General features: G+C 38.2%; 9 protein-coding genes across 13 annotated transcripts; 4 read left to right on the plus strand and 5 right to left on the minus strand.

The window, feature by feature from the left end:
- Nucleotides 1-3512: 3512 nt before the first annotated feature.
- Nucleotides 3513-4379, minus strand: LOC125206508. Its single transcript, XM_048105757.1, has 4 exons — nt 4203-4379; nt 3955-4128; nt 3774-3880; nt 3513-3714 (listed from the first exon to the last, which is right to left on the minus strand). Exons 1-4 carry the CDS (start codon nt 4377-4379, stop codon nt 3513-3515), a joined length of 660 nt encoding a protein of 219 aa, XP_047961714.1.
- A 1166-nt stretch (nt 4380-5545) lies between these two features.
- Nucleotides 5546-8014, minus strand: LOC125206509. Its single transcript, XM_048105758.1, has 6 exons — nt 7862-8014; nt 6572-6751; nt 6267-6440; nt 6085-6191; nt 5875-5996; nt 5546-5778 (listed from the first exon to the last, which is right to left on the minus strand). The coding sequence occupies exons 1-6, from the start codon at nt 8012-8014 to the stop codon at nt 5546-5548; spliced, it is 969 nt and encodes a 322-aa protein (XP_047961715.1).
- A 2422-nt stretch (nt 8015-10436) lies between these two features.
- LOC125206053 (ESCRT-related protein CHMP1B-like) lies at nt 10437-11277 on the minus strand. The gene has a single exon (XM_048105336.1). The coding sequence runs from the start codon at nt 11201-11203 to the stop codon at nt 10592-10594; it is 612 nt and encodes a 203-aa protein (XP_047961293.1). The 5' UTR covers nt 11204-11277; the 3' UTR covers nt 10437-10591.
- Nucleotides 11278-12336: 1059 nt separating this feature from the next.
- On the plus strand, nt 12337-17021 carry LOC125204279 (anoctamin-like protein Os01g0706700). Of its 4 annotated transcripts, XM_048102883.1 has the most exons (18): nt 12337-12444; nt 12706-12809; nt 12902-13076; nt 13496-13565; nt 13643-13758; nt 13998-14124; nt 14206-14306; nt 14404-14495; nt 14581-14685; nt 14766-15035; nt 15252-15384; nt 15454-15567; nt 15668-15738; nt 15838-15968; nt 16068-16150; nt 16222-16329; nt 16436-16594; nt 16670-17021. In XM_048102883.1, the coding sequence occupies exons 2-18, from the start codon at nt 12769-12771 to the stop codon at nt 16811-16813; spliced, it is 2040 nt and encodes a 679-aa protein (XP_047958840.1). In that variant the 5' UTR covers nt 12337-12444; nt 12706-12768; the 3' UTR covers nt 16814-17021. The 4 variants fall into 4 exon arrangements, 3 of the variants coding, with proteins under 3 accessions (XP_047958840.1, XP_047958838.1, XP_047958841.1); XR_007173530.1 differs by lacking the exon at nt 12337-12444 and having other exon boundaries at nt 12470-12809; nt 16479-16594; nt 16670-16801; XM_048102881.1 differs by lacking the exon at nt 12337-12444 and having other exon boundaries at nt 12470-12809.
- Nucleotides 17022-18158: 1137 nt separating this feature from the next.
- LOC125207658 (uncharacterized protein At1g51745-like) lies at nt 18159-22127 on the minus strand. Its single transcript, XM_048107092.1, has 3 exons — nt 21332-22127; nt 19530-20431; nt 18159-19393 (listed from the first exon to the last, which is right to left on the minus strand). Exons 1-3 carry the CDS (start codon nt 21520-21522, stop codon nt 18342-18344), a joined length of 2145 nt encoding a protein of 714 aa, XP_047963049.1. The 5' UTR covers nt 21523-22127; the 3' UTR covers nt 18159-18341.
- A 7-nt stretch (nt 22128-22134) lies between these two features.
- LOC125207660 (RWD domain-containing protein 1-like) lies at nt 22135-25184 on the plus strand. Of its 2 annotated transcripts, XM_048107095.1 has the most exons (11): nt 22135-22231; nt 22332-22399; nt 22488-22521; nt 22634-22703; nt 22897-22954; nt 23288-23416; nt 23864-23955; nt 24357-24441; nt 24663-24738; nt 24816-24906; nt 24967-25184. In XM_048107095.1, the coding sequence occupies exons 1-10, from the start codon at nt 22153-22155 to the stop codon at nt 24866-24868; spliced, it is 744 nt and encodes a 247-aa protein (XP_047963052.1). In that variant the 5' UTR covers nt 22135-22152; the 3' UTR covers nt 24869-24906; nt 24967-25184. The 2 variants fall into 2 exon arrangements, with proteins under 2 accessions (XP_047963052.1, XP_047963051.1); XM_048107094.1 differs by having other exon boundaries at nt 24816-25184.
- A 640-nt stretch (nt 25185-25824) lies between these two features.
- Nucleotides 25825-28518, plus strand: LOC125207659 (IAA-amino acid hydrolase ILR1-like 4). Its single transcript, XM_048107093.1, has 5 exons — nt 25825-26322; nt 26468-26593; nt 27147-27461; nt 27581-27709; nt 27778-28518. The coding sequence occupies exons 1-5, from the start codon at nt 25963-25965 to the stop codon at nt 28186-28188; spliced, it is 1341 nt and encodes a 446-aa protein (XP_047963050.1). The 5' UTR covers nt 25825-25962; the 3' UTR covers nt 28189-28518.
- A 299-nt stretch (nt 28519-28817) lies between these two features.
- LOC125203784 (glycosyltransferase BC10-like) lies at nt 28818-31613 on the minus strand. Its single transcript, XM_048102227.1, has 3 exons — nt 31267-31613; nt 30262-30838; nt 28818-29673 (listed from the first exon to the last, which is right to left on the minus strand). The coding sequence occupies exons 2-3, from the start codon at nt 30787-30789 to the stop codon at nt 29035-29037; spliced, it is 1167 nt and encodes a 388-aa protein (XP_047958184.1). The 5' UTR covers nt 30790-30838; nt 31267-31613; the 3' UTR covers nt 28818-29034.
- A 31009-nt stretch (nt 31614-62622) lies between these two features.
- Nucleotides 62623-64068, plus strand: LOC125206510. Its single transcript, XM_048105760.1, has 2 exons — nt 62623-63663; nt 63736-64068. The coding sequence occupies exons 1-2, from the start codon at nt 62623-62625 to the stop codon at nt 64066-64068; spliced, it is 1374 nt and encodes a 457-aa protein (XP_047961717.1).
- Nucleotides 64069-69280: the final 5212 nt, after the last annotated feature.

The raw sequence follows: 69280 nt of genomic DNA on the forward strand, positions 1-69280 counted from the left end.
TGCCACTAAAGTTGCAAGTCAACCAACGTTTAGTTCACTTTTACTAATCAAATAAAACATTGAAATTCAATTTTATTGTAGTAGGAAAAAAGCTCAAAACATGTACAATATTATTTAAATATTTAAATATTTAAATACTATTATTCCCATTACATTATTGATTATGCTTTTAATTATTTAAATATCATTATTTTCATTAATCTCATCAATTCCATAAATTAAAAATTAAATTGGCACTCATTAATATTATTAGCTGTCAATCAATCAACAATTCACCTATTAATTTCATAAATTTTGTGCATCTAATTTTATAACAGTTTTTAAATATCATATTTATGTTAAACAGCTAAGATAACTCCTTAATAATTCTTTCAAGCCCATAATATATATCCAACTACAACAACTTCATAAAGTAATAATTTAACACAATTTGTTTATTAATTGTTTTTATATATTAAATATACTAAAAATTGAATACAAATTTCACTAACTTTATGAAATACTTATATTATTAACGTGTAAAGATTACACAAAATACACCACAATACTAATACTATGAAATAGCTAACATTATTATAAATATCATGTCATATGGAGTATTATATAGTTTTCTTGTTCTTTTTTTTAAATATCATATTTATGTTAAACAGCTAAGATAACTCCTTAATAATTCTTTCAAGCCCATAATATATATCCAACTACAACAACTTCATAAAGTAATAATTTAACACAATTTGTTTATTAATTGTTTTTATATATTAAATATACTAAAAATTGAATACAAATTTCACTAACTTTATGAAATACTTATATTATTAACGTGTAAAGATTACACAAAATACACCACAATACTAATACTATGAAATAGCTAACATTATTATAAATATCATGTCATATGGAGTATTATATAGTTTTCTTGTTCTTTTAAGATCTTGGATAATCACAGAAAACTGAAGATTAAAAAGATATAAAAAAATTTAATCTAATTTTACAATAATGTAGATATCAACCAAAATCAAATGTGTAGAAAAAATTATACCACTATTATTTCATAAATATCGCCCTTCTCAATAGTACTCCCTCCGTCCCGCTTTAGCAGTCCTATTGACTTTTCTGCACTCGTTTTGTAAAAATGATAATAAATAGCTAAAATTGAAAAATAATAAAGTAAAAAAGAGAATAATGTAAAAAAGAGAATAATGTAGATAAGACTCTTCTCTACATTATTCTCTTTTTTACTTTATTATTTTTTCACTTTAACTATTTATTATCATTTTTACAAAACGAGTGCAGAAAAGTCAATGGGACTGCTAAAGCAGGACGGAGGGAGTAATTATTTAGCCCAAAATAATGAAGCCCAATTAACGGTTAGAGATGAAATCCTAAATCTAAAAAAAAAAACGTCGTTTACTTCTATGTTTCTTTCCAAAAAATTTATGTGTCCTTCTCGATGAAAGGTTCTAGTCCAACCTTTATTTGTTTCCAAATTGAACCAGGTACAATTATCCTGCTCTATTCGAAACATATTTATACATGAAGGACCACGTGAATGCAACTTTCAAAATTAAAAAAATAAAAGGAGTTTTGTGTTCTTTTCCGCTAGTGCATACTCATTTAACCTGACGCACAGCCGTCCCTCTTTGTCCGCCCGTTTCTAGGATCTCCGGCACCACCGGGGATTCTACCTATCGAAACGCACAATCTATTCCCTCCGACACCGCTTCCCGATCTATCCTCATGGATCATCAAATTGGATAGAGACAATCCGGCGATAGTGCTCGATCGACCTCATTTCAAGTCCTTCCCGAAGCTCTACAGTTTCTTAGACATTGGAGTAACAGGATTCGGGAAGGAGTACGATGCAGATGGCATCTGAAATAATAATGCATGCGTTTCGTTTGGCTCATTTATGATTTAGTAATTGCTTATAGTGAGTGCCAAATCCACCAATTATTATAGTTTATGGGATCGTTGAGTCTTTTGGCTTTCCATTTCTTTGTTGCAACCCCATTAGCTTCCATTTCCTTATAACTCTATTAGCTATAACTTAATTGTGATTAAAAGTTATAATATGCATTTAAATTAACAACAATGGCATTTTTGTTAATTTTTCCAAACAATAATTAAAATTATAAATTAATTAAATAAATTAAAAAACAATGATATACATGACACATTGTATTTATTCCAAAATGTAGTACTCCCTCCGTCCCGGAGTATTAGACTCATTTCTTTTGGGCACATGATTTAAGGAATTGATATTTAAATAGTTAAAGTGGAGAGAGTAAAGTATGAGAGAGTGAAAAAGTAGGGGAGAGAAGAGAGAGAAAAGTAGGTGGAGAATAAAATAAGATAGATGTTTTTACTAAAAAAGGAAATTAGTCTAATATGTTGGGACATCCCAAAAAGAAAAGTTGATCTAATACCTTGGGACGGAGGGAGTAGTACTCCATATGACATTAAAAATAATTATGCACGGGAAAAATCACTTATATAGTAAATACACTCATGGATATTAATTAAAATATTTTGGATACCTAACACAAATTGTAAACACATAAAAAATATAGTATTATTTTGCTTTTAATTAACTGATGGCTAAATATATCTTTACTTTTAAGTTAATCACTAATCCATCAATAATATACTCCTGCAATTTTGTACCTAAAATACATAATACAAAAAAACTATCGTCAACGCAATTTTTAATCATCTACAGTATAAGATAAAACTCATTAATCATTATGATGTTGAAAACTAAAAAACAAAAATAATTAAGCTGCAAGAAACTTATTTGTTCATTTCTCCTCCAACAACCAACAACCTAATGATATAAATACAATCTCTAGGGTTAGAATATTAAGAAATCAGCGCCCCTACATTCTCTCCCTTTTCTCTCTTCCTCCTTCATCTATGCTTCCTTCACACTGCTATTGTAGCACTCAAATAAACAAAGCTTGGCTTCTGTGCTGACCTCCTCGATCGGCTTGGTGAATTTGTCACAATTACATTGGAATTTATAGAAGATCTTTATAGCTTTTGGTATTCTTCCCAGAGTGACTTTTAGTATGTCCACTATTAAAACTTAAATCAATTGTAGTAATTGTTTAGACGTTTCAAATAATGTCGATTGATTAAATTGACCTTTTAAATAATGTAACATTAGCCTAATTAAGATTATGATAATTTTCTGAAACGGCAAATTAAGATGGACAAATTTATTAACAAAAACCAATTCTATTAAATTTTTATTTTTTAAATTAAAATGGCAGTTTTGTAAATAACACTAAAACTCCCTCTTTATATATGTATAGATAGATAGGATTTTCTTTATGACAAACTTTTCTCTGAGGACATCTTCATGTAAAAGCCATAAGGAATTAAATTGACAAAAACAAAGGATCTTCAAACTTGAAACAAGATTTAAAAAGAATCAAACATGGAACCAGTTTTAGTTCCTGTTTTGTTTGTTCCAATATTATTCACCATTCATAAGAAAGCACAACAACTCTTCATGGCTTTGATGGTGGATCAGGAGAAACAGATGAAGCTTCATTTGTGGAGAGCTGCTGTTGTGGGGTCTGTTGCAAGGGAAAAACAGATTCATCGGTCGGGAAGGGCCTGCGACTGAGCTCAGCCAGACGCCCATCGCTCATCAGAAGCTTCTCATAGTGCTTATCAAGTGCCCCAGGAGGGAACGTAGCTTCATGCTTCCTGTTATATTCAATCCGTAAGTGAAATGAAATACGAGATTGAAATATGTAAACACATACCGGCAAATTTGGGCTTGGCCGTTAGTGAAATCATCAGCCGGCTCCCATTTAGTTTGTTTTCGCGGCTGAGGAGGGATTTCTCGGAAGAAGAGAGGAGGCTTAGCCAACTGCATAGTACTTTAACTAGTCATATTCAAGCCATCACAAAGCTAATAAAGATGATATATGCGGAAAATGAGACCTCAATTCGAAGACATCCGGGTTGATTAGGGTTCATAACCGCCTCAATAGCAGTGATATCAGACCAACAAACTTCCATTTTGCTCTTCAAAGGCCCATTTAGAAACTCCCACACCAACTTCTTCCTGGCATAGTATATTTTGGCAGTCAAGTCGCCTTCGAGGTTAGAATACATCTGCCAAGAACAGATGATTTTTTATATTCCAAAATCATGGATTGAAGAAATGTTGTATTAGTGTGTAAATATACCTTCCAGTTTCCTACAGTGAAGGTAGTGATTGGGAAATTGGAAGCCTTCAAATTATCCTTATTATTTTGAGATCTCACACCTACATTGTCTGCTGCTGATTTTGAGAGTGTGGATTCCACCAATTTGCGAAAAGGCTCGGTAGCTACCGATCGGAATCCCAAAGGAGGCTTCGACATTATCTCCTACAAGTATCTTAGTTAGTCGTGCGCACAATACATAAAATACGAACAATACAACACTGAAATTATATTGAATAATAATGTAGAGACACATTCATTAAAATCAATATAATGTTAAAATTTGGTTTGTCAACATTTAGCTTATCAAACAAACAATTTGAAATTAGAATAATCAATTACTTAATGTTAACAAATACTAGACTATTTGACATTGAAATAGAATTCTCAACTCCAATCACAATTCCAAATTTCAGTTAAAAAACACTCGGAGAAATGGCTATCATAAAAGGGTGTGAAATCATAGGCAAGAAAGCACATACAACAATTCCTCTTTTCCCTTTCTATTCAAGATTTAACCCTGATTAATCCAACTCTAAATTCCAATAAAATGGAGATAGAATTACAACATATCCACAACATATTCAGAAATCAAATCGGAAAAACCTTAAAAATCATGATTCATTCACCTGAACTCACACACACAGACACACACACTAGAGAGAGAGAGAGAGAGAGAGAAACCTCCAAAGTATAGGGACATTTAGTGCATTGAGAGTCGTCCTCCTCGTCCATGCTGAATTGGTGATCGATGAGCTCGTGAAGTAGAAGAAAGGCGAAGGAGAGGTTTGGGTTAACAGATTCTTGAATCTTGAGAGAGAGAAAGATAAGTGAAGGGGCGTATCTTATCTGGATTGTGAGAGGATGATAAGTAGTTCTACTTATATATGCACTTATCGCCCGTGTAATCATGGCGGGAAATATTTTTTAAGTTCTTTAAGAGACTATATTAACTTCTACTGTTATGAATCATTCATTATTTTAATTAGATTTCGTTTAATCGTTTCAATTAAATAAATAATGGAAGCTTAATTAAGATTAATTGGAGAAAGTGCCTTATCGAAATAAAAGTTAGTAATAAAATTATTACTATTAAGAATATAATACTCTTTGAATCCAAATATCCAATGCCCTTATGTATATGATAGAAAATATGATTTTCATTAAAATAAACAATTATAATTAATAAAGTTCCATAATTAAAATTCTAAGTCTACATAACTACTCCTAGTTAGTATATTCATCCATAACACTAAAGAATGTCAAACTTGATCACAATTGCTACACCTATTTCAGTAATATATGCAACTCTTCATGGCCTTGCTTCATTCCCAATCGAAATCATTCCCATTTTGCATCAAATATTGTGTTTCACTCGTGTCGTGTTGGAATATTGGTGGCCAGCTACTCGGAGGAACAACATAGAGGTTCTGATCACTTGATGATAAGCCGGAAAATGTTGGCTCATTGTCGACAGCCATATCGTCGTATTCATAAAGCTGCTGATCCGAAATAACTATAGGGTTTTGACTTGATGAGCCCACAACATAGCTTGGTGCTACAAGAGAATATATATATTTGGGATTGGTATAATTAATATGAGTAGAAATGGCTAAAAACTACTCATATATAGATAGTTAGTTAGTTACTATACCATTTGATGCTATGACGGTAGAAGTTAGCTTGCGGCTGAGCTGAGCTAAACGCATATCGTTTAGCAGAAGCTTCTCGTATTGTTTATCAAGTGCCCCGGGAGGGAAAGTAGCTTCATATCTCCTGTTATATTTATTCAATCTTAATAAACATATGCGCTGATTAGGGAATGAAATACGAGATTGAAATATGTATGTATATATATATATACTTGCAGACTTTGGCTTGTCCACCGGTGAAATCACCAGCCGGTTCCCAAGTACAATGCATTTTGGGCTGAGGTGGGATTTCTCGGAAAAAGAAAGGAGGGTTCGCCAACTGCACATTAGTTCAACTAGTCATATTCAATTCATCACAAAGCTAATATAGATGAATATATGCCGAAAATGAGACCTCAACTCGAAGAAATCCTGGTTGATTAGGGTTCGTAGCAGCCTCGATAGCAGTGATATCAGACCAAGAAACTTCCATTTTGCTCTTCAGTGGCCCATCAAGAAACTCCCACACCAACTTCTTCTTGCCATAGTAGACTTTGGCGGTCATGTCGCCTTGGCGGCTGGACTCCCTCTGCCAAGAACACAGAGATTTTTTGGATTCGAAATCAAAGTTGATAAAAAAGGAAATGACTTCACTATTATGAAACGTACCAAAATGGCAAAATGATTCTACTGCTATGGAACAGAAAGTGTAGTATATACCTTCCAGTTTCCTACAGTAAATGTGTTGATGGGGAAATATGAAGGTATGGTAGGCTTCATCTTAGCCTTATCATGGTGAGATCCCACAATATGCACATTGTCTTCTTCTATTGATCGCGGCAAATTGAGCAAAGAGTCGCTTCTCACCATTCGCAATCCAAGGGGCAGCAAGTTTGGGTCCTATAAACAAACACCAATTATAAGTCAGTGTAAAAATTTGGATGGTTTTTTAGCTTATTAAACAAAAAAATTAAGCTTCTTTTCCTATTTAATTCGTACCATGAAATAGTCACTAATAAATGATGTGGATATAATTATCCACTAATAACTCTTTCGCATTAAAATTACTCGTGTCGCCCCTAAAATTGCTATCTTTAAGGGATGGATGAAGTGTTAAGTACTTAAATTAACAGAACAAGAAATTGAATTAGAATTCACTGTTAATTCAATTCCAACGCTATCACAATTCCAATTTTATGGTACTAGACTAACCCAAAAATCAAATTCAAACAACAGTTGTAAATCACACATTATATAAATTCCTTTATCAACTTCAAATTCAGGGAGATAGCTATTGAAAAATAATGATTCATTCCCCTAAACTCACACACACTCGCGCGTGTGTATATATATATTACATATATAAATATAGAGAGAGATTAGAGAGAGAGAAACCATCAGATTATTAAGGAGACAAGTGCGTTGAGAGTCGTCCATACGAAGTTTGCGATTGTATGCGTAAATTGGTGATCGATTTGACCTTTGGGTTACTAGATTTTTGAGAGAGAGGGAGAAAGAGAAAAGAGATTCATAACCGTAGTAAAAGAGGATAAATAAGTAGCTCACTTTTATAAGTAAACTAATCACCCTTTGTAATGACGTCGGAAAATATTATCCGCGGAAAATATTATCATGACAAGGATAAAACTTATCTAAATAAGAGTTAATAATAGGAATATTTTCTATAGTAATATATGATGCAAGCATGATTTGATTTTAATTAGTTTTGATTTTTTTTCCTTCTATAAAATAGAATCTTCAAAACACGTTTTGACATTTACTTACTACTTTTCTATTTAATTAAAATAAGTAGATTATATAACTAACTTTGATATTCTTCTAATTTTACTTTATTTTAACTGTGTAACTTTTATTTTAATAAAAATCATATTTGTAGTTAAGTTATTATATATGAAATTAAAAAGAACTAGTATAAAGTAAAATTAGTTGTGGAACTCACGAACTAAATAAATATTTCCCGCCATCATTAAAATGGCGATAAGTGTATACATAAGTAGGCCTACTTATCATCCTCTCACAATCCAGATAAGATACGCCCTTGTGCTTATCTTTCTCTCTCTCAAGATTCAAGAATCTGGTAGCCCAAAGCTCTCCTTCGCCTTTCTTCTCCTTCACGAGCTGATCGATCACCAATTTAAGCATACAATCGTCAATTCAACATGGAGGAGGATGACTCTCAATGCACTAAATGTCCCTTTACTTTGGAGGTTCCTCTCTCTCTCTCTCTCGTGTGTGCGTGTGTGTGATTTCAGGTGAATGAATCATGATTTTTAGGGGATTTTCCGATTTTGATAGATCTGAATATGTTGTGGATATGTTGTAGTTCTATCTCCATCATTACTTGAATTTGGAGTTGGATTAATCAGGGTTTTATCTTGAATGGAAAGGGAGAAAAAGGAATTTATGTTATGTGTTTTCTTGCCTATGATTTCACACCCTTTTGAAACTCACGGTCGAAAATCGAATTAGGATAGCCATTTCTTCAAGTGTTAGTTTGAATTGGAATTGAAATTGTGACTGGAATTGAGAAGTCTAATTCCATTTCAGATGTTTTATTTGATATAATTCAGTAACTGATCATTCTAATTTCAAATTGTTTGTTTGGTAACATAAATATAGATAAACCAAATTTCCATCATTGTTCCATATATTTTCAGTTGTTTGTGTGAGTGAGTGTATTGTTTGCAGTTTATGTACTGTGCGCGCGCGACTAACTAAGATGTTTGTAGGAGATTAACTCGAAGCTTCCTCCGAGGTCTCGGTCTGCAGAATCTCACCATCATAAGGTTAAGATGGCGGCTTCCAAATCCCCAATCACTACCTTCATTGTAGGAAACTGGAAGGTATATATGTATGTATTACACACTAACACAACATGTCTTCAATCTATGATTTTGGAATATAAAATATCATTTGTTCTTGGTAGAGGGATTCTAACCTCAAAGGAGACTTGACTGCCAAATTCTACTATGGCATGAAGAAGTTGGTGTGGGAGTTTCTCAATGGGCCTTTGAAGACCAAAATGGAAGTTTGTTTGTCTGATATCACTGCTATTGAGGCTGTTATGATCCCTAATCAATCCGGATGTCTTCGAGTTGAGGTCTCATTTTCCGCATATATCATCTTTATTAGCTTTGTGATGGCTTGAACATGACTGGTAAAGTACTATGCAGTTGGCTAAGCCTCCTCTCTTCTTCCGCGAAATCTCTCCTCAGCCGCGAAAACAAACTAAATGGGAGCCGGCTGATGATTTCACTAATGGCCAAGCCCAACTTTGCAGGTATGTGTTTACATATTTCAATCTCGTATTTCATTTCACTAATGGATTGAATATAACAGGAAGCATGAAGCTACGTTCCCTCCTGGAGCGCTTGATAAGCACTACGAGAAGCTTCTGATGAGCGATGGGCGTCTGGCTGAGCTCAGTCGCATGCCCTTCCCGACTAATGAATCTGTTTTTCCCTTGCATCAGAACCCACAACCGCAGCTCTCCACAAATGAAGCTTCATCTGTGTCTCCTGATCCAGCATCAAGCAATGGTGTCAAGGGGAATCAAATCAACGAGGCAACATTTGTCGATTCATCAAGACAGAACCACCGTCATGATCTTGATCAACGACTTTACCAATACAATGATATGGCTATCAACAGTAAGCCAACAATTGTGGCCTCATCGAGTCAGAGCCCCGTTGCTGTTCCTGCCTCAACATTTGTCGAATCATCAAGACAGAACCACCCTCTTGTCATACCTGATCAACTACTTTATCAACACAGTGAGCCAACATATGTGTGCCAATCGAGTCCGAACCCTGTTGTTGTTCCTGCCTCAACATATGCCGACCAATCATCAAGTCAGAACTCCTCAACATATGAACGCAATGATACGTTTGTCCCCTTCATTCCTCCTCCGATTAGCTGCCGACCAAAATTCCATCATGGCCTAATTGAAGCTCAAGATTTGGTGCAAAATGGTGCAGATGCTGGTGAGCAGGCCTTGGCTGAGGCAACAATAATGGAGGCAAATGCAACGTGTGATAATTTCGCATGGTCGGCGCTCCAACTATTTCATATGCTAAGACAGGAAGATCATTGCAATGAGCCAGTTGAAGGTGGTAATGAAGCTTCATCTACTTCTCCTTCACCATCAAGCCATGAAAAGTAGTTGTGGTTTCTTAATAGATAAAGAAGAATTGTACAAACATTACAGGAACAAAAACTGGTTCCAAGTTTGATTCTTTTTTCAAGATCTTTTGTTTTCTGTTTTTGGCCTTCATCAATCTCAAAGCCAAAAAATAAATCAAGAGCCAATGTTGGACTTTTGAAAAAGCATATTCAATCAAGTTATCAAATTCATCAATGCATCAGAACAGAATTCAAACCTGCATCAATATTGTTAAAAGAAACCATTTTTTTCCCCAAGTCATCAATCAAAATCAATAAATTCCTAGTTTATCAAAATCTGGAAAATCTTTTCACATCACCCACAATCTCACAGCCAAAAAACAAATTTTTAAAAAGGCAGATGATCAAGTTATACACATTATATCAAATCAATCATCAGCCATTGATAAATCAGCAACAGAAATTTGATTAGAACAAAAACACACAACAGAAACGCATTGTCACTTGAAAATTATACACATTATATGAGATAATTTTGAGAAATCCAGCATTGATTGTATATAAACATCGAAATAATCCCCAAACCAGCTCAAAACCCTAGCCGCGCGCCTTAAGCTCGGCGAGGCGCCTGGTGAGATCGTCCTCGTCGACCTTCTCGCTGTTTTTGACGGTGACAGCGTGCGCAGCTGGCTGGGGGAGGCCGACGGACACCTCAAGGCCGTAGTCGTCGGCGACCTGCTGCATAAGGCTGTTGACGTCGCCCTCGGGGGTGGAGAGCGAGGTGCTGCCGGCCATGGAGCTCTCCATAAATTCGGCCTGCACCTCCATGTTGACGAACTGGCGCTCGAACTGATCCATCGTCTCCGACATCTTCTGCAGGTTTCCGGTGGCGAGGGTTGACTCGAGCGATTTGACGATGCTGCCCATGGACTTGCTGATGGAGGTCATCTTCGCCTGCGTGTCGAGGCGGGCGACGACGGCGTCGAGGCGGGAGGAGAGGCGGAGGTAATTCATCTGCTCGTTGCGCTTGCGGATGGAGTTCTCGGCGTAGATCCGGGCGCCGTCCATGTTTCCCTTCTCGATCGCCTTCTTCACCTTCAATTTCTCCGCCTTCTCCTCCTTCTCGCACTTCCGCGCCTGCCGCTGCAGGCTCTTCGACGTGAATTTCAGCTCCATGATCTGCTGCATCAGCTTCTCGGCGTTGCCCATCGCGATTTCTAGAGAGATGATTTGAAAAAATTAGGGATTTGAATCGATGGATTTCTGAATTTTGGGGGAGAATCTGGGGTTCCTTTAAATTTTCTTCGCTTTTGGTGTTGTGATCTGGTGCGACGGATGCAGAGGAAGATATTTTCTCATCCAATTAGGGGGATATGTTGGATCCGGATTATGATGAAATGGGTCGGGGCTTGGAATTTTGCGCTCTGATTGGATGGATTGTCGGCTAACTGCGTGTTTTGAAATTTGAATTGGTGAGTTGTTTCCTATTTACGCGTGTCAAATTATTTCTAATTACTCGGCCAAATAAATACTCCGCGTCCATTACTTTTTAAGAATTTTTAGTGCATCTTTATTATTGACAAAGTAAAATTATTCTAAATAACTTTGAAAATAAATATTTTAAAAAATAGGATGGAGTAAATACATTCTTTTTGCAATACTATTTCATTTCTGATTTGAATTAGTAATAAAATGACGGTGGTATATAGCGGTATTATTAATCAATAAAACGATGCGTGCAACTAAATTTCGCACGATTTAATTGGATATTAATTTCCATTAAATTTTGATGTTAATGTAGCAGCTTTTTTCATCATATTACCACATTGCTACATTATTAGCAACATCACTCTATTAACCTACGCATAACCTAATGTATAGATGAACCTCATTATGTGTATATTTGAGATTACTTCTTCTATCATCCCTAGCCAGCTTTTAAATTTTAATTTTATCATTTTTTGCCATCAAAATTTTTCAATCTTTGATTTGACTCGTAACATATCATTATTTCATCCCACATAATCCAAATTCCAAATGATTAACAAAAGTAGGATTATTTGAATAGTAATACCAGAAAAAAACAAAGCTTGGACCAAAAATTTGAAATTTTGAATCGTGAAATCTAGGACACATTCATTTTTTTTTTTCGCCTTACCTTCATAAATCTGATTTCTGAATGATTCGGAATATACCATAATTTTAGCTTCTTGAAAATTAGGAAAGACTCCAAAATTAAAAAAACGATCTTTGAAAAAGGGTTATATGAAAAAAAGGCGGCGTCTTGATAACATTCGTATTCTCAAATTTAATGGTTGAACATAAATTATGCCTTCAGTTGCATGGATCGAGATGCGAAAAGGGCCACTTGTAAAAGAACATTTTTTTACTCCAAAAGTTTCATTTTTCCATTGCCATTCTCACATTCTGCAATACTGAGGCAGAAAGAGGTATGGTGTTGAAATCCAATTCTCCCCCTTTTTGCATTGTTAGCTTTCCCTCAAATTGGTTATTTGGGTTTCATTAATTTTCCTAATAGAGGCAAAAATTAGCAGTCTTGATTGCCACGTGTAGGCCTGTCCCTCCCTGAGCTCGTGTGTCTATTACAAGTACACCTATTTTCTTGGTTTCCGGTAGCACAGACACCTGGTTTCTGTTTGTTTCCCATTTTTTTCTCATTGTTCATCTCTTCTGTTTTTGACAAAAACAAGGAGGCCTGCTGCTCAAGATTCGTGTAGGTTTTGACATTTCTTGAGGAGGGAGTATGTGTAGTTATGAGAGGGAAGGAGGAGAAAGAGGGCCCCCCCTTTTGCTTGTATGTTGATTTATTGAAGGGAATTTAATATTTTTATTCAGAGGTGCTGCTTTTTTCTTGGTTGGGGTGTTTGAAATGACCGACACTGATAGGGAAGAAGAAGGGTGTTTGTTTGAGATAGCACTGGTGGTTCCCAAATGGGGTGAGAACAGAGGGGATGAGAATGAGAGAGAGGGAGCTGATTGTGTTGATATTCTTGTTGAAGAGCTCAGGCAAAGAGGGTTCATCGTTGAAAGAGATGTTGGCCTTCAAAATGAATTCCTCAAGGTAATATTTTTGTAAGCTTTTATTATAAATGTATGACTTGCCAAGTTTCAATCTTTTCATTAGCTATTGTATGACTTGCTCGCATTTTGCCTGATTTATGAGTATTGCATGTCAGGAAATGTTGATGATTTTTGTCAATTTTTGCTGCATTGTTGATTTATATAAGTTTGTAGTTCTTAATTAGTCATATTTTGCTTGATTTATGAGTATTTCTTGTCTGGAAATGTAGATATAGCATTTGCCAAAGTTTGCTGCATTGTTGATTTGTATAAGTTGGGAGTTCTTGGCTTTGTGATTGTCTGCGAAACTTGCATGTTTTGATTAAAAACAGCTGCATAAGTTGGGAGTTCTTGGCTTTGTGATTGTCTGCGAAAATTGCATGTGATACGAAACAAGGTTGATTTTGCACTGGTTTGCAGTTGGCAACTTCGGATGATGTCATTGGAAGGGCTGCTGCTGCGTTGCAGTTCAGAAAGCCTACTTGTATAGGTGATTGATTCGATTAGCTCTCATTTTAGCATATATCCTGTGGCTTTTATTGCTGCAATGACCCTTGCTGCCTTCAGGGATGGATCTTCCATTTGAATGGGAGGAGGCTGCAGCTTTCATTAAGCTACCAGATGGCTCCTTGTTCAGTTGGTGCGAACGATTCCATTGCTACAATCACATAATATATGGGATTGTAAGTCACACATGCCTTATCTACTTAAAACTCATTTAAATCAATGTTACTGTAACTCCGTGAAGGGGTTATCTATTGTTCATATAGTAATTCCGCGTGGTTTGCCTCTACTGTGATAGTTCCGTTGAGCTCCTTCCCCTTTCGTTCTAAAAGTTAGAGGGTTGAATTCTGATGTAAATCGATTCAATCTAGTTGCGATCTCCTTCCAATTCTATGCTGATTAAAGCAGAATGTGGCAGGTGAACACCGGAGAGTCGGCTGTGGTGCTGAGATCTGACACTAAAGAGGAACACTGGAAACCGGGTGAATCTCTAGTCCGGAAATTAGAGGCAATGGGCATCGTCAAAGAAGTATTCCCATTGCATGGTACTATTATATCTTATGTGTTTATAGTTGTTCGAAAACATTTCAGATATTGCAAACAACTGTTATCCATGTTCTTCCTAGATGAAAAAAAGCGGAAGCAACTTCTAAGGAGTTGGGCGATGAACTGGTCAGACGTCACGCAACAGCCAATCGATGATATATGTGCATATTACGGGATGAAGGTAAATGCTAATTCCCAGTAGTTGAACATAACTTTGCTTTATCATACAAAGAGGCCCGTTCTATCAGAATTTATAATAAGGAATGAATATCGTGCAGATCGCCACCTATTTTACGTTCCTTGGAATGTACACTAGGTGGTTACTTTTTCCGGCATCGATGGGCCTAGCTGTGCAGTTGTTTGATTTCGGGTAAAATCTGGAACTTTGTGCTGTTTCTGAACTTCTGTCGACTTAAATCAACTGCGAGAAGCTCAAATCCTCTCCCTCTATTTAGATCGTTGCAGTTTGCTGTTCTTCCGTTTTTCTTCATGTCCCTGATATCATGGGTTGTCCTGTTTTTCCAATTCTGGAAACGTAAGAACGCAGCCGTTTCAGCGAGGTGTGTATACTGTATTACTCGAATGACATCATATTATCTCTCCTTTCCCGTATTACATCTTCTTTGTCTGTGTGGTTCAGGCTGCAGATATATAATTCATACTCTTCGGAATCCGAATATAGATCTATGAAAACTGAGCCAAGCTTGTCTCGGTTTCCCTCGGAACACATGAGGAAACAAAACGCAGACAGAATAAAAGAGAAGGCGAATTTCCAGAGGGATGAGTGGTTTAGTTGGCTGCTAAGAGTAAGAAACGACGCCTTCATTATACTGAGCATCATATGTCTCCAGCTACCTTTCGAGTTAACTTATGCTCATCTCTACGAGGTTCTTGGAGCAGATGCTCTAAAGTAAGCACTTGATCAAATTGCTTCTTCATTGCTTTATTTTATAACTCCGGGCATTTTCCGTTCCTCATTAAAAAGGAACTTAGGTTGTTGAATGAAGAATACTCGATCATTAGTAAATTTTCTTTTCATATTGCCCTAATTTTTGTGCCCTCTCGTCTCCAATTTCCTCGAATTCAGATTTTATTATTAACGTTCTCCTTTCTTGCTATTCCCCAGGTTTGGTTTAACAGCAGTTTACCTCTTCGTGATCCAGTACTTCACAAGAATAGGTGGCAAGATCGCCGTGAAACTTATTAAATACGAAAAATTCGACACTCCAGAGAACAAAACAAACAGCTTAGTATACAAGGTATATAAAGAGATGGCCACAGTCTTTGTCATCTGAAAGCTATTCGACACTTATTTTTGTCCTACGCAGGTATTTGGCCTCTATTTCATGCAATCGTACATTGGAGTATTTTATCATGCTCTACTGCATCGCAATATAACAACTCTCCGGCAAGTTCTAATCCAACGTCTGGTTATGTACGAGGTAAAAATCGATTAATCGGCATATTTCTTTCTGCAAATTTTGCTTTATTTAGTCATTTTCGATTTCTTATTCTTGTGCTGGCCGGGTAACTGTGTTTCAGGTGATTGAGAATCTACTGGAAAATTCTATTCCGTATTTGTCGTACAGCTTCAGGAAATACAGAGCTGTCAGGTATATTCGCCTTCTTAATGTTTTACTAGCCTTCTAGTCCACCTCCGAGGTAATCGAGTTTGTATCTGAAACAAGTGAGCTGCATATCACCACTTGAAGGAACAAGGTAAAGCGAGACAAAGGGTCGTCAACCGGCAAGTCACGCACCTTTACTCGGGTCGAGAAGGAATATCTTAAACCTGCTTATAACGCAAGTATAGGCCAGGAAATCGAAGATGGACTTTTTGACGGTAATATATGATATCTATAGATTACGTTACTGGTTATTTGAACATCCCCGAGTTTGATTGAGTTGTTTCGGATACTAAAAAATGAGTAACTTCTGGCAGATTTTCTCGAGTTGGTGCTGCAGTTCGGAATGATCATGATGTTTGCTTGTGCATTTCCTCTTGCATTCGCCTTCGCAGCAATGGTAGTTATTAATTTAGCATTTATTGTGTGAAAGTGTTGCTTATGATCTCTTATTTTTGCGTTGATTCTCAGAATAACATCACAGAAATTAGAGCTGATGCTTTGAAGTTGCTTGCTATGATGAGACGGCCCATACCTCGCGCTGAAGAAACGCTTGGGGCGTGGTTGAATATTTTTCAGGTATAGTACTCTTTTCTTGGCCAACCCGAATCATGACATGTTTCGTTTTCTATCATCTTATATCGGCTCGTGATATTTCTGAACTCGGGTTGTGTTCCATTTTCAGTTTCTGATAGTGATGTCGATCTGCACTAATAGCGCGCTTCTAGTGTGCATGTACGACCGCGAAGGGAACTGGAAATTATCGCCCGGGCTTGCTGCAATCCTAGTCATGGAACACGCGCTCTTGTTTATCAAATTTGGATTTTCTCGCATTGTCCCAGAAGTAGGCCGATGATTTCTACTTCTACACGTGCATTTTCCCTCCTGATTGCGCTAACTCGTTTTTGCTTGAATTCAGGAGCCCGCGTGGGTGAAAGCCGCTCGGATGAAAAATGCCAGTCAAGCGGAACAGGTGTGTACTAGACAACTCTTGAAAAACCTTTCCGGTGACGAGAAATGGTTCGAGGAAGTAAGGTCTCAAGAATCCAAAAAGGATGCCTAGGAAGGAAGATACACCAGAATCGGAGCCGGTTCTGAGACCTCGTCGTTCAAACGATCCGACTCTTACCTATATCCGATGATCTGCCCGGAAAAGGTCAGAGTGTCCGGTGCCACGGAACAGACTGTTTTGTAGTATAGCTTATGTTAATTAGAGGGGTAAATTAATGCTCTTGATAGTTGAAGAATATAGTGCAAGGTGTGAAGAAAGAAATCAACACGGAGATTAATTACTTACTAATTTGAACTAAAAAAAGAAATAATATAAATAAATATGTATACAACAATTTAATCTTGTAAACAATAATATAATAACAAGTAAATTTGCAAATGATATATTATCAATTATTGAAAGTTTAGAATTATTATAAAAAATTTATACATATGTAAAAGTGACTTTATAAATATAACGAGAAAAAATTCTTAAATCATTAAAAGACGGTACTTTAATAACAATTAGTGGAACGAAATTACAATAAAAATAATAAATTAAACTGTTGACTTGAGGAACGTATTGTCCACATAAATAAAACTACTTTCTCATAGCATATAGAAGCATATCAAACCCGCTAGACATCAATGAAGTTGATGGAGCTCCGAGAATCAAGCATATAACTCTCCTAAAACACACTCTAAAATATAGAGAGCTTGAGTGAAAATTGAAAATGCTTTTATTGATGTGCAATTTAATTACAGTTTCTTGCATTTTATAACAACAAAAATGAGAATGTGGGAGGTTCCCAACTTCCCATGATCTCCTTCCACAACTCACGCCAAGCCATTATTCTCACGCCAATAGATTAAAGTAATAATTAATTAAATTTAACACCATATTCATGGATTAATTATAGGGAAACAAAATAAATTAGTTAAATTCTAACCCTATAATTATAGAATTCAAATTTGTGTTAAATTATGATTATTTAAAAATGATTACAATTATGATTCTTTAAAATAATCACAGTTTAGTTATAGGAGTATTAAAATCATATTCATGGATTAATTGTAAAGGGAAACAAAAAATGATTATTTAAAATGATTACAATTACGATTCTTTAAAAATGATTACAACTGAATTATAAATTATTTAACTACCACTTGCATTTTGGAATAGATTATAATAATTAATTAAATTTAACATCATATTCATGGATTAATTATAGAAAAACAAAATAAATTAGTTATTATAGGAAAACAAAATAAATTAGTTAATTCTATCCCTACAATTATGGAATTATTTAAAAATGATTATCATTACAATTCTTTAAAAATGATTACACTTACACATGAATTATAAATTATTTACCTAAATACCCCTAAAATTTTCGAATATGATTTACAGAACGAAATGCAGAAATTAAAAAGTCAGTTAATAATCCATAATTCTGAATGCTTTTACAAGCTGAATCTAATCAATACACTATACACAGCCAAAGCCTTGTATATTTCCACACTAAAAACCAATGCATAGAGCTTAATCGTACAAACCCCATTGCTACATTTCCGACCAACCGAGCCGCGCCCGATGATCTTCAGACACCGCAAGTTGCAGCAAGACGAGGCGCAGGCTGCATCGAGCTGTTCAAGGCTGCATTTATTCTACTGAAAACTACGTTTAACGGAACACATGCTATAGAAGGAGCCTTGAGCTTCCCAGCCCTCGGCTGCTTCTGTGCTTGGCTTTGCCTGTGAGCACTAGTTAGCGAAGACAAAGTCCTGATCTTCTTCGACGAGAGCCCGTTCCTCCTCCTTGCTTTTGGGCGCTTTGTCCCCGAACGACGGTTGATGGGCGGCCTCCCGCGTGGATTCTGATCATAGGCCGTGTCGTCACTTTGAAGAAAAGAGTGGCCGTTACTCAGTTTGCCGTCCAGCTCAGAGCTGCTGCTGTGACATTCAGAAACACCGAGTATGTCATCACAAAAGCCATCGTCCAATACCTCGACCGACAGTGGGTGGCCGATGATGGGCTGGCCGTGTAATTTGCTCATCAGAGAGATATACGGGACGCCCTGCTGCCGGAAGCTGGTTTTCACCTCCACATTGACATCATACAAGCCGGAACCTGCAGTATGGTGCCTGAGAGAAAAATCGGAAGAGTCATACTTCGGGTTAACCGTCGAACGAGACTGACGATAGGGGAGCAGCCTCTGGGGCGCAGAAAGGTCAGTCGTTGATCCTCTTGTATGAGAGTCTTTATGAGGAGCGTTCCGGCTCCACCCACGAAATTCTTCGAGCTGCATATCTGAAATGAGAGATCCACCAACCCGGTTAGGGTCTACTTTCCTACTAGAGCTGGCTACAAAGCTATCCCGCCTGAGACCAGCCACCTCTGTATCAGCCTCATCGTCCACATCCACTTTCCTCGAACGAGAATTCCTCTTTCCTTTCAACTGCCACTCTGAGGTACCTTTCTCCATCCTCTGGCCGATGTCATGAACATCAACAGTCCCTGAACTAGTAGAACCCGTCTCATTGCGCTCCTCATTTCCCAAAGACACTGTCTCAACATGACTACTTTGGCTCGACTGGGCTCCAGCGCCAACCTGAGCCTTTTGCAATGCACCGTTATCAGTTGTGGATAAACCTGCAGAAGTAAAAAGAACCATAGATAACGCAAAGAATCCACAGCTGAAGTTGTATAAGTCACCAATCCGCATGTAGTTGAATAAATCTAATGACAAACAAAACCAATAGCTATACACAAAGCACATATATTATACCTGCAGATAGCTTTTCTTCAGCAACGAGAGGCACATCGGACAACCTGTTTGAAGATCCATTCTCTGGAATCCCTAGCATGCTGGAAATTTCATTCTCCTTCGGTTTGGATTGAAGGGAAGCATCTGCATCTGCATGTCTATGTGTACTCAACGACATCGCATTCTCGCACGAAACTCCAGTACTGTCTGAATTGTTATTCATTGCAAGAGAGTTGTTTATCTTTGATTCATTCGATTCTAGTTCAGAAACCTTGCTCTCGGATACTTCAGGAACTATTGACCCAGCAGGACTAGACTGTTGATCAGGAACAACAGGAGCAGATACCATTTCAGTACATTCCAGAACTTTTGAGAGTGGGCGGCGTCGGTTTTTCTTTTTCAGGGATTCAGAGACGTGTGCAACCTGAGATCTCTTTCTTCTTGTTGAAGACGACACACCCATCCCCAGGTCCTCAAGCCCTTTCATGCGCTTTACTCCTTCGCTTCCATCGTCTGAATCATTTGGAGTTCTCCACCGCTTCCGCTTTTCCTTAATTGCACCTGCGAGATATGGTTCCTCAAACGAAACCCCGGAATGTGATAGTTCTGGGGGTGAATCTGGATCATCTCCGGGAATACTTAAATCCTCATTGACATCTTCCTCAACATGATGGGATGAAGAAGGTGATTCTTCAGCATGAGGTTGTTCCCCAGCTTGTGAATTTTGTTCAGAAGGCAAACTTTGCCCAAGACGAGCACTTTCCAGTTCAAGTGCGTGCAAGATAGCATCTTCTCTTCGAGCATATTTGACTGCCTTTTTGGAAAGCTGAGAAGCAGATGCCTTAGCTTTCTCAATGCAATCATCATACTCCCCACATCGAAAAGCTTTCACTCGTTTTGATTTCTCTAGATTATACCAATCCCTGCAAGAGAATTGACAAGAACTTAGATCAATATACAATCAGCATGAAAGACATGAAGATAGTTACAGTTTCTGATTAAAAGTTGCAAACAACAAATTTTGGCGCCGATGAACACACAAAGAAAAAGTTTGATGTAAGAACTTGCACACACTAGAGCGTTTGTGAAATGCAAAATCAGTGCTTTATAAGACATGCAAATTGTAGCACAGATAGTCCATTCTAAATTCTTAATTAGTGGTTAGTAACAAAAACATTAACAACAGACCATCAAATACTATAAGCTATATAAAATGAAAGTGCCGTATGTATCTGTTGGACCAAAACTCTACTACCACAGCACGAAATAATCTTCTCCATTATAGAGTGAAACAATCATTAAGGAACAGTATTACCTTTTGGTGACTGAATCAAGAATCCTAACAACACATTAGCTAAATACCCTCCGAAAACATGTGGATACAGCAACAAATAACCAAAGAGACAACAATGTGAATTGACACATGAACAATATACTTCAACTACACTTATAAGATAACAAATGGGAGAAATCCACATCATATATAACCCAATTATCTTTCTTTTCCATTTCTAGAGAAAATGGAGAAAAAAGTCTGTTTCTCAGTCAAATAAAAGTTTGGAACTTTCATGGTTACCATTATCAACAGAAATAGTAAGCCACATATAAAATCACTTCACCGAAACTCAATTATCATCACAGCCATTTATGTGACTGAACACACAATCAGCATTCAATATATCATACAATTCAATCAAGGAATATAAATAAGAACCTCTCCTCATAATCAGAACCATTTATGAGACTGAACACACAATCAGCATTCAATATAATCATATAATCCAATCAAGGAAATATAAATTAGGGTTCAACTTGATACTTACACACTAGCATCCTCTCTACCAAGGAGCTTTACAGGGGTCCCTGATCTGGGCGTCGGCACACAACCCTCGGGGAGTTCTTCGGGGCCGAGAATACGGCCGGGCCACCACGAACCGTTCCTCCGGCGAACCCAAACCAACCCTCCCACAGATATATCAATGGCCTTACTAGGCTCCTCGCTGGAGCTCCCCATTCAGAAGCCAAAACCCAACAAAATTACACAACTCAAACCCAATTGAAAAAATAGCAAAACACCATCAAACAAAGCCCTCAAAGTAAAATCTCAAACCCCAAATCACTTCTAATATCTAGAACATTGAAGGGATAAAAACAGAACCAGAAACAAAAATTAGTTGAAAGCTAGAAATGATTGGAAAGGGCTATTTGGGGAAAATTAGATCAATAGTTTCAGCGACAACGCAGGCTAATCGGGAGAAGAAAGAGAGCGCTAGATCTGGCGATGGAAATTCGCCGGAAAAAAGTTTGTTTCCTCGTTTTCATGGGAAACCGGAATCAATTAACTGTTTCAGCTCACATTCAAAGAGAAAGCTCTGCTGTTCCTTTTCCAAAGCGGTTCGGATTTTATCATCAAACAATTAGCTTCGTAGAAGCTCAGAAACAACTGGAAAAGGGAGAGAAGTGTGTGTCTCTGTGTGTGACGGCAGCAAGGATGATGAAACATGCAATAGCAGAGAGAGAGAGAGAGATACTTGTGCTGTTTTGTAAAATGGAATCGCAGCCAGCTACCTTTTTAGTATCTGTGTACAATAAAAACAGAGCAGTGCTCATGGAGAGAGGGAGAGATCTGGTTTAATTTTTGGCAATGTTTTTAGCAGACTATAAGCAGGAGCAGGACATGGAAATTGAAGCCTTGGAAGCAATCCTTATGGATGAGTTTAAAGGTCTTTTTTCGTGCTGTCCTTTTCATTTCCCTTTTGTTATGGGTAAGCCAGTCACCTAATTCCTATAACTTAATCAGTTCTAGTGAATTGCTTCTACCAGAAATTCATTCAAGTGAAAGTGGTCTGAACACTTCAAATCGTTGCTTTGAGATAACCATCTGTCCTCAGGTAAACATTTCTTGGTTAACCTTAATGAGTCAACCTTTAAGTTGTATTGCTCATTGCTTTGGTCCTGTTTGCTACTTTATTTCAACAGGATGATGAGGCAGATGATTCAAATATCCCATCAGGTTCTAAAACTTCCTTGCCACCTTTGTTCTTGTTAAGATGATCTGCTAGCGGTCATAACTCAATGATTACTTTTTCATTAGAATCTAAACACTCCCTGCATTTTTTTGGCAGTACGGCTGGCCTTGATTTTCTCACACACAGAAAACTATCCCGATGAACCTCCACTTCTCAATTGCAAAAGGTCACGTATATCTGATGTTGTGGATTTTTTTATGTCTGTGTTGATTCACTTGTTTAGCAGTAAATGCCCAATCATATTTCAGATTTTGGTAGAACTTAAGTCTACACCTTCAACGTCAACGTACTTTGTCAAAACTTCCAGCAATTTCAGTTGAAATTCTCTATATCTGAAGAGTTTAATGATATTTTTTCAGTTTGAAAGGAATTCAGACATCAGATCTTAGAGCTCTCAAAGAGAAGCTTGAACAAGAGGTGAGACCTAAACTTGCATGTAACATCATTTAATGTATGTTTATGATATGTTTTTATCACAAAATATTACGTATCAAGATGGCTCTCTGGAGTTTCATTCAGTTCAGCTACAAGTGACCGGATGAGTTTAAGTATTATGCATAGAACTTGACTAGACGGATTATATGAAAGTAAAGGTGGAAGCCCTGTGCTGGGAGAATGCAAGAATTTAACGTGACAATGTTTCTACTCTGTTCAATCATGAAAACTGCTATCTTGATCTCCATATATTTTTGAGTCTTAACTCTTACCCACGGCTGCACCTCAAGGTATTTTATAATGCTTTTTTCACAGGCGGCAGAAAATCTTGGTATGGCAATGGTTTACACTTTGGTCACGTCAGCTAAGGAATGGCTTTCTGAAAGATTTGCCCAAGATGCTGGGGATGATGATGATGGGGAGGATGAGGCAGCTAAAGATGAGGTACTCTTGTTTTCTGAGCTAAATGTGTTTGTAAACAGCGCTTCTTTTCAGAAACTTGTGCCATTCATGCCGTATTATTTTTCATGATTCATACTTCCTCGTGCCATACTGCAAGGGTGGTCTCATGCATTCTGTATTTTCTAAAGATTTTTGCATCTTCCATCAAAAGGGAGCTACAAGTCGAAATAGTGGATTTACACTAGCTGGCAGTTCATTCTGTGCTCTTTGAGTATGATAGTGTCAGTTTTGAGGATTGACGTAAATTACATAATCTTGTGTTGCCTACTGAACCATTTAAAAACGATGTACTAGGGATATGTTGGATTTCTTGTTATAGGGATCATTAATTTGTCAAAATTTGAAAAATAATAATCTCATGGGAAATTTTTATCAAACCACTCCTGCTTACTACATTTGATTTAATATTTTAGTGCTGATTCATTTCAGGTTATTATACCTCATGGAGAACCTGTTACTGTTGACTCATTTTTGGTATGGCGGGAGAAATTTGAAGCAGAATTAGCTCTTGAAAGAGCCAAGTGAGTTTCATAATCTGACACCTCTCTTTAATCCCATGAAAACATGAATTATGGGACCCCACTCTGGTGGTCTAGTTGGTGGCATGGTCAATCTCATGATTGGATCATGAGTTCGAATCCTGTGAATGCCTTCTAGGGCAAGCTACCAAGACATGATTATCTCTTGATTTTAGTTTAGCTGAGTATTTAATAGAGCCAGTGAATAGGCTGTATTTTTGTACACTATGCTTGCACCTAAGAGGAAAATACAGATGCAAGATGTTGGTGGGGGGGCCTTAGGCTATAACTTCGATAACAAGATAACCTAAGATGGAGGAATTAGTAATTTGCTAATGCAGTCACTTCTAAAAGAAGGATATTCGTGCTATGTAAATATGTTTTTCTTCTTTTTACCATTTTAGGCTAATCCCGGATTCTGCACTTGCTGCCCCGAAGGACAAGAGACTTACAGGCAGACAGTGGTTTGAAAGTGGAAGGGCATCTGCGGTATTTTCTCCTTCCAGCCCATTACATTTGTCTATATTCTGCAGACATCATATAACAATGCAACTTTTTTATTTATCTAAATATGCAAGACATTTATACTTGTGAGTGTATTTGTGTGCAATTTTTGTTCTAGACAATACCAGTAAAGCATACATTTTAGTTGGCATATGCATAGATTAAATTAATAACAAGTTGTTCTTGGATCAATTGGCTGCATCCAGAAAGGTGGTGCAGCTGCTACTGAAGAAGATGAAGATATTGACGAAGATATTGACTTTGATGATGATGACTTCGAAGGTGAGTCATCCTTTTAATCATACTCCCCATCTCCCATCCCTCTATAAAATGGTTTGACATGCATTTTACGCGTGCAGTGGATGAAGATGATTTGATCGAGCACTACTTGGCTGACAAAACAGAATCTTAAAGGATACAAAATTAAGCTAAAGACGGTTCGATTGGCATGTAAGGCTTTGCTTCTTTAGCTCATTAAATGTGCAACTAATCTACACAGATGGTTTTTAGCCTTGGCGAGAGATGGAACCTGGGCCTACCGCACAATTATACTTGTCTCGATCAAAGCCTACACGACGTGACTTGGTATGTGAAGAGAGTGGACTTTTCTGTTACTAGAATTATGTATTGACATCTTTTAAGAGGCCCTACTAGTTTTGAACCCTCAAAAGTATGTCATTTGTATCATTGTGGTGCTTATTTCAATAGTATTTGTTTCGTTCCAAGTATTAATGCTTTATACTTGATTCTTGAGATAAGTGTGTGCTTCAAGATTATCAAATTTACAAATTCTTTTAAAATCACATTTTCTCATATTTAGTTGAATTCTGAGTTATTTTTAAACTAGTAGTTTTATAAAAAATAAAAAAATGTGAGTTGAATGATTTTGTGGAATGTGAATTCTATTTAAAAAGTGGGACTTTATTTAGGACACTCCAAATGATAAAATGGATTTTTGATTGATATTCAATTATCTTAGAATTTTCTGAAATAGAAAAATGACTCATTAACAAAGAATAGAAGAAGTACTAATTATGTACATGAAAAATAACTCTAATATATGCCGATGAAAACCTTGTTTTTCCTACGCAAAGTTTTCTTCCAAGCCATTCTATATCTAAGTCAAATCTTAGCCTAAATTTATTGAACTATTTGACGCACGTGCATTAATTGTCGTGCCGAGCTATAGATGCACATGATTTTGTTGTGTCTGTTCTAGTATTATTACAACGTACAGTATTAAATATTTGTTGCCTGTACAAAATATACTTGAGTTTCAATAAATATTTTAATTTAAAAAGTGATGAAAGCTACAACACCGCACTATACAATATTTATTGTTTTTTGCCAAAGATGGAGTGGCAGAAAGAAGACTAAGAAGCATCAGCTAATGCCTTAATCAAGCAATTTTAAGTTCGGTTAAACACTCCACACTCCCATCTTCTCTACATATCGTTGGAGGGCGTAAAGACTCCTTTTTTATCAAGAAACAAGAATCAAACAGCCATGAGTTACTCCAGATGGGCTTTCTTGATTTGCATTGCTTCCTTGTTTTTCTACAAACCCACTTCAGCAGACTCGAATCCAACTCCAAAAGAGCTCTCCGAAATCCCCCAAAATTTCCTCAACTTCGCCAAAAAAGCCGAGACCTTTGATTGGATGGTGAGAATTAGGAGAAAAATACACCAGAATCCGGAGCTTGCCTATCAAGAATTCGAGACCAGTAATCTAATCAAGCAAGAGCTTGAGAATATGGGGATTTCATGTAAGCACCCTGTTGCTGGAACTGGTTTGCTTGGATTTGTCGGTTCAGGGCAGCCCCCTTTTGTTGCAATTAGGGCAGACATGGATGCACTTGCTATGCAGGTTTGCCCATCTTTGACTTTTTTTTTTGGTGGATTATTTTAGGTTGAATGGTTAAAGTGAATTTTTGGGAGATCACACAGTTAAAGATTGAAGTTTTGGGAGATCACACAGGTAAAGATTGAACTTTTGGTGGTTTATTTTGTAGGAAATGGTGGAATCTGAGTACAAGAGTAAAAATGACGGGAAGATGCATGCCTGTGGGCATGATGGTCATGTTACAATGCTTCTTGGAGCTGCGAGGATTCTTCAAGAGCATCACCATTTGTTGAAGGTTTTTGCTCTTTGATTGATTTGCAGTTTGATAGTTTTCTCTGTTATGTGGAGTAGTGTTCATTAGGTGAAAGGATCTATTTCTAGATGAATTGAATCTAGAAATTATGGATGCATTTTGTGATAGTTGTTATAATCTATCAATTATGGATGTGATGTGGTTCAAATAGACATAGAAAAGTCGATATACCGAGCTTAGATAGGTGAGCTATAAGCGTGAGACATCAGTCGAGATTTTGAGGGGTTTTATGTTAGATAGTGAGAGTTCTACTTTCTTGATCTTGTGGATTGTATTCTTCTTGTAAAGTCTTGGATTGTGAATCAATGTGTATTGTTACCTTCTTCCTGTGGATGTAGGTTTTGACCGAATCATGTATATCTCGTCTTTGTTCATTTGCTATTGCATGTTCTTAAGATGATCTGTATAACATAGAAAGAAGGGGTGAAGGTTAATCGAGTAGAGAACTTGTGCATCTGTATATGAATTGAGCTCGAATTCTTGCTTCTGGCATTCTGATGTTCGTTAGTTCTGTTGATCTACTTGGAGGCCACAGGGAACTGTTGTTCTTGTTTTCCAACCAGCTGAAGAAGGAGGTGGAGGAGCAAAGAAGATGATCGAATCTGGATCTATCGATAATGTCCAGGCAATATTCGGCCTGCATAACGACCCTCTTGTGCCTCTCGGTCAGGTGGCGTGCAGGCCTGGTCCGCTCGCTGCTGGCAGTGGCAGGTTTCAAGCTGAGATAAGCGGAAAAGGCGGCCACGCAGCCATTCCTCAGCAGGCAATCGACCCCATATTAGCTGCTTCAAATGTGATAGTCAGCTTACAACAGCTCGTCTCCCGGGAATCTGATCCTCTCGACTCTCAGGTACTCTCTAGCTGATTCCTATGTGCGTGAATTGAATGTTTGGTTTCACCTTCCAACATTCTCTCAAACGCCAGCTTCAGATTCCATGATCCCGTTTAACACAAGAGTCGTCTCAACAGGTGGTTACAGTTGCTAAATTCCAAGGAGGAGGCGCATTCAATGTCATACCGGACTCGGTTGCCATTGGTGGCACGTTTCGTGCCTTTTCAGTGAAGAGCTTACTGTATCTGAAGCAGAGAATCGAGGAGGTAACGTGTCGGGCGTTTCTTTTCATCTCCATCCGTTCCGCGGTCATTGTTTGTGTCTGAAATCGCAGGTCATTGTCGGGCAAGCTGCTGTGCAAAGATGCAACGCGACCGTCACCTTCAACAACGAAGACTTGCCCATGTATCCCCCTACCGTGAATGACAAAGAGCTCCACAAACACTTCCAACGAGTTGCAGTCGACATGCTTGGCATTTCCAAAGTTACAGATTACAATCCTGTGATGGGAGCAGAGGATTTCTCCTTTTACCAGGAGAGGATACCCGGTTACTTCTTTATACTCGGAACAAAAGACGAGGCAGCACAGGAACGGTCAGCTCTGCTGCACTCACCCTACTACAATTTCAACGAGGACGCGCTTCCTGTTGGCGCTGCCCTACACGCGTCACTGGCTGTTAGGTACCTTCTTGAGAGCCAGACGGGAAATCCTACCGGTAATGGACACCGCCACGATGAGCTGTGATCTATGTCGATGAGTCGTAGACAATCTCGGTCTGAGTTTTCGGCTCGAATAATGCAGGTAACATCTTTTCAATAATCCTGAGCAAGTGTAGAAGATGCAAGATATATAGCCTTGATTGAGTCCTCATTGTGTAAATTTGTGATATTAGGAGTGTTTGATTAGTTGATGCATAAAATTTGTGGTTAGGCTTGTATTGGACCAGAGCCATGGTTTTCTAATTATGAATTCAAAAAATGTATAGACTGAGAAAAGAAACCATGGATAACATGATACAAATAAATGCAACCAACTAGCAACTTATAGTTGGTAAGACGTTTCCTTATTGGTTCATAATTACTTCAAAGATGATCTGTTCAGTTCATGTAAATATTGATTATTGATATTTAGTCAAGAAACCAACTTAGAAAAAGTTCATGTAGAAATTGATATTTAGGGAACAATAAACTTGAAAAAAGTTCATAAAAGTGAATTAATCAAGGTGTTCAATCAAAATAAATTTAATTTTCTTACATTGTCTTTTGCCAAAAAAATAAATAAAATGCAACTCTCTTATGTGAATTATACTCCACAGAAATATTAATTTATTTTGTTGAATAGAATACAAAGATTGCAATAAAAACAACAACAAAGATGATAATTTCAAATCCTCATTCAAACTAGATAGAATGGCAAAACAACATAACATTAAAATCATTCTCTCTCTATGCTATGATTTCACTACAAGAAGACAAAAATACAAATAATCTCAGCTAGAATCATGCTAGATTATTGATTTAAATCTCACATCTATAATCCTCTCCTATATCTAAAAATATCAAAAAAATGGAGTCACAAAATAATATTCTCTCAATACCCAAAGAATTTGGAAGAGTTTTCTAATAAATGATCCAAAGCACTAGGGGCAATTTTCCTAGCAAATAGGAAACACACTGAAGTAGGCTGGTTATTGTACAAGCATGGCTGACCTTCAGAGATCTTCTTGAAGAACTCCGCCGTTAGGTCGGCTTTCCCGAACGTCGCTGGGTGGGCCCCGCCCCTCGACCAGTCGACCCACGTGAGGCTCCTGTTCGCCAGCAGATGAGGAGACTTGATGCTCAGCATTGTCGGGAAGTAGTGCTCGTCCACGTAGCAGGACGGCCGGCAGAACTGCTCGAACGAGGGGTAGTACGTGGTGTCGGCGACGACGTCTACGGCCAGTTTCCGGTTGACCTCGAACCACTGGGAGCCTTTCCGCCAGTCGGTGAGGTTGATCAGGGGCGACATGTTGCGGTTGTAGCGGCCTCGGCCGTAGGGGCCGGGCTCGTCGAACGCGCCCATGAAGCTGGACCGGGATCGGGATATGTAGCGGTAGACAATGCTGAAGCTCTGGAGAGGAATGCAGGCCTCTGAGAGAAGGACGAACCACTCGTTGGAGATGTCGAGCAGAGCGTTGGCGAGGAGACGCCTCTCGGCGTCGCACATACTCATCCTTCCCCACTCAACAGCCTAAAGAAACAAAAGCAGGGATATGAATCAACAGAGTCAATCTAACAAAGTGTTTGCTACATCATCTATACTGAGACCGAGACCTCAAGCCTCTTCGTAGCTTAGTGGTGCATAATAGAGTAAAATACGTTAATTACCTGAAACCAATTGTAAGAATGACAATGAGAAAATTCATCAATTACTACTTCTTAAGACTATACTAATTGACATTTCTGGACAAGCATATTCAGCAATGTATAACGGATCAACGAGAAATCCTGGTTCGAAACTACTCTTAGAACTATAAGGGCCATCGAGCTGCAGTTCCGGTACTTCTTATTGCAAGAACTAAAGGAAAATTGTGTGCTGATAAAAGATTTTATTCTGTTATATACACATTGATCTATATTGGTCAGAAAATGTAGAAAAAACCCAACTTTGTATAACGCCAACTTCCATTAGGTTTAATTGTTCATTATAGGAACTTGTTTCATTTTCACTCTAACTATCAAAAATTGATTTATTAGAGAATAGAGTCTAATTAGCATGTATCTCAGCAAAAAAACAGGAAATATTCGAACCAAAAATCAGATTTTGATGAGATCATACCTGGCTCGGAATGTGCCTGCCATAAAAAACTGATGTGCGTTGAAAATCCGGCTGATAGGAAGGCAACGAATGAACATGGATCGAGTACAGCTTCTCGTTCCCCTTAAAAAACCTCTCCCAAAGAGGTGCAAGAGGCAAGTTGCCTTTGGCCAAGAACATGAATGCAATCTTGGGCGTTCGTTTGAAGGGGTACTTTTTAATCTTGGGCACAAACGACGCTCGCCAAAAGAGCTCCGTGTCATTCATCTTGTGCAAAAGGTTAGCAGGAGGTCTAATCCAGCTTCTTAGGCTCAATGGCTCTTCGACACAGGGCTGGAAACTCGAGTGAATCACGGGAGCATCGTTCTGCAACTTGAGATGCCGGCTGGCGTACATACTGAGAAACGAAACGAGTATTCCTAATCCCAGTAAGAGCAAGAGAAACTGAAGTAGACGCAGTGGGAAAGGGCGGTGAGATTGGTTTGTGGCTCTAACACTAGACTCTTTCCCTTCCTCCAACAAACTAGAACTTCCCACTTTTGGTAGCATCTTCAATTCAACAATTGGGTAAAATCAACCCTAATTTAAGGTAAGGCACCTGCACAAAAATAAAATCACAACCTTGAATAATCAAAAGCACATTCTATACAAGAGCAATTAGCAAAGAATAAATAACTAGAGATTCAGCATAACATCTTTTTATACAGAATCCAAAAGGCAAGAAATTTGGAATTAGAAATGCTTTTTTAAAAAGACCAGATTTTGATAGCATCCTTAATTGAAGAACTAGCAATTGCTCTTGCCTTCGCAAAATCAGCCCTAATTACAAAAAAGTAAAATCACAGCCTTGAATAATTAAAAGCACTTTCTAATCAAGAGCAATTAGCTAAGAACAAATCAGTAAAGATTCAGCATTTCATATCATATGTATGTAATTGACAAAATTATAGATTCAATCAAAAAAATCTAACACAAATCAGAATCAGAAAACATCAGCAAATAAGCAAAAAGGTAAAGTATACTTACCAAAAGAGAAGTTCTGAGCTTGCAATATTGCAGAGCCAAAATGCTTCAAAAAGATAAGATTTTGCAGCTGATTTTGTTGACAAAGTCGCGAATGAAGAAAAGTAAGACGATTTGGAGCTCTGCAGCAGCAAAAAGTGAGGTTTTTTATGCTGTGGCCATTCAATAAATTTGGAGCGAGTGGTCAAGAAATCTAATTAATGATTCATCAAGATGCAACGTTTCGAGATTGAAATGAAACCGATGTCTTGGGCTAACACTCTACGACTTGAATATGAGAGAGAGAGAGAGGGTGGAAGATGAGGAGTAGAAGAAGAATCTAGGACATGTTTAAGGTGTTGTTGAGTGATTTGTCGGAAATTTGAATTTTAGGCAACAAAGATTTTGCATTTATTTAATTCAAACCATTTCGATTGTAGGGAAAACAAAGATTTTGCATTTATTTATCCTCGGCAAATCCATGTGATTTCGCATTAATTTTTTCATGAATATTCATGACACTAATTTTTATTTTCATCAATAACCACAAACTATACTTAATAAATTATTTTTTTATAATTATATATACTTCCTCCGTCTCCAAAGAGTATGAACTATTTTCTTTTTCGTCCATCTCTAGTACTCCCTCCGTTCCATAGTAATGGAGGCAAAAATTTTCGGCACGGAGATTAAGAAAAATTGTGTTAGGTGAGTTAACTAAAGAGAGAATAAAGTAAAAAATGAAAAAGGTAGAGAGATGAAGATAGAAAAAAGTAAGAGAGAGTAAAGTAGCTGTGGAAAAACGTGTTGACTAGTAAAAAAGGGAAATGACTCTATTACTATGGAACAGACGAAAATGGAAAAACACCCCTATTACTATGGAACGGAGGGAGTATAACTTTCTAATATTAAAAAATTCAAACAACATACTACCCTACACATCATTTTATTTATAACTTATATCATTACCATTAAAAACTTATATCATTATAATTACAATAATATGAACCTTACTTTCTACTAACATTATTCCCACTACTCTTTCTCTATGTCTCTTACTTTTCCCCTTATTTATTAAAATTTGTGTTGAATCTATTGTTCATACACTTTGGGGACGGAAGGAGTATAAGATGTACACTCAATTAAAATTTATTGAATAATTTAATAAAATTTGCATAAACTATTTATATTTTAAATTTCTAATAAAAATAATATGTAAAATTTGCAAAATTTTGTGAGCTAAATTCGCATGATTGAAGAGAATTTGAAAATATTTATTCTTTGTTCATTAAAAATATTAAATATTTATTTATTAATTATTGTGCTAAAATGAAATAGTAAGTAATTTGGAACAAAGAAAGATTAAAATTTTACTCATCCAATAATATTGAGCTCTATCATCCACTATGTTCCAATGAAAAATACTATTGGCCCGTCACATTCTGGTATAAGTGACGTAAAACAATGATATAGTACTTGACTAGGACAAATTTGTTATTTACTCATTTAGATCACTCTATAATCTATATTAATTAATCTTAAACTTTTATGAAAGTTAATACTCTCTCCTCTATGCTTTCCAAAACTAAAAAATTTGGAGATGATCCGAGTGTTTATAACAAAAATGGTAACGTATTAGAGAACTAGAGAGAAAAAATAGTAAAAATAGTGCTAGTAGATAATCGAAATTATATACTTCTTCTGTTTCTTCATAGTTGAGGCGGAGCTTTTTGGCACGAAGTTTTAGAAATAAATGTTGGGTGTGTTAAATAAATAGATAAAAAAATAAGAGAGAGGAAAAAGGTAGGGAGAATAAAGTATAATAAAGTAGAGAGAATAAAGTAAGAAAGAGAAAAAAGTTACCATATATGGAAATGATTCAATTATGAAGAAACTTCCTGAAATAGAAAAACGACTCAACTGTGAAAAAACGGAGGGAGTAGTTAAAAGGTTTTGCCCGATAAAAGTTAATTAATCTGATGAACAGTGAAATAGGAAAAAAGACACTGATGAATTGTCAAGAGTGCGACCCATTATGGAAATTAGTATTCAGGCCCATTATAGACTAAGGCAATTTAAGGCCCATTATGAACTAAAGCAATTATGGCCCATTACGGACTCCCTCAATACAATACACAATTCTTTTGAAGCATTTTATCGAACAAGTTCTACGCTCAACATATACAGGTTCACAGATTCTGTCGTTAGTTGGTTCCTATCCGATTATTTCTTCTCTCAGATTCTATTTCTTGAAAAAGATGTTACCATCAAATCGGGATTACGTCCACTTGCGTGTAATACTGCTTAGTCACATCCTAGCCCAGAAATTGTTCGATGAAATGCTCGAACCGGAATCTCGTAAGCAGTTAAGTTAAAATTAAACTTATTGATTTAAATAAAGATAACGCCTTTTTCGAAATGAATTTCTATGTGCCAATTCATTTGGTCAATAACCAGCATTCAGCTTATTATAATTAATTTTCATTAATCTACTTCTTTTATTTGAGCTTTTTACTGTTTTTTCTTTTTTATTGGGTCAAAACGAAGTTCATTCCGAAACACTTGGGCAATTTAAGGCCCATTTCGTTGTCTCTATACCCAAACACTTCCTTTGAAGCATTTCGTTGAACAAATTTCACGCTTAAACTTAATATCGGGTGCACAATTTATCCTTTTTGTTAGTTAAATTATTTATATTTTCAAGTAAAGATTAACTACTTATTTAATATTGCATAAATATTTGCAAATAAGCTTAGAATATAGGTGGGTTTTTCTTAAAATTGATAATAGTATAATATAATTAATAATAAAATTGATTCATAAATTAATATAATTTTATTTAAATTTTAAGTGCATCATGTACCCACAATCACCTTTATTCATTGGAAAAACTACCTAGTACTAATTTGCACACGTTTTCAATGTCGAAACACAAGCACATGGTTTTTTGTCTTTATTATTTTCCGTGAATTATTCTAATATCTGTCATTAATTTCCGACTAAAGGAATCAAATTCACGAGAAATATTTATACTTTGGATCATAATATAATGAAAAGATGCGATCCCGTACACTAAATTATGTTTAATATAAGACCAATTGAACTTTAATTTATTTCATTTTTCAATGAGGGTGTTTCTTTCTTATACTTTTTTCCTAGGATATTTGTTTAATGTGTAATTTTCGTACATCAGCTCGGACTACGACAAACTTATAAAACTTTTATCATATGTTTAGTTCTCATAAAATCATGAAAAATTGATCATTATTTTTTATATCTTTAAATAATTAAAATGTATCAATAGCATTGTGAATATATTAGACCTCTCAATAATTTAAAGGGATATTGGTCTCTAAAATCACAAAATTTTAACAAATGTTAGTATTTTTCATGTAATTTGATCAGTTCTTTATGTTATAGTATGACTTTTAAAATTTTGAAATATTATGAAGTCTCAATTATTTTCATGAAGTTAAATGAGAAAATGAACCTAACTAACCGTAGAGCTAAAATAAATAGCAAGATAAGATCGACCCACTATATATAAATGCATACTCCTATTTTATTGTAGGCGCACTAGCTAGCTAGCTAAGCATAAATCGAATAAATTTCACTAGCTATATTTTAATCACAGTCACGTGATCTCGTAGTCGTAGAGATGCTCTTTCATGCATGTGGTATTGGTCTTTATGAATACATACGACAAACTTATAAAATCTGTCACATAATTCGAGGATGCAGCCACGCAGGTTAATAATGTTGTTATATTTGTAAGAGTAAACCTGGATTTTATTTTGAGGCTCTATACTTTCAGCAACGAATTTTTGTAGTCCCTATACTTGTAAAATATCTTTTGCTTTCCCCAAACTATATCACTTGTTCGTTTTAGGTGTTTTTTCACTTTTATTATTAGATTTTCGGACAAAAACTGCAATCCACCTATTAATATCATGCAATCTATAAATCCATCTAAAACGCCTACTAATGAATATTGCTGGATAACGTACCACGTAGCAACACGAGATTGGTGGTACGTTGTCACTTGAAAATTTGTGTCATCGTAACACACCCTGATACGAGATATCTCCATATCTCTATTAATTTGTCTATCAATTATTTTCCATATCTTTCCTTATTTGCTTATGATTATTTGCTTGGTCACTAAGTTAGGTATTAGGGTATTAGTCTTATAAATGTGAGTCATTGTATTATTCTCAAGCATTCAAAAATATCAATCTTCCTTTTATTTTATCTTTACGCTTTTATCATATCGTTCTTGGTTTGATCGACCGGCAAAGCTTCGGCGACTACCTTTTATCCCTAAATTTGACGCCGGAGTGATTGTCGGGCAATAGCTTCCGCGACGTTCGACGCAAATTATCTGAGTTAAGGAACTTCATCCTTAACAATTGGTGCTTGCTTTCACTTCGATCTCATCGTCCATCAATGACTTCCAACGAAGAAATCTATCTATCTTCCCTATGTGACCGGATAATGGCTATCTGCAACAGATTAAACAAGAGATTTGACGCCATTGGCGACCAACAGCCGCCAACTGAGGCATATGGACAACAGCCCTATGTGAGCTTCAATTCGTCCATTCAACAGCCGCGACAGCACAGTTACATGGAGTGGCAACAGCTTCCCCCCAAACAATCGTGGGAGTTGCGCCCACCCGATCCGGGACTGCCTTATGGTGCACCGCAATACAATTCAGAGGTCTATTTACCCCTTACGCCCTCTCACCAACAGGGAGACCAGGATTGGCAGCCATCGTTGCATTCGATCACTCACCCATCGAACGGTCGTCAGCAGCTGCCCACCAAACAATCGTGGGGGTTGCGCCCATCCGATCCGGGCCTGTCTTATGTTGCGTCACCACCGGAATACTCGCTGCAATAGAGAAGAACTTCGTCACTGACAAGACAAATAGTGGTGAGGATGTAGGGATCAGATTAGGGTCGGATTCACTAATTACCAAGACCTCTTTGTTCTTCATTAAGGGAGCTCAGTCAAACTCCAACCACGCGACTGCTTCTGGGCTAAGTCCAATAAGAATATCAGCCCAGACACAAATAAACCAAGCCCAAAGAATAAAGGCCACATTAATTCAACATACTCCACCTTGGACTTTTATTCTAGAAAACCAATCATGGACTAAAAGCTTAGGCATTTTCATCACAGCCCACAAGGTTAGATCCTGACACCAAAGAGCATTAATGCTCATTAGTCAAGGAAATAACCAAAGCATTGCCTAACAAGATTACAAGAAGATCACCTACTAGTAAATCAACTAGTCTTGTAGGTCTTTCATGCCTTAGTGATCTCAAAGAGCCAAGGCTCACAGAGTCACTTAGGACTTACCCCCGGGACATGCACATGCTAACCACAATCAAAATGCAAAATCCTAATGCAAGTGAGCAATTTATCAACAGGCAAGCATTTAGTCCCCATATCAGCAGGGTTTTTGTCAGTGTGCACCTTTTGTAGAAAAATTTCACCTTTCTCAACAATATCTCTAATGTAATGAAATCTCACATCAATATGTTTTGTCCTATCATGAAAAACAGGGTTTTTACACAACTGAATAGCAGATTGAGAATCAGAAAACACAGTAGGAGTTTCATTCACAAACTTAAGTTCAGAGAGAACTCCCTTTAACCAAACAGCTTCTTTCATTGCCTCAGTGATAGCAATATATTCTGACTCAGTAGTAGACAAGGCCACAATATGCTGCAGCTGTGATTTCCAACTAACACATGACCTGCAAACAGTAAACACATAGGAGGTAGTTGACTTCCTCTTATCTCTGTCATTAGCATAGTTGGAATCCACAAAACCAGTTAGTAAAACACCATCATCACATTTAGAGTAACACAGCCCATACTTGGCAGTGTGCTTAAGATATCTTAGAAGCCACTTCAAAGCCTCCCAATGAACAGAACCAGGATTTGCCATATATCTACTAAGGCAAGACACAGCATAGGCAATGTCAGGCCTAGTGCTGACCATCAAGTACATCACTGATCCAATAGCATTAGCATAAGGGACTTTCTTCATGGCATCAATATCAAGCTGAGACTTAGGGCACATATCTTTACTCAACATAAAATGAGCAGCAAGGGGAACAGAAGCAGGCTTAGCATCAAACATGTTAAATTTCTTCAACACTTTATACACATAAGGTTCCTGATGCAGAACAAGAGAACATTGTTTCCTATCTCTCACAATGCATATGCCAAGAATTTTCTGAGCATCTCCCAAGTCTTTCATATCAAAGTTATCACTCAAAGAAGATTGCACAGCCTTAATAGTTTTCAAACAAGGTCCCATAATAAGCATATCATCCACATATAACAACAGAAACACAGGAACTGAAGCAAGATCTTTAATATACAAGCATGCATCAAAGGTACTTCTAACAAAGCCTAACTTATGCATACAATTATTGAACTTGATGTTCCACTGCCTGGGAGATTGCTTCAAACCATACAGGGCCTTCTTCAATAAACACACATGATTAGGAAATTTGGGGTCAACAAAGCCTTCAGGTTGTTTCATGTAAATAGGTTTATCTAACTCACCATGCAAGAAGGCAGTCTTAACATCCATCTGTTTTAATTCCCAATTAAAATGAGCACATAAGGCAAGCATTAATCTCACAGTGGTAAATTTAACAACAGGGGCAAAAATCTCTGTATAATCTACCCCCTCTTGTTGGGTAAAGCCTTTTGCCACTAGTCTAGCCTTGTACCTAAGGCCCTCCACCTCATTTTTCAATTTATAAAGCCACCTGCAATCAACCACAGATGCACCAGGAGGCAAAGGTACAAGAATCCAAGTAAGGTTAATTTTTAAAGAGTGCATTTCCTCCACCATGGCTTTATGCCACTGACTCCAAAATTTAGATTTAGTAGCTTGCTTGTAAGTTTGGGGTTCATCCCCATCTGACTCATGAACATTGAAAGCTAAGTTTATAAGAGCAACTAAACCAACAAAGCCATCATACTTAACAGGTTTCTTAACATTAGTTCTTCTAGCTCTATCTCTAGCAAGCACATAATCCTGTAAGTTAGAAACTTCAATGGCATTCTGAATACCAGCAGGGCTATTAATCACATTTTGAACAGGGGCAGGAGGAAAATTTCTAGCAGGACTATCATGCATATCAGGCAGATTGTCACAAACATTTTGAGCAGTCACATCATTTTGAACATCATTTGGGTGTCCTTCATTAGGTGTCTCATCAGGCATATAGGCTGGATAGGTGTTCCAGAAGGACTGCTCCACCTCACTTGAAGCATCATTGAGAGGCTCCACAGCAGTGAGTGAGTCTGTGGACTCCACCTCACTAAGAGGCTCATTGTCCACATCTATGGGATCTGGGGTACTTGTCAATCTTAAGCAGGGGAATTCATCTTCATTGAAGACTACATCTCTGCTTATGATGACCTTAAACCCAGGTTCATCCCTAAGCCAGACCCTATAACCTTTAACACCCTCAGGGTACCCTAGGAAAACACCTTTCCTAGACCTAGGCTCAAGTTTATCAGACTTGTGATGCACAAAAGCAGAGCAGCCAAAGACCCTTAGGTGAGAAAAATTAAGAGGTTTTCCATAGAACACATATTCAGGACACTGACCAACCAAAGGCACAGAAGGAGACCTATTCACCAAATAAGTAGCAGTTAATAAAGCCTCACCCCAAAATTTTTTAGACAAACCAGACTTAGATAGCATGCATCTTACTTTTTCAAGAAGAGTTCTATTCATTCTTTCAGCAACCCCATTTTGCTGGGGAGTATATGGCACAGTTTTATGTCTTTTAATTCCAAAACCATCACATAAGTCATCCATCTGATTATTGCAGAACTCCAGACCATTATCAGTTCTAATAGCCTTAATTTTCTTACCAGTTTGAGTTTCTATCAAGATTTTCCAAGTTTTAAGCTTTTCAAAGACATCAGACTTGTGTCTCATCAAAAAACACCAAACTTTTCTTGAAAAATCATCAATCACAGATAAGAAGTATACACAACCAGAGTGAGAAGACACAGAAGCAGGACCCCAAACATCCATATGCAAGTATTCCAGAATGCATTTACTTATATTAGCAGGTGCAGGAGTAGTAGGGAATGAAACCCTATGCTGTTTACCCAGCACACAAGAATCACAAAAGGGCAACTCACTTTGGACATCATTATCAGACAGGATGGCATGCTTTTTCAGAATACTTAGACCTTTAGCACTCATGTGACCAAGCCTATTATGCCACAGCATGGTTCTATCATTTTTAACAACATTGGCATAAGCTTTTTCACATGAAAGAGGCACAGCAGTACAGACATATAAACCACATTTTTTGTTAGCTTTGAACAGACACATAGATCCTTTGCAGATTTTCATGCAGCCTTCTCCCCACTTTCCCCCCAGACCCTCATTTTCAAGAGCAGTACAAGACATAAGGTTATAACACAGATCTGGAACATATCTCACATCCTTCAAGTTAAGCACATAACCATTTTCAAACTTCAAACACACAGTGCCAATACCAAGAATTTCACATTTCTTGTCATCAGCCATTGACACAAAAGTTTTAGTTACAGGTTTTAGCTCAGATTACACTTCCTTGAAAGGACTCACATGATAAGTACACCCAGAGTCACATAACCATTCATTAGTAGTAAAGGGGCAAGCAGGAGAAGCATTCACAAGAGGCAGATCATGCACCATGAACACAGAATCATTCATGTTATCATAGGTAGCCACATTGACAAGAGGTTCAACCTGGGAATTATTATTCTGGAATTTATTCTTTTTAGGTTTAGTGCACTCCTTTTTATAGTGCCCAACATCCCCACAGTTAAAACACTTCCTATAGGTCTTAGGATCCTTACTTCTGGACCTAGATCTATACTTTTTCTTGCCATTATTACCTGAGTTAGAACCACTACCTGATTCATTTCCCCCTCTGGTTTTAGACCTACCTCTAACATTAAGAACTTTGTTATAGACATTCTTATCAGCAGCTCTTTCCCTAAGTTCAAGTTCCTTAGATTTTAGGGAGCTAACAATTAAATCTAGAGGAGCAGAGTCTCTGCCATACTTAATGGCAGCTTTAACATCACTATAAGAGTCAGGAATGGCATTCATTAGGGCAATACTAGTGTAAGCATCTATTGTGGTGTCACCAGATCTTTTAATATCCTGAACAAGCTTCTGAAACCTATCAACATTATCATCTATATCCTTAGTAAGATCAAGCTTAAACTTAAACAATTTTTCAAGCAAATACATCCTTGAGGATATAGAGGTTTCAGTAAACAAAGTATCAAGCAATTTCCACATTTCAGAAGCAGATTCAACATGATCAACTTTTCTAATCACAGAATCAGACAAATTTAACACAATAGTGGCCCTAGCCAACTCATTCATTTCATCTTTCCTATCCTGAGCAGTATCCTCAGGTAAGGAGTCATCAACAACTTTGAAAACTTTTTGTTGAATTAAAACACACTTCATTTTCTGTTTCCAAATAGCAAAATCATTTTTACCATTATAAGGAACCAAACTCACAGGCTGAGACATTATTACAACAAGTTTTGCAAGAACACAGGAGGCAAGGCTAAAACACACAAACTTACACACCTGAGAACACACAGACATCCACCAGCAAACACAGGAACAGGTACACAGCTTTCACACAACAGAAAGGACCTCAAATCCTTGACTGTCACGAGCAACACTGGCCAAGGCTATCCCAGCTCGCAATCACTCACTTGTGGAGGGCGCAGGGGGTCACTTGGGCAGTATAGGTGCTTGGTGGTCAAGTAAAATGAGATCACAAGATCACAGAGCACAAGAACCAGCGGAAGCAACACAGAAAAAACACAGAAAGCACAGAAAGACCTAAGTCTTTGCCAGAGACTATCTACCAGAAAACAAGATCCCAAGCCTATAGTGGCACTAAACGAAAAAAATAAAAAAAAATAAAGAAACCAGGAGATAAAGCCAATTTACCAGAGCGAACCCTCACTCGAAGGAGGATTCCACTTGCCCACCTCCTTATGCGACTTGGCGTGCCGCCCTAATCCCCCCGTGGCTCTGATACCATTGTAGGGATCAGATTAGGGTCGGATTCACTAATTACCAAGACCTCTTTGTTCTTCATTAAGGGAGCTCAGTCAAACTCCAACCACGCGACTGATATGGGTACAAGTTACAACAAAGGAGCCCTTACTACTATTACAATTACAGTAACAAGAACTATCTAGGGTTCTTGAGGAACCTTGACTTCTTGGAGTACCTGCACACTCAAGAAACGTGTTAGATTTACAACACAAGATCCTCTCGGATCAAATACAAGTAAATCACACAAAAAGAGGAACTGAACAAGAATAGATCACAAAGTATGGCTCAGAGCCCGCCACATAGCCAGATCTATTCTACTAGAAATCAAATCCAAGGGAGCAACGATGAATCAACTGGAGTCTACCCTCACAGCGTTGATACCTTCACCACACCACTCCTTTCCACCGGATTAAGTCACTAGAACGCCTCAGAACAGAAACCCTAGTTCTCACACAACAAGCAACCGAAGCAGTTGCCTTCAAAACACCACCACACTTGAATATCCACACAAGAATGGTGAAGATTCTCAAAGAATCAACAGGCAAACGCAATCGCAGATCGAAGAGAGAAGGCAGAGAGTTTCTAAGAGAGAGAGTGTAAAGAATGAGAGTAATAGGAAACACACGGCTCTCCTCTCACATAACACACCATCCCTCAATCCAACGGCCAGCAGACTCAATCCGGGTGGAGGAGACACGTGGCAGCCATCCAGCTGCCCTTACTAAGAGATTGGGCTTCTGGGCTAAGTCCAATAAGAATATCAGCCCAGACACAAATAAACCAAGCCCAAAGAATAAAGGCCACATTAATTCAACAGAGGATACCCCTAGAAACATGGTCATCTCCAATGGCGGTGATGATGCAATTATTAGTAATCGTTCAACAATGCTCGACCCCGATGCTCGGTTGATCCCACCTCGCAGTGACACGCCGTGTTTGGGAATCCATGGACGCGTTGACGAGCCCCCTGTTTTGCCGCTGAATAAGAACAAGCACGATCTTCGGGCAGGGCAGGTTGAGGATGTTGGCGAGGTGTTGCAGGCACATAAATCTGCAATTTATCAATCATCAATTGAGCCACTGTCGAGGACTACAAAGAAGAAGACTGTATTGTTGATCCTTGGTCAGTCAGAATCTGCTATCCAGAGGAGAAAAACTGCGAAGGTAGACTGTGTATTGTTGATCCTTGGTCAGTCAGAATCTGCTATCCAGAGGAGAAAAACTGCGAAGGTAGACTGTTCAATAGACAGGTTTATGGAACAAGACAGTTATCAAGGTTCGCAGAGAAGAGTGCCAAGTTATTACATGGAGTCACTTTGTTTTTTAAGAAGAATTTGGTTATTAATGTAGTTCAAACCTTCAAAAGGAACTTGGAGGAGAGCCTGGATGAAGCCTTGGAAGATTCAATCTATATTTCAACTAAATTTTTGGAGATGGAGAATTTGTACTCATCAATGAAATCTTTGCAATATGATATATTGGTTGATGTTGCACTTGGAGTCAAATGGATTTATGAAGTTGGTTTCAAGAATTTAAAGGTGGTTGGACTTCAGCTAGGTGATGTTGCAATTCTTGATATATCAACTGCACGGCAAGATGAGTTAACTACTCAAAGTATACGATCTGATGAGAGCAGATTTCAGTTTGATCCTGGGGACTACGATGAAGCCCTTCTAGCTTTCCTGAATTCAATTGCTGAAAATTTTGCGAAGACTCCCACTGAGATATTGCACGGGCAAGGATTCTACTCGCAACAGGCATTGTTATGGATAATACGAATTTATCAAGCCCATATTGTGCCTCGAGAGATAAATCCATGGCAACCTTGTGGCTTGAAGGAGCTGGTCGAACCGGAGTCGGCGAGTTTTACCAAATACTGAAACGTACGACTCATGATTCATATGATCTGAAAGTAGAGGGTATAATACAGAAGGTATTAAAAAAATGGACCATATCAGGTCAGCTGAATCCTATAAGTTCAAGGCCGGTACCCAATATTGGGATGTTAGTTGCTAACCTGATGTTACCTACTTCAGCTTCCGTTTGGGAAGTCTTACATTTTCTAATGATGGAGAAGCTCAGAATGCTATTGGTTGTCTCTAGCTACTATGATCCTCAAAAGAGATTCAAGAGGGGAATTCTGATTTCTGCGGAATCTTCCAAACTTATGAAGAATCGGCCCATGTTCTTGAGTTCAAGGGAAGCTCAGTTTCTATTCAGAGCTCCAAACCAATCAGATCTACGAGGTGCGATGAGAGTATGGGATCAACAAAAGTCGCCTCAAGGAGAACCAATCACCGCCTCTTGCTTCGTGGTTTCCACCTTGAGAACAAGGTGGATTTTAACCGTGAGGGAGTTGATACGAGATATCTCCATATCTCTATTAATTTGTCTATCAATTATTTTCCATATCTTTCCTTATTTGCTTATGATTATTTGCTTGGTCACTAAGTTAGGTATTATGGTATTAGTCTTATAAATGGGAGTCATTGTATTATTCTCAAGCATTCAAGAAATATCAAATTATCTTATTTTCCTTTTATTGTGTTCTACTCTCTTTGTTTGGTTTGATCGACGGGAAAAGCTCCCGCGACTACCGTTTATCCCTAAATTTGACGCCGGAGTGATCGTTGGGCAACAGCTCCTGCGACGTTCGACGCAAATTATCCGAGCTAAGGAACTTCATCCTTTTTTTTTTAAGGAACTTCATCCTTAACACACCCCTATGTATTATTTGATTTTATAAATAAAATATGCACTTTAGAGAGTGAATTACTCCCTCCGTCTGCTATTAGGAGTCCTATTTCTTGGCGGCATGGGTTTTAAGAAATTTTAAGAAAAGTGAGTGGAAAAAAGTTAGTGGAGTAGGGGTCCTAATTGTATATATTAGTTTTAAATGAACAGTGAGTGGAATGAGTTAGTTGAAGATGAGACCATTTAACTATTTATAGTAAAAATAAACCGGGACTTCTATGCGCAGACGGACTAAAATGGAAAAAACGGGACTCTGGAGGGAGTACATTTTTAAGCTCTACTTTTAGAGAGTGAGTGTACAAAAATGCTCTATAGACTTTTGGGGGCATTTTTGTCCGAAAATTTGGTCAAAAAGTGAAAAATCACTTGAAACGAGCAAATGGAATAATCTAGGGACCGCAAAAGATATTTTGCAAGTACAGAGCCACGAAATGTGGATTACTCTATTTGTAAATTGCACATAATCACAAATATGATGGGGCTATATGCTAAACTCTAAACTAATTAAATTGAACAAACCTATAAAGCTTTGTTGAAATTAGAAATCGCTTTATTCTTATACTAATGTAAGTACATTTTTTATGGCCGGTTTAAAATGATAAAAGTTAGGTGAAAGTCCACTTGAACTACAAAATTATAAAATATTTCATTTGTCTATGAGGGTGTCTCTTTTAGTCTTTAGATACTACCCCCTCCGTTCCCCAAATATTGTCCCACTTTGACTCGGCACTGATCAAGTTTTTGTCCCTGAAATTTTGTCACATTTTTTCCATTTCCGTCCGTCCCACAAAATTTGTCACATTTCACTTTTTACCATTTTTGGCAGTGGATTCCATATTCCACTAATTTATTCTTATTCATATTTTATTATAAAACTAATACTTTAAAATTAAAACACACATCCGACCAACTTTTTAAACCTACTTTGCATTACATTTCTTAAAACCCGTGTTCAGTCAAACTATGGCAAAATTTGGGGGACGATGGAGTAATAATTGGAGGCCGCCTTGTTGTTTTTAGTGTTCAATTCAATCTGATTTTTGTAGAAAGAAGAGAGTTTATGGTCTTAGTTTAATTGCAAATATCCGGTCCCACGTCGTAAATTAAAGAAAGAGCTTAAAAATTTCAGATTGTTATCTTTAAATAGCGTCCTCTAATTTCTGTAAAATTACGACATAACTTGAAACAAGAAAATCAGCGCTTCATACCTCAGAATTTCAGTAATTCCTTACTACTATCTTTTACTCAAGCTAGCTATGTAGTAGTAGTATATGAATTAGCTATGTTTCGTTACTGCTTTTGTGGCTGAACCTAGTACTTTGCAATTTATTTATATACTCCAAATATGCATTAATTATGGGTTATTGATTTTGATTTATTTTCAGGTGAAGAAAGATGGCAATAACTCGATCAATCTAATTTGCTTCCTTTTTCTTTATGTTGTTCATGTTGTTTATGTTTGTGTGATTTGTTTCGACTTAATTTGGTTTCCGTACGTTGTTGCTTTGATAATAATTTCCAGATACATATAATGTATCTGATGATCCCAGGTTGTATGCATCGTTCTGCTTCATTTGAATTTTGAATATTTCCTACTTGTGTACTCCTACTACATTTGTTTATGTGACTTTTCAATGCTTGATTTGATTCTATTCGATAACTTTTTATAGTTGTCTTGCAGTTAGAATTAATTTTTTATTTAGTTTTTTATTACTCTTTTCGTCCGTAAAATATTGACCACATTTGACTGATTGAGTTTAAGAACTATATACTCCATGAAGGAAAGAGGATGGGAAAAAAGTTAGGGCAATGTGAGTCTCGCTTTTATATAAGCGAAGCACTTCTTATGGGTACGAGATTTAAGAAATTGATATTTAATCGTAAAGTATGAGAGATAAAAGTAGAGAAGTAAAAGAGAATAAAGTAGGTGGAGAATAAAGTAAGAGAACGTATTTTTTGCTAAATAGGGAAATGACTTACTTATAGCGGGACATTCCAAAAAGGAATATGACTCGCTTATCTTGGAACAGATGAAATATTAATTTTATCTATAATAAAATGTGAGTGTAATGAGTTATTGGAAAGTGAGGTCTTTTTCTAAAAAGTGGAAAAAAAAAACAACTTGGACAATATTTAGTGGAAAAAGGAAGCACTCGATTTCGCATTAATTTTTTCATGAATATTCATGACACTAAATTGAATACGTATAATTTTTATTTTCATCAATAACCGCAAACTAGTACATAAATTTTCTTTTAATTATATATAAGATGTACAATCAATTAAAACATAGTAATATAATAAAATTTACAGAAACTATTTGTATATTTTAATTTTCTAATTAAAATATAATGTGTAAAATCTGCAAATTTTTGTGAGCTAAGATATTCGGATGATTGAAGAGATTTTTGACAATATTGGAGTAATATAATTTCGATGATTTAGACTTATGAGCTCCGATAGTGTAAACAAAATATAAGAAAATTTGTGGGATAATTAATTTTTAGTTTGTGTAAAATGTGGAAATATCAGAAATTATTTACAGAGAATTTTAATGAATTTTTATCGATGATTATATTTTATCTAATTTGGTTGTGCCATGTTAGGATAATTTTATTAATGTTTAAAAAATAACATATTTCATCTCTTTTACTTTTTTTTTCTTGTATTTTATCTTCTCTTTTTGTTTTTTTTTTATTTGATTTTTCTCTTAAATTTTATTCTCTATCCTATTAAAATATTAAATATTTATTCATTAATTTTATGCTCTAACACCCATGATCTTCCAATGAAAAATGCAAATTGGCCTGTCACATTCTGGTATAAAGCGATGTATAACAATGATTTGCTTGACTAGGACTAATTTGTTATTTAGATCACTCTAGATTAATTAATTATAGACTACTATGGAAGTTAATACTCTCTCGTCTACGTTTTCAAAAATAATATTTTAGAGATCGACACAAATTTTAAGAGAAAAAAACATTAAAATAAAGTAAATAGATATTGAACTAACATCATTAAATATAATAAGAATTTCAAATGATATAAGTTAACTATGGAATAATTTTTATGAACGGATCAAAATAGCAAAAATAAAGGGATAGATTAACAAAAGCGAAACACATTATAGATATTCATATTCAGGCCCATTGCAGTTAATGGCCCATTATAACTCACTGAATATTAAGGCCCATTCGCTCAATAAAATACACAATTCCTTTGAAGCATTTGATCGAACATATATAGGTAAATTCTTTTGGTGTAAATATATGTTCTCGGGGCCCAGACTCTATCGTTGGTTGGTTCCAATCCAAGTCTTTCTTCTCCAAGATTCTCTTTCTTGATAAAAGTGTTACCATCAAATCGGGATTACGTCCTCTTGAATGTAATACTGCTTACTCACATTCTAGCCCAGAAATTGTTCGATGAAATGCTCGAATGGAATTTCGTAAGTGAGTTAAAATTAAAGTTAATGATTTGAATAAAGAAAACATTTGTTTCGAAATAATTTTCTATGTGCCAATTCATTTCGTCAAAAACAATCATTCAGTTTATTACTATATAGTAATTGTTTTTAATTAATTGCTTATTTTATTGCAGTATTTTTCACAGTATTTTCTATTTAATCGACTAGGAATTTAAGGCCCATTTCGCAGTCTTTGTACAAAAACACTTCGTTTGAAGCATTTCGTCGAACAAATTCCACGCCTAAACTTAATATCGGCTGCACAATTTATCCTTTTTCTTAGTTGGTTCTCAAATCTCGTTTCTTCTCTATTTAATTTATAGATAGCGCTGTTATCTCATCGAATCGGGATCATAACTGGTAAGTTACATTCAGGCAGAAACTGTTTGATGAAAAGCTAGAAAGGAATTTCCAGACAGCGTCCACGATCCAAATCAACCAGAATGATTCATTATTCATACAAAGGAAAGGAAACCAAAGGGGTGTAACAACCTTACAAAACAAAGCACACAAACATGAACAACAATTTCAGGAAATAAAAAGGCAAAGATTGGATGCTTTTAGGAGTTCAGAGTGGCAGAGTATCTCTGACATGAAAGTTGAAGTTGTAATAATTGACGCCAGTGTAAATACCATCAACCTGATTAGTATAAACAATTTGGCCATCCATGGAACTCTTGTCTTCCTGAGTGTAAGAGTAAGGAACATTGCACGTGCCTCTCGTCCCGACATAATCCACAATAACCGTGCTCCTCCCAGGCACAGGAACGGTCCCGGTGGCTGTAACCGACGTCGTAGTTGTTGTGGTTTCATCCCACTGAAACGTCCCATTTATCTCGTAATTCACTGTAATCGACGCCTTCTCAATGAATGGCACGCCAGCTTCGATGCTCGCGCTGATCCCAGCTGTCAACGATAAGCTCCGGCTAAAAGTATAAGATTTTTCATCCGTGTACGTAACCGACACTTGCATCGAAGCCTCCTCAGCGTCGTCGTTAGTAAGCGTGGCCGAGCCTACCAAGTAAGGCGCCTCGTTGAAAATCCGAGCATACTCCATCTTGTATCTCAGTGTAGATCTTCCTCACCCGCACCAGTTCTTGCACTTCCATTATTGCTTCGTTCGTGATCGTCGCGGACGACGCGCTTAGGCCATGCACGATATAGTCAGCTGTGGTCGTGAGCCGCTGGCAGAATTTGTTGGTCTCCCTGCTGCGGAGCGCTATTGAATTTTCGTCGATTTTGACTGGCCAGAATATATTCTTGTCAACGGAGTCAAGCATAGCATTTAGCCATGAATGCCACTCTATCGCCCAGTAGAGATTTCCAACATCCGAGTTCTGCTTTATTTGGACATGTCAATCCGGCCTCAGCTCTACTGTGCAGCTCGAATACTCGTAGTTCGGATCCTGGGCGTCGAATTTCAACGCGCCCGACCCTGGTGTGAGATACTTGCCGTTATTCCCTTTGAACGCTACTTGCGCGGGCAGTTTCACCAATGTGTTCCAATCCACTAAAGTTAGGTTACTTTTACTCTCTTCGTCCCCGGAAAAGTATGAACGTATGTTTCAACACAGATTTTATTGTATAATTGGTAAAGTAAAAAAATGATAAATAATATATTGTAAGTAGTGTTAGAGCATCGACGGTGGTTGTGTACTAGCAATAGCCGAGCCCAAACTCCTCCTGCCACATCATCATGGACTAGCAACAGCCTAGCAATAAACTAGCAGTAGCCTAACCAATGCCCTAGCAATTTAAATAAATTTGAGAAAAAAACAACAAAAACTACAACAAAAAAAATGAATTAGACAAAAAAAAAACATAGTTTAGTTCATAGAAATTAAAAAAATAAAAAATAAAAATAATTGGCTAGCTGATTTCGTCCACGCCCTAGCTCTAGGGTGTTTTTTTTCGTCCAAACGATTAGGGCACGCAATGGTGAACTAGCATGCAGAAGGCCTAGCCGTTCGCCGGCGGCTAGGGCTTGGGCTAGTCCACCACTGTGGATGCTCTTAGTGGAGAGTAGGTTCCATATCATTAGTATTATAGTGTAATGCTATAAGTTGTAAATAAAATGAACTAATAAGGAAATAGTTCATACTTTTCAAGGACGGATGATGTATCATCCACGTAAAAGGCCATGGTCGAGGCGTCTACCGACACGCTGATAGGAACTCATCGTCGAGCAACGGACCTCAGCCAACAATCGTTCAAGAGGAGGAACAAGACACTAGTCAAGGGATCGTGACAGCTAGTGCAGAGACGAACCAGAATCTCGCTGGAAGAGCCAAGACCGTGAAGAAGCAGACCCAGCCCAAGAAAGACCGTCTGAAGCGTAATGCAGGCCTGCCCAGCAAATACAAGGATTATGTGCCTAAGTGATTAGCTTGAGTTATTTACGTTTATTTATTTCTTAGAGATATTTTTGTTTGATTTAGTATCTTCTTTTTGTTTATCAAGATAGAGTCAAATCTTTTCGGGTTTTCTTCTTGATTCTTTCCCGAATCGTAAGTCCGAATCAAGCAGGGGAATTCTATATATTATAGAATTCCCATAGATCGAGTCTCGAGAAATAAGTAATAAAAATTTACCTATTGTCTCAACCCTAATTCTCTCAAACCCTAGCACCTCAACTAGGGAAGCTCTCAAATTTATCAAATTCTAGTTAGGATCGGAATCAAATTCATATCAACTGGCGCTTCATTGAGCCTCTCTTCCCCCGCTGATTACTACCGTGGCTATGGCATCCGACGAAGCACACACCGGTAGGGAAACCCCCCTGGCCTACACGATTGAGGAACTTGGCCAGAGCATGTTCGATATCAAAGTTCGTATCGCTGGTGACGAGAAGAAGATCCAGTCCAACCGCTTCACTCAGGAGGCCTTCGAGCGACAACAGACCTCGTGGAATAAAAGGATGGATGAACACATGACGCGTCTACTGACGGCCGTCGAGAACCTGGGAAAGAAACCCCCCGAAGCGGCGGCTGCTGGCCCGACGCTTACGACCACTCGTGGCTGGCAAGTGCCGACATCGACGACAATTAAACCGGTGGGGTTTAATCAAGACTCTCGGCCTAAGCTGAAGATGGACCCACCCCGATTCAATGGTGAGGGTGTGGTCATGTGGATCAAAAAAATCCAAAAGTTTTATAATCACACTTTCACGTCTCTCGCGGACCGTTTGTACCTTACGGAGTTCCTATTGGATGACGCGGCTGAGGAATGGTTTGATTGGTGGGAGTCTAACAATAACGGTCGTGGATGGGACGAGTTTCTACTCGATATCAAACGCCGCTTTGATCCGGATTTGTATGAGGATTATGTCGGGCGATTGGCGACTCTACGCCAGAAAGGGTCTTTGGAGACGTACCTCACCGAATTTGAGCCAATCCTCCGAAAGGTATCACACGTTGGGGATGGCACCCTGACCTCCTTGTTTATTGCGGGTTTATCGCCTAATCTCAAGCATGAGCTCTTGACTCGCCGGCCTGCGTCTCTCAGCGACGCTATCGCGCTCGCGCAACAGCTTGCGGCGTGTTAGGCCGCGACAACAACCGGTTCCCGATCAGCTTGGCAGCCTCGCGACTTCAGGCTGAACCAAAAACAGCAGCCTTCTGCCCAGAAATCCCTCGACAGCACTCGTCTGCCGCCAACTCCAACCCGAACCCAGCGCGATTCGCAGGCACCAACTGATTATCCAGTGGTTCGTGTCTCGGAGGCGGAACGTGCTGACCGCACGAAAAGGGGACTTTGCTGGTATTGCCCGGAACCGTACTCCAGATCCCACGTTTGCAGCAAGAAATTCTATGCTCTTATGGGTGAGGATGACGTGGAGGAACCATTATCCGACGACGAGGAAGAGCCTGAGACCATGGAGGCCGAGAATATGGTTATCTCAGGGGATGTCTCTCGCATTCTGGTTATTGGGCCCAAGCTCAGACCCCGTTCCATCTGAGTGACGGGCATCATTTAAGAGGCACCGGTGTCAGTGTTGATTGACGGCGGCAGCACCCATAATTTCATCAAGCCCGCCGTCGCGGAAAAGCTAAGTCTTTCGCTTCACACTATTTCTCCTTTTCGGGTTTTTGTTGGCAATGGTGCATCGTTGCGATGCGATTATGTTAGTCTCAACACACCTATCTCTCTGCAGGGCCATCGGTTTGATATTGACCTGTTCCTTTTGCAAGTAGAAGGCCCGGACGTCATCCTCGGGGTGCAATGGCTTCAGGTTTTGGGTAAAGTGGCGATCGATTTCCGCGATCTTTCCATGGAATTCATGTGGAAAAATATGTCGATCCTGTTGCAGGGTGAGGACATTCCACCTAAGAGGATATCCTACAACAGCCTGTTCTCCCTCATTGGCCAGGACCGTGAATCAGATATTTTTGAGATTATCCCCTTGGACATGGGACCGGCAACGGACACCACCCCCGACGCCACACCATCTCCTTCTGTGAACCCCGCGCTACAGGCTGCTATCGATGAATTTGCTGGGGTATTTGACGCCCCGTCGGGTCTTCCACCCGCCCGATGCTGGGATCACAGGATTCACTTGTCGAGTACGGGTAAGCCAATCAATGTGCGTCCTTACCGTTATCCCTATTTCCAGAAGGCAGAGATTGAGCGTCAAGTTAAGGAGATGTTATCTCAGGGCGTCATTCAACACAGCACCAGCCCCTTTTCCTCCCCTGTTCTCCTGGTTCGCAAAAAGGACGGCACGTTTCGGTTTTGTGTCGACTACCGCGCTCTAAATGCGGCGACAACTCCAGACCACTTTCCAATCCCGACAGCGGATGAGCTGTTCGACGAGCTACACGCAGCGGTGGTTTTCTCGAAACTGGACCTTCGTTCGGGATATCACCAGATTAGAATGCATGTAGGTGACATCACAAGACTGCCTTTCGTACCCATGACGGCCACTTTGAATTTTTAGTGATGCCGTTCGGCCTGACAAATGCCCATTCCACATTCCAGGCAGCGATGAATGGGATCTTCAAGCCCCTCCTTCGCCGCTTTGTGATAGTATTTTTTGACGATATACTCGTCTACAGCAGCTCGGCAGAGGAGCACGTCGCCCATCTCCGCGAAGTATTGGCCATTCTAAGGGATAACTCCTTTTTTATAAAGAAGACGAAGTGTGCTTTCGGTGTTTCGACAATTGACTACTTGGGTCACATTATCTCGGCCGGTGAGCTTTGGGTCGATCCGTCAAAGATCGAGGCTATGCTTGTGTGGCCGCAACCCACCAATGTTAAACGCCTACGCGGATTTTTGGGCTTGACGGGGTACTATCGTAGATTTGTGAAGAACTACTCCGTCATCGCAGCACCACTCACTGAATTATTAAAAAAGGACTCCTTTAATTGGAGCGAGCAGGCAGCAGCGAGCTTTACCGCACTCAAAGAGGCAATGAGTTCGACCCCGGTTCTGCGACTTCCAGATTTCTCTCTGCAGTTTGTGATAGAAACGGATGCATCCGACTTTGGAGTTGGGGCAGTATTGATGCAACAGGGACACCCGTTGGCATACTTTAGTAAGAAGTTGGGGCCTCGCCGACGCGTAGCATCTACCTACCATAAGGAGTTGTATGCCATCGTGGAAGCGGTTCAAAAATGGCGACAGTACCTCTTGGGTCGCGAATTTATTATCAGGACGGACCAGCGCAGCCTTCGCGAGCTCCTTGCACAGGTGGTGCAGACTCCCGATCAACAATTCTACGTCCGCAAGTTGATGGGTTTCAAATTCTCCATTGAATACAAATCGGGGGCGTCTAATAAAGTGGCAGATGCCTTATCGCGGCGGGATGATGACAGCCCCGACACTGCCGCTAAGTTGTTCTCCCTCTATGCTCGTCCTATTCCGGCTGTGATTGAGATGATTCGCCGTGAAAACGAGCAGCTGCCCGATCTGCTGGCTCTCCACCGGGCAGTAGCTTCAGGAGATGCTCCACCGCATATTTCTGTTAGGGATAGCATCCTCTATTTCAAGACGCGGGTTTATGTTAGCCGCGATTCCCTTGCGCGGTCAGCTATCCTTGCGGAGTGTCACGACTCTCCCGCGGCGGGCCACCCCGGTGTGCAGAGAACGTTAGCCTGCGTGTCCGCCGTGTTTTATTGGCTGGGCCTCCGTCGTGACGTTCGCGATTATGTGGCCGCGTGTTTTACGTGCCAATCAACGAAGTACACCCGCGACAAGCCGAACGGTCTGATTCAGCCGTTACCCATACCGGGCATGGTTTGGGAGGCCGCGTCCATGGATTTCATCGTCGGGCTTCCCCCCTCGAATGGTTATACAGCGGTTATGGTGGTCGTGGATCGTTTGTCGAAGTACGCCCACTTTGGGGCTTTGAAGACGGGTTTTGACGCACCGCGTGTAGCACGCCTCTTCGTTAATACTGTGGTCAAGTTGCATGGGTTCCCGGCGAAGCTGTTGTCTGATCGAGACTCCATATTTATGAGCGAATTCTGGGGGGAACTTCTGAAGCTTAGTGGGACGAAATTACAGTTTACAATAGCGTACCATCCCCAGACAGACGGCCAGTCGGAGGTGACGAATAGGGCCCTGGAACAATATTTGCGCGCCTTCGTTTTTGACAGACCTGCGCGGTGGTTTGATCTCCTTCCCTGGGCCGAATTGGCTCTAAATTGCAGCATCAACGCCAGCCTTGGCATGTCTCCATTTCAGGCTTTGTATGGGAGGGAACCTCCTAATCTGTTTGCGACGTATCCTCGCCCGTCACACAACACAGCAGTTCAGGAGCTGTTGACTGAACGACAGGATACTCTTGCGAAGTTAAAGCGCCGTATCGCGCGAGCTCAGGATTCTATGGCAGAGTTCGCCAATAGCCGTCGTCGGGATGTGGAATTCAATGTTGGCGACCGTGTTCTGCTGCGTTTGCAGCCTTATCGCCAGCTTTCGGTGGGTCGGCCGACTTCGAACAAGCTAGCACGGCGATACTATGGTCCTTATGAGATAATGGAGCGAATCGGGAAGGTGGCATATCGTCTGCTTTTGCCGGCGGATAGCAAGATCCATAATGTATTCCATGTATCTCTTTTGAAGAAGTATGTGCCATTTATTTCGGCCACGGCATCTCTACCAGCCGTGTTTCATCGCAGCGACCCATGCGACACACCGATCTGTGCGACGGCCTCTCGCACAGTCCTCGTTGATGGGGTACCCCAGGAACAATGGTTGGTCGGCTGGTCGTCGGACGCGGGCGCCGTTCCGTCGTGGGAGTCAGTTGTGCTCCTCAAAGAACATTTCCCGGATCTTCACCTTGAGGACAAGGTGGTTCTCGTCGATGGGGGAGTTGATAGGAACTCATCGTCGAGCAACGGACCTCAGCCAACAATCGTTCAAGAGGAGGAACAAGACACTAGTCAAGGGATCGTGACAGCTAGTGCAGAGACGAACCAGAATCTCGCTGGAAGAGCCAAGACCGTGAAGAAGCAGACCCAGCCCAAGAAAGACCGTCTGAAGCGTAATGCAGGCCCGCCCAGCAAATACAAGGATTATGTGCCTAAGTGATTAGCTTGAGTTATTTACGTTTATTTATTTCTTAGAGATATTTTTGTTTGATTTAGTATCTTCTTTTTGTTTAGCAAGATAGAGTCAAATCTTTTCGGGTTTTCTTCTTGATTCTTTCCCGAATCGTAAGTCCGAATCAAGCAGGGGGAATTCTATATATTATAGAATTCCCATAGATCGAGTCTTGAGAAATAAGTAATAAAAATTTACCTATTGTCTCAACCCTAATTCTCTCAAACCCTAGCACCTCAACTAGGGAAGCTCTCAAATTTATCAAATTCTAGTTAGGATCGGAATCAAATTCATATCACACGCGCCCTCCGCTCTGGACGTGTGTCAGGTAGAAGACGCCGTCGTCATCAACCTTGACTGGCTCGAACAAGGTACAAGTGGACTTTGTGACGTCCTCCTCAGGCTGGTCGGATTCAGCAACGATGAATTTGTCGTTTTCTTTCCGCTGCCAGAACCTGTTGAAATAACCGAATCGCAGGTTAACATACTTTTCGTTTACCGTTGCTTTCTCGACTTCAATCTTGACGAGCGTGCTGTAAACGTCATCTTCTCCGACGAGCACGGAGCCACCGTCTGCGTTGAAGTATGCATTGCCTTTGTCGCTGTGAAGTTTGGATTTGATCACGATGTATCTTGGAAGCGTGTCTGACAGTACTGCACTAGTTGTCATGTTTCTTTCTTTCTTCTACCTGAAAATGTTAAGAAATTATATAGCAAGATAAGATCGATTCACTGCACATAGATTTAAAAATAATTTTATTATAAGCACACTAACTAAACATTTTCACTACCGACTTCTTACTTTTACAGTGCAAAGCACAAAAAATATAATATATGGTTATTGTTATGATTATGTAATCAATCACAAGTGTGATGTGGTTGGTCATCTCCACTTTCATCGTATAAATGACCTTTCATTTCTAAAATGATGAAAATAAACGGCTTTGTTGAATTTTTTTATAATCTTTTGCTAAAATGTGAATACCAAAAAAATATATCACAAAACTAAAAGAAAAGTTAGAAAACACAAGAGAGAAACACATGTTCGCCCAATCCTAGATACTACCGACTCTCCTAAAAAGAGAGAAAAAACAACACAAAAAAGCAGGATGTATCAAATTTTTATTAAGTTGGATTTTTTATTTATCTAAATTTTTTCAATCATTTTTATTAAAATTAAATTTCATAGCACACGACATGAAACCTATTAATATTGATTATTGATGGAAGGAGAGACTAACGCCGGATGACGACAAAAAACCATCTGTTTTTCAATCCAAATGATTATAATTCATGAATAAAAATCTATCTAGCTACTGTCACCACTTTAACAACCCTATATAAACCCTAGATGCCTAAAATTAATAGGTATAAATAAATATATTATGGCCGGCCTCAATTATTATCAATTTTAAACCATTCCGATTGAGTGGAAGGCAATACATAAATAAAATATGGTTGGTCTCAATTATTATGAACGAGTGGAAAATAGGTAAACGAAGATGCTTTTGTTTCTTACTCTCAGATTTGGAAAAATTTATTAAACCAACGCCGAATGAAGACAAAACAATCTTTTGTTTTTAATCCAAAAGATCACGATTTTAAACGTGATTTAACTAACTATTTTCCTCTTGTATTTATTAATCATGATCACATTTTCTTATTTTGGCTAGTGGGCTGCCACAATGGACAAAAGTGCATAATTTTTAATTTGTTTAGAGGGTAAGGTCTGAATTTAATAAGGGACCGACCATTACTTACTAATGCAGTTTCCTCATGATATTCTCTATAAACTTGTAATTATGTACTATATTTTATTTAAATTTAGACGTAGCTTAACATATTACTATTTGATATATACTCCTTCCGTCCCACAAAAGATGTCACAGTTGTGGGACAGTACGAAATTTTAGGAGGTTTTGTTTTGTGTGTTAAATAGAGAGATAAAATATAACTTTTATATTCATATGAGAGAGAACTTTTTCCAAAAAAGGAAATATGATATCTTTTGTAGGACAAACTAAAAAGGAAAGTGTGACATTTTTTATGGGACGAAGGGAGTAGTAAATAATACTCCATCCGTCCCGCTTTAGGAGTCCCGGTTAAGATAAATTAATAAAAAATGTCTACAAAGTGTTAAAAGTGGGTCCCAAAATCCACTACAACTAATAAAAAAGTGTTAAAAGTGGGTCTCAACATCCACTATAACATTTATTTATTGGACACTCAATTAAAAGTGGGTCCCAACATCCACTACAATATTTATTTATTACACTCAAACACTTTTTTCTTAAAACATGTGTCCGACTCAACCGGGACTTCTAAAGCGGGACGGAGGGAGTACTATATAATGTAATTTAGAAAGCTTATTGATAATTTTGATGTGAAGATAGTAGTGTCGCTTGAATTGTAGTATTATAAGATTTTTCTATAATATATTATTGTATTTTTCATTAGTTCATCCAATCCTACGATAAGCAATTTTTATATATGCAAGGAGAGAGCACAAGCTAACTTTGAACGAAGACAAAACAACTTTTTATTTTTTTAATCCAAAGGAGTGCTATTTATACAGTTCGGTAGTATTTTTTTTTAATTCCTAAAGGTTAGCAATGACATTTTTAATTTTTTCGGCCGACAGTACGTTATATGTAGAAGAATAGACCAATAAAACAAAGTTATTATATAAATAATACTCGCATAACATTATAAGAAGCCAATTAATAAAATAAGGATGACCTTAAATACTTATTAAAAAGAACAAAAAGTACTTAAATTTTGTATAAATATTTTATAAGTATGGCAATACGGTTTTTCCATTTGTTTAATAAATTTTAATGAAAGCTGATAGATTTGCAAAATTACTTAATTTTAAATTGTAACTAAATCTTAATTAACATTAAATAGACTAATCATTAATAACTTAATATTTTTGTGAACGGAGATAGTATTATCCAGTGGAAAACTTTTTTTCCTTTTATATTAATGAAAACTTGCCCATATTGTGGTCGAGCTAGACCTTTCACGTATATGATCCAAATTAAAAGCTACGAGAGGTAACAATTTCAAATTCTCAAATTTAAATAATTTTATAAAAATTACTTCTATACAAAAATTATAACTTTAATATATAAAATACTAAAATATACTTTGAAAATGTTTTAAAATTTTGGTACCATGGGCCCCACCCTGACAATGAAAACTAAAACCCGTCTATGCAAAAACAAAAGTTCTTTTTTCATTTCAATTAGTACGTGAGTGAAAATCTCAATTCTTTATTTTCTAGAAATAGTAATAACTAGAAAGTTCCACGTTCTGCTAATTCATTATATTCATAATTATTTTAAAATTAATACTTTCAAAATTCACTATTTAAAGAGTCATTTAATATTTTGGATTAATATTTTGGATTGTTAATAGATTCATTTAGGGTGTGTTTGGTTTGCCATAAGGGCATTTAGCTGATTCTAGAGGGCCTTTTTTCCTACATTTGGATTGTCATAAAACAAAATTATTTGGCCTGCCTAATTGATGAAGGCCCAAGCAATAAATGTTGAAATGCACACTTTTCATATCAGCACCTACCCCCTCCGATACCTAAATTGGTTTTGAACAGTGGTCCATTTAGTAAAATAAGTTTACTTTTATACCCTCATTTCTTCACAAGGTTTCACTCACGCTGCACTCCAATTTAATGAGTAACTAAGTCATTTTAATTTCCCACTAGGTTATTGCCGCCAAACCAAACACAAAATTGGCTGCATCATGAAATTCTAATTTACAAACCAAACAATAATTATGTACGAGGCTGCTTCAGTAAAGCATACATTTTCCAGAGGCCATACCTTTTCAAGAGCAATATTATATGGCAAACCAAACCAACCCTTACTTTATTTTACTTTTAGCATGCTGATCCCAAATTCTAGTTCTACTAATATTAGTACAAAACTAACTCCCTCCGTCCCCGATTAGGAGTCACACTTTGACCGGACACGAGTTTTAAGAAATGTAAAGAAAAGTTGGTTGAAAAAGTTAGTGGAATGTGGGACCTATTTTTTTAATATTGGTTTTATAATAAAATGTGAGTAAATTGAGCTAGTGGAATGTAGGACATACTTACTATTTATGGTAAAAATGAAGTGTGACTCTTAATTGGGGACGAACCGAAATGGAAAAGTGTGACTCCTAATCGGGGACGGAGGAAGTATTAAAAATGGGTCTCACGTTCCACTCACTTTCTCCCTTTATTTTTCTTCACAAATTCAAACAATTTCTTAAAACTCGTGTCGAATCAAAAAGGACTCTTTAAATGATATACATAAGGAGTATATAGTGTAAGTGAGACTCATACTTCATTAACTTTTATCCATGTACTTTCCCTTAACATTTCTTAAAATCCATGATAGATTCAAGTGAGAATATTAATACGGAGAGAAAGAAAAAAAAAGTTTTTATAAATAGATATTGACTAAATTTATGAGACCAGGCCATAAAAAAAGAATATGGCATATTTTTCTATGAGGGCACGAGTTTTAAGAATGTAATGAAAAGTTGGTTGAAAACGTTTGTGGAATGTGTGTCATACCTTAAGTAGTACTCCCTCCGTTCCAAAAGAATATGCACTATTTCCTTTTTAGTCTGTTCCACAAGAATATGCACTTTCCAATTTTAGAAACTATTTTCTCTCTAATGAGGTGAGACCCATTCTCCAATAACAGTACTTTAGTCACTTTTTTCTCTCTACCTCTCTCTTACTTTACCAATTTTGCAAATTAAAAATCTTGCCGAACCCAAAGTGCATATTCTTTGGGGACGGAAGGAGTACTAATTAATTTTATAACAAAATGTGACTGGGTCCCACCTCATTAGAGAGAAGAGACTTTCCAAAATTATATAATGCATATTCTTATGGAACGAACTAAAAAGAAAGAGTGCATATTTTTGTGGGACGGAGAATAAGAAATATAGTAGTAAAAAAGAAGGTTAAAAAAGTTAGTAGAATGGAGATCGGTAATAACATCAAAATTTGGAAAGAGAAAACCAACTTAGTTCTTTTCCGGTTTAACACAATTATCTAACTACCAAGTATAGAAGAGCCTTAAACTTGATCTATAAATAGAGTCGTACCATTTGTAGAAAATCACAGAGAGCAAGAATCAAGAAAATCATTCCATCTTCTCTAAATCTTTGTAATCATTCTTTGATTTGATTTAATTTAAGCTCCATTACTACAGTACTAATTAGTTTAATTTATGGTTTTGTTGGTAATTAAATTTTGGTTATTCATTTTCAGGATGGCAACTAGTGTATTGGGTGCAGTCACGCTTCCAAAGGTGATCGTGCTCAAATCGAAATACGACAACAGTCGAAACCTCACCGCATACTTTAACGGCGCGCATAAGGCCGGGAGCATAGCCGTGGGAGATGAGGATGTTTTTAGCACGCTGGCGAAGATAGAAGTGGAGCGTTCCACAGGCAGCAACAGCACTTACGTCCACCTCCGGTTCAGCTATTTCAACCTCTACTGGGGGCGGAACCCTGCCACGGGCGAAATTGTTGGCGAAATCGACCAGCCAGAAGAGGACATCACGAAGCCCACTTGTACCTTGTTCGAGCCACTTCCGGTTGACGACAGCGGGACCTTCTACTTGAGGCACGTCCAGAGCAGAGGGCGCGTGATGTTAGAGGGCCCGATCCTCACCTTCTACTCGAATGGAGATCCGGGCTATATTGATAAGAGAAGTTACCTAACCTTTGTGGATATGAACACATTGGTTAAACTGCCTCCGCGGTGGCGTTCAAGGGGGATAACAGCAAGTATCTCAGTGATCAGTCAGGAAGCTTGCAGTTCATATCCGACGATCCCAACGACGAAAACTCCAGCTTCCTAGTGGAGCAGCACCCGGATGGGCATGTCCAGATAACGTCATCTACAGGTAGGCCTGTCAAATTCGGATATCCAATCTTGATTTTGAATTTTAATTACAAACTTTTAATTAAATTTTTTAAATATTAAAATAAATGCATAATTTCTTAAATTTAAAACCAATAGATTAAACAAATTTCGGCTATCCAATTCCCGACCATTTTGACAGCCCTATCTACATGTCTCGTAATGGGGATGTGGTAGAGCAAACCATATTCCACATCGGAGAATGGACCAGAGTTGGAAGCATATATAATGGCTACCCCAACTCCATTAGTATGAGGCCTTTTGGGGTGTACCCCAAGAGCAAAACCGTGAGGGCTTTGCCCAAAGCGGACAATATCATACTAATGTGGAGTTCGGGTGTGCATCACCGATACCCAACAGTGGTATCAGAGCCCTGGTTAAGGGCTGGGCCTGTGTGGCTCGGGGTTCGGTGGTTGCGCTTGCAAGTTCTCCGATGTCTCTGCGTGAGCTCGACCAAGACATGTGGGTGACCTGGTGACCTGTAACATGAGGCACTCATGTGGTCTGTGGTCTGGTGGTCTTGGTTTGAGGGAAGAATTGTAGTAGAGCAAACCATATCCCACATCGGAGAATGGACAAGAGTTGCAAGCATATATAATGGCTACCCCAACTCTATTAGTATGCGGCCTTTTGGGGTGTACCCCAAGAGCAAAACCGTGAGGGCTTTGCCCAAAGCTAACAATATCATACTAATGTGGGGAGAATTCTTCTTTTGTTCTAGGGTGTTAATTGCATTCCATCTTAATGAAGAAGAATAGATTTGTTCCCACTCAGGGAGTGACGCATAAGCATTATGCGTCACTGTAAATGAAACACATAACTCTCGTGCGTTTTTATAGGGTGACGCATAACACTGATGCGTCTTTTAAACCAAACGCATAAGAATATTGCGTTTTATAGTGACGCATAACGATTATGCGTCTTTAAGTGGTGACGCATAACCATTATGCGTCTTTGCTTAATGACGCATAACTGTTATGCGTCTTTCAACTGTTTAAATCCGGCAGAAGCAGCGCGCAGACCAGAACAGATTTCGCTTCCAATTCCTCACGGGTGTATGCGATTTCCGGTGATGTCCGGCGATTTCGGTCGATTTCCAACATTTTATCCATAAGTTCCAGTAATTGTTCTTCAATTTAGCTACATTCATCATTATTCATGTTTATTTTGTTTTCATTTGTTAGTTTTACCCAATTTATTAAATTAGGGCTTATAGAAAAAATGTCCCTAATTGTTGTTTTTGGAAAATGTTTTTGATGCAGAAATCATGCAAGTATTTGTGAGTTTGTATTGGGGTGGTAGAGTAGTTCAACTACTACATATGGGTATTGGTTATGATCCAACTCGTGCGAGGAGCTCCATCGTATTAAATTCGTGTGTTTCCTATTCTGAATTGATAGCAATGATATTTGATGCGATGAGAATAGATATGAACCAACACACTATTGAAGTATTGTGGAGACAATGTATAGTCTTTGCTTCCGGTATGAGTTATACATGTTCTGTGATTTGCAATGATGAAAGTGTAATGTTTATGTTCAACAATGCTCAAAATTCAAGTGGATGTATTGAATTATTTGTTGAGTATTCACCTGTAAGAAGTTCAGAAATCTCACCGGTTGTTGATTGTTGTATTGGATCATCTGCGAGGGTTGAACTTATGAGCTCTGACTGTGGTATTGGATCATCTGCGAGGGTTGAACTTATGAGCTCTGACTGTGGTATTGGATCATCTGCGAAGGGTGAACATATGAACTTTGATCATAGTATGAATGAGCAGAGAGATGTTGTAGATGCTGTTGATGTTGGTGTTGGATTGAATGATGAGGTAGATGTTGCAGATGTTCTTAATGAGCCAACAGCACTATCTGATACTGAGCCAGAACCCGATCTCTATGATGGTGATGGTTCTTCTGATGATGGTGATGGTTCTTCTGATGATGAGATAATACCATGTAAACCTGTTGTACAAGGTGAAAAACCACTTTCGGAATACAACACTAAGGGGTTGAAATTCTTTCGCGAATTACCAAGTCATCCTTTTGGAGTATCTGATGATGTTGTTGATAATGAACACATCGATTTGTATTGGGATGAGAAAGAACCGCATCGGATTGTGTTGGGAACAAAATTTGATTCCAAGCTTCATGTGAAGACTGCTATAACTATGTGGAGTTTGTGGCAGGATAAACAGTTAAAGGTCGTCGAGAGCAAATTAAGAAGGTGGCATGCCGTATGCAAATTCCCAGCAGGAACGACAGCAACAAGTATAGGCATCATCAGCACCACCAACGCTGAAAAATCGATGGAATGTAAGTGGGAGATTTCAGTTACACAAAGGGCGCATGACGATACGTGGGAAGTTAGAAAGTGGGTGGGTCGACATACTCGTGTAGGCCATCGTGCTAACAGAGATCATGCTAACTTCTCATCAGCAATGATTGCTCTGTGTATTCGACATCATGTGCGACAATGTGCCGATTTCAAGGTCTTCTCAATAATAGCTGATGTTCAAGACAGATTTGGTGTGTCGATCAGTTATAAGAAGGCATGGTATGCAAAGAGAAAGGTTATAGAGTTTGTATATGGTGGATGGGAGGAATCATTCAGGCAGTTGCCAAGCTACATGTTTGAACTCTAGTCACATAATGCGGGCACAATTGTTGAGTGGAAGCACAACGAGCTGTTGAGTCAGAGACGTACAAATGTGTTTAACTATGTTTTCTGGGCATTTGGGCCTGCAATACATGCTTTCCAGAAGGCAGCACCAGTTTTAACAATAGACGGGACTCACCTCCAAGGAAGATTTAAAGGTAAGCTGCTTGTTGCTTGTGGTTTTGATGCTAACAAAACATGCTTGCCTATTGCATATGCTGTGGTGGATGAAGAAACCAATGACAGTTGGTCGTGGTTTTTGGATCATGTAAGAACTCATGTGGTGAAGTACGAGAGGGAGGTGTGCATTATATCATGAGGCTGAAATGTGTTCATTTTGATGAAAGAGTAGTGATGGATCCTCAGGTCCATAGCATAACTATCTTTCAGAACTTGAAGATGCCATCTGCTTGATATCATCAATCATACAACATGGCATAAGTTGAAAATCTACATATCCAATAACTACAATCTTTAGTAAGATATAATAATGAGTAACTATAACAAAAATTTGAAAAATATTGTAAAACACAATCAAGATTCAAATTTTATCATAAAAACTCAATAATCCAACTTAAATTGCAACTTCAATTAAAGTAAAAAACTATATTCCAATATTTCTTGTACGGCTTTGAAATCCAATACTTTTATTTCAAAAAGTCCACAATATGGGGTAAGAAAACTAATAACTATTGTTTACAATGTTTATTAAGATATGCAATTTCATCACTAATAACACTTTTGATTCTTGACAATGGCAGAGCAACTCTTGGATCGCATTTTAGCACCTACTCGTAAGGATTCACCCTTGGATTTTTAACAACATAGTACTATATATAATTGTGTTTAGCTATAAATTGCAACATAACCAAGATTCAATTTTTAGCTTTGTAAAAAGGGGCACAATTACAAAAATTGAATCAATTACTTCTCCCCATTGCATTATATACATGTAAAACACACAAATAGGCAACAAAACAACAAAAATCGACCCTAAATTCATCAATTTCATCATAAACCCTAATTTTGGGAAAACCTAGACAAACAAAGCAATAAAAGAAGAATGTAGTGAAATAGAAGAACAATTACTGGAATATGTTTACAAATGGTTGAAATCCGCCGGAAAAGGATAGTATTTCGCCGGTGAAAGCTTGAAAGTCGCCGCTTCTTCTTGCTCCGCGATTTGGATGTGTTCTGCACGCTGCTTCTGCCGGATTTAAACAGTTGAAAGACGCATAACATTTGTGCGTCATTAAGCAAAGACGCATAATGGTTATGCGTCACCACTTAAAGACGCATAATCGTTATGCGTCACTATAAAAGGCAATATTCTTATGTGTTTGGTTTAAAAGACGCATCAGTGTTATGCGTCACCCTATAAAAACGCACGAGAGTTATGCGTTTCATTTACAGTGACGCATAATGCTTATGCGTCACTCCCTGAGTGGGAACAAATCTATTCTTCTTCATTAAGATGGAATGCAATTAACACCCTAGAACAAAAGAAGAATTCTCCCAATGTGGAGTTCGGGTGTGCACCACCGCTATCCAACAGGGGACTTACTGGGTCATCTCATAGACGATTAGTTCATGGGTTGTTATGGGTATTATTCCTGATCGGAAAAAATTCCAGCCTATCAAAAGCGACGAAACATCAATCGCAATCCGCAGTGTGGACAACAAAAACTACTGTCGCCGTCTCAAAGGCCAGAGCCCGGAAAGCGAGATCGAAGGGCTGAGTGCTTCCGCTACCTCACTCATAAAAGAAGCAATAATGGAAGTGCATGAGTCCGTGGTGGGGAGAAAGATCTACAACGTGGTGTATTAGATGGAGTACGCTCGGATTTTCGACGAGGTGCCTTACTTGGCCGTCTCGGCCACGCTTATCAACAGCAAGGCGGAGGAGGCTAACATGGCGGTCTCGATTACGTATGAAGATCAGAAATCTTATAGCTTTACCCGCAGTGTGTCTTTGACTGCGGGTGTGTTTGCGAGCATCGAAGCGGGTCTGCCCTTCATTGAAAAAGCGATGATTACTGTGCATTACGAGATCAGCGGGACGTTACAGTGGGATACCATGATACGGGAATATCTTCAAGAATATCCCTCGTATCTTATTAATTATTTAGCTATCATATCTTTCTAGCATATTTATTTCTTGTTCAGTAAGTTAGATTTATTTCTTTCTCATTAACTTAGAATACTCCTAATATAAATAGGTGACATTGTTATTTTCTTCAATCCAATGAATATATCAGAATTATCTTATTTTTAACGTCTCTTTCATTCCTGCAATTTATTTTCTTGCTCAACCCTAGTTGAACGATAATTGGCTGCTCGACGGGATTCTCCCGGCGAACGAACCAATATCTTCTCCGCGATCTCTCGCAGTTATCCCCCGATACGAGTTACCTCGTATCATCTGGTGCTTTCATCGAATCTCTTCCTCCATATTTCTGCCATCATGTCATACACCTACACCGCTTACCATCATCGCCAATTCGACAGACAGTTCTCCTTGCCACTGCCCATGCCGAGCCCCACATCGTGTTGGTAACCCCAGAGACAAGACGTGCAATTTGGGTACTCCTATCCAGATCCGGAGTACACACTGCCCCTGCAAATCGCCCAACCACACCCGCCAACATGCTGGGACAATCCATGGCAGCCGCCCCAGCAATACCAGCAGCCGCCGCAGACCTACCAGCATCCACTCCAACCCTCTTCGGTGTCCTATCCGTACCACCACGACTACTACCTCGATTACAGCCACCGGTACGGTTCCTGTACCGGGGAAGAGTAGCGTTACAGTGGATTACGTCGGAACGAGAGGGACCTGCAATATTCCTTATCATTACACTCAGGAGGACAGGAGTTCCTTTGACGGCCAAGTTATATATACTGATCTGGCTGATGGTATTTACACTGGCGTCAGCTATTACAACTTCAACTTTCACGTCAAAGAGACTAAGCCACTCTGATCACCAACAACACTGCTCTACCCAAAAACATCCACTGCTCATCTTTGCCTTTTTATTTTTTTTTATTTGTGTTGTTGTCTGTGTGCTTTGTTTCGTATCTCAACTTTGGTTTCCCTATGTTGTTGCCAGATACATTGTAACATCCCGAATTTCCGAACCCTAATTTTAGAGCCCTAGAATTTATTATTGATGACGTGGGAGATGTGAATTATTTGATAATTGAATTTATTGCATGAGTTTCTTTGACCGGGAAGTTTGAAAAGTCAAAATTGTTGACTATGTGATGTGGCATGTGATTTATTAAATTATGAGGCAAATTAATTGTTTAAGGGTGAGTGAGAATATTAGAGAAAAATTTCCATATATACTAGCCACCTAAATAATGAGATTTTCGAACCCTTGGACTTTTGGAGAAGGAATTCTATTTTTCCGGATTTAATTTAATTCTTGGGATAATTATCCAAATTAAATCCAAGACCCAATTATTTTCCTATTTCTTATTGGGAAAATCGAGCCTTATTAATATTAGGGTGATTTTCGAAAATCACCTAGCTTTGGGAAGGAGGAATTTATTTTATTTTAATTGATCCCTTATTTGATCTCCTTCCATACCTAGAATTAAAATATTCTACCAAATCTTTCCATACCTCAAAAGATCTTGCCATATCTTATTTTAGTTAATATTCAAAATCCATGCCTTATTTAAAAAGGCTACTACACGCCTATTTCAATCCCTAGTTGGGAGAATTCTTATTTTTATTTTGCTCCGTGATATTTTATTCTACTCCGTAAAATATTCAAAAACGAAATCTTGGCTAATTAAGAGCCTAATTTTCGAAAATTACATGGGATTTTGCCCTAGAGCTTATTTTTGGTATTTCTTCTTCCCTACTCCATAATATTGTTTTATTTAATTGTGGAGAATGAAATCTTACCAAATATTCTAAAGATCTTATTGAACTCTATAAATAAGAGAAACCCCTAAACCTAGCCCGCATAATTTTCGCCCCCCACCCATACTACACGCCCCCTCTTTCTTCTCCACTCTATCCAATTTTTCTTCTCTACTTTGTCATCTTTTGAAGAAGAATTGAAGTTTGATCAAGAATCTTGAAGAACCGAGTCTAATACTTAATTTCTACCGTTCGTTTTTCTCATAAGGTATTCTTATATTTATCTTCTTCTTTCTACTCGATTCCTCTTCTTTCTAACCGATTAATCGGTATTCTTGGACTCTCATGCATCTTATTGAGTGAAAGTGGGATAAAGGGGATACGGAGAACATGTATGTGTGTGTATGTGCGTGTGGTGTTTGTGTGGTGTGTGTATGATGGCAAAATACTCTTGTGTGACATATGTTGATGTTAGATCTAGATTTGAGATGCGAATGGAACTTATGCGATGAACGTGACCTTGATTGATTAATGATGCTAAAATAGATCGGTGGGTGGGAAAAGGGAAAAACGTTGAGACATGCATGAGTTAAGAGTTTGTATTGAATCTGATTTGTGATATGTGCCTATGTGAATAAAAAGATGAAACCTCAGTTGCGAAGCCGGATAACAAGGGAAAGAACTTACTTGAAATCTAAGCAGTCGAGGTGGGCTTTACTCTTAAACTCTTTTATGTGCAAATTTATGAATGTGGAGAAATAAGGGTGGTTTAACTGTTATGCCATGCCTATGTCTGTTTTGTTGTGATATTGTGCGCCTGATGCCCAGTTTGAGAGTTCGCTCCATTGGGCTATATGGCTATGGATATGTTAAACGAATTCGAGTCTGAGTATGGGCCGCAAACCCTACCAGGCTGTGTACACGAGGGGATCGGGAGCCGTCCTTGCTAGTCGGCCGGTCTCGTGGACGAAAAGTGTGGCCACACTTTCGTCGCACCATGGAAATGTTGTGATTGTGGAAATTTATGAGAAAAATGGGGAGTTTGTTGACGGGTCAGTTCAAATGTTCACTACACCCTATAAATGTGTTTTACTCTTTTGGATAGATTATGATTTTTTAACTTTTAAGTCAAAGATATCCAACACTACATATTGTTTGGATTAAGGTAAAATTTTAGAAATTTAAATATTATTTTTATGAATTTGAAATTTATAATTTATTTATCAATTATTATATTAATAAAAATTCAATATGTAATTGTATATTTAATATAAAATTGAAAGATATTTTTTGAGTTATCTATATTATAAAATTAATCAATAAATTGTTGAATTAAGAGTAAAAAAATAGAATAATAGAAATTTTTTCGGGTATGGCCCTAACTGGTTGCAGGTTAATCGGGTGCGGGCTAGTCGGGTTTTAATTTTATCGGGCTAGAAAATTTCAACCCTAACCATATAAATTTGGCGGGCTATTCGGGTCAGCCCACGGGTTGCGGGCTACACTGACATCCGTAAGAATGAGTTAGTGGAATGAGAGGTTCACTACTAAAAATTGTAAAAGTGAAATATGATAAATTTTTAAGGACGGACGAAAATGAAAATAAGTGGTAAATTTAATGCATGTAGGTCATATAATTCGAAGAAGGCCCAACTAG

This window comes from Salvia hispanica, chromosome 2, assembly GCF_023119035.1.
Source record: "Salvia hispanica cultivar TCC Black 2014 chromosome 2, UniMelb_Shisp_WGS_1.0, whole genome shotgun sequence".
In the NCBI taxonomy this organism is placed as follows: Eukaryota; Viridiplantae; Streptophyta; class Magnoliopsida; order Lamiales; family Lamiaceae; genus Salvia; species Salvia hispanica.

Excerpts from the sequence above, each read along its gene's own strand:
- LOC125206508 (XM_048105757.1), bottom strand. The coding sequence starts at position 4,379 with ATGTCGAAGCCTCCTTTGGGATTCCGATCGGTAGCTACCGAGCCTTTT. Across the intron at positions 3,881-3,954 it reads CCGGATGTCTTCGAATTGAG|TTGGCTAAGCCTCCTCTCTT; the intron begins GTCTCATTTTCC and ends AGTACTATGCAG. Across the intron at positions 3,715-3,773 it reads GGCCAAGCCCAAATTTGCCG|GAAGCATGAAGCTACGTTCC; the intron begins GTATGTGTTTAC and ends TGAATATAACAG.
- LOC125206509 (XM_048105758.1), bottom strand. The coding sequence starts at position 8,014 with ATGCTTAAATTGGTGATCGATCAGCTCGTGAAGGAGAAGAAAGGCGAA. Across the intron at positions 5,997-6,084 it reads GGACAAGCCAAAGTCTGCAA|GAGATATGAAGCTACTTTCC; the intron begins GTATATATATAT and ends TAAATATAACAG. Across the intron at positions 5,779-5,874 it reads TACCGTCATAGCATCAAATG|CACCAAGCTATGTTGTGGGC; the intron begins GTATAGTAACTA and ends ATTCTCTTGTAG.
- LOC125206053 (XM_048105336.1), bottom strand. The coding sequence starts at position 11,203 with ATGGGCAACGCCGAGAAGCTGATGCAGCAGATCATGGAGCTGAAATTC.
- LOC125204279 (XM_048102883.1), top strand. The coding sequence starts at position 12,769 with ATGAGAGGGAAGGAGGAGAAAGAGGGCCCCCCCTTTTGCTT. Across the intron at positions 13,566-13,642 it reads CAGAAAGCCTACTTGTATAG|GGATGGATCTTCCATTTGAA; the intron begins GTGATTGATTCG and ends TGCTGCCTTCAG. Across the intron at positions 15,385-15,453 it reads CAAACAGCTTAGTATACAAG|GTATTTGGCCTCTATTTCAT; the intron begins GTATATAAAGAG and ends TGTCCTACGCAG.
- LOC125207658 (XM_048107092.1), bottom strand. The coding sequence starts at position 21,522 with ATGGGGAGCTCCAGCGAGGAGCCTAGTAAGGCCATTGATATATCTGTG. Across the intron at positions 20,432-21,331 it reads GGTAGAGAGGATGCTAGTGT|GGATTGGTATAATCTAGAGA; the intron begins GTAAGTATCAAG and ends ATTCTCTTGCAG. Across the intron at positions 19,394-19,529 it reads TGAAGAAAAGCTATCTGCAG|GTTTATCCACAACTGATAAC; the intron begins GTATAATATATG and ends TTACTTCTGCAG.
- LOC125207660 (XM_048107094.1), top strand. The coding sequence starts at position 22,153 with ATGTTTTTAGCAGACTATAAGCAGGAGCAGGACATGGAAATTGAAGCC. Across the intron at positions 22,400-22,487 it reads AGATAACCATCTGTCCTCAG|GATGATGAGGCAGATGATTC; the intron begins GTAAACATTTCT and ends TTATTTCAACAG. Across the intron at positions 23,956-24,356 it reads TTAGCTCTTGAAAGAGCCAA|GCTAATCCCGGATTCTGCAC; the intron begins GTGAGTTTCATA and ends TTACCATTTTAG.
- LOC125207659 (XM_048107093.1), top strand. The coding sequence starts at position 25,963 with ATGAGTTACTCCAGATGGGCTTTCTTGATTTGCATTGCTTCCTTGTTT. Across the intron at positions 26,594-27,146 it reads AGCATCACCATTTGTTGAAG|GGAACTGTTGTTCTTGTTTT; the intron begins GTTTTTGCTCTT and ends TGGAGGCCACAG. Across the intron at positions 27,462-27,580 it reads CTGATCCTCTCGACTCTCAG|GTGGTTACAGTTGCTAAATT; the intron begins GTACTCTCTAGC and ends TCGTCTCAACAG.
- LOC125203784 (XM_048102227.1), bottom strand. The coding sequence starts at position 30,789 with ATGCTACCAAAAGTGGGAAGTTCTAGTTTGTTGGAGGAAGGGAAAGAG. Across the intron at positions 29,674-30,261 it reads GCAGGCACATTCCGAGCCAG|GCTGTTGAGTGGGGAAGGAT; the intron begins GTATGATCTCAT and ends TTGTTTCTTTAG.
- LOC125206510 (XM_048105760.1), top strand. The coding sequence starts at position 62,623 with ATGTTTATGTTCAACAATGCTCAAAATTCAAGTGGATGTATTGAATTA. Across the intron at positions 63,664-63,735 it reads CATGGTATGCAAAGAGAAAG|TCACATAATGCGGGCACAAT; the intron begins GTTATAGAGTTT and ends TTTGAACTCTAG.